At 41.5% G+C, this 72,089-nt stretch overlaps 1 protein-coding gene and 1 long non-coding RNA gene across 2 annotated transcripts; both read left to right on the top strand.

Moving 5' to 3' along the window:
- Positions 1-13,000: 13,000 nt before the first annotated feature.
- Positions 13,001-17,190, top strand: LOC148034379 (uncharacterized). Its single transcript, XM_087679327.1, has 3 exons — positions 13,001-13,747; positions 16,269-16,481; positions 16,630-17,190. Exons 1-3 carry the CDS (start codon positions 13,526-13,528, stop codon positions 16,672-16,674), a joined length of 480 nt encoding a protein of 159 aa, XP_087535453.1. The 5' UTR covers positions 13,001-13,525; the 3' UTR covers positions 16,675-17,190.
- A 23,067-nt stretch (positions 17,191-40,257) lies between these two features.
- Positions 40,258-40,759, top strand: LOC148034378 (uncharacterized). Its single transcript, XR_015691199.1, has 3 exons — positions 40,258-40,379; positions 40,489-40,571; positions 40,687-40,759. It is a non-coding gene; the product is annotated as an uncharacterized LOC148034378 (long non-coding RNA).
- Positions 40,760-72,089: the final 31,330 nt, after the last annotated feature.

Raw genomic sequence — 72,089 nt, 5'->3', positions numbered from 1 at the left:
GCATACACTTGTGCAATAATGAGCTTACAGGCCTTACACAATCCCAGTCAAATGGAATACGTTCTCTTTGTAACACACTCATTCCTGTAGTTGGTTCAATAAGTAAGCACTCTTTATTATCTTTTACTGTGATACATTGTTTATAATACTCTGCCCCAAAGAAAAGCATGATCTCTCTATTCCATTGAACTGAAAAAAATGATGTAATACGAGCCTTCCAATGACCCATGCTTTCAACAGTAGTGTTAGGCTCATCAACTTTAACTACTACATCATCCCCAAGCTTATAAACATCCCCATTGAACACTAACTTTTTATACATTGTCACATGTTGGGATTGTAGAGAATTCTCTTCAAGAGACCAATAGTGCTCTACATACTTTTGTTCCTCCTGAATAAGTGGTCTAATTATTCCTCTCTTTTGTCGTATTGCTATACCTTTTTGTTTTATCATTCTCCAACATGCGATATCTTGATTTATTATTTCAAGCTCCCTCCATAGCTCCTTCGCCCTCTTGACTGATGAAACCTCCAAGATTCCTTGTTCATGTGTTGCGTGGCATGATGTGCTGTCACGACTTCTTATCTCAAAAAAAGAAGGAAGTGACAAACACATATGAACACTTTTTAATGTCCTCTCATGTGGCAAAAGGCTATCCTTGTCTTGCTGTAATATTGAGAAAACCTCTGTAAATAGTATTCTTCTATAATAATGAATGTACGATATCTCCATGTCTTTTTTATTGGTCTTGATACCAACATATGTTAGTACCTTACGTTCAAATTCATAGCACCAATAGATATCATGCATTCCATGCCTACAAACATCATCAAGTATTTCTCCAAACCCTGTAAATAAAATAAGTTAGTAGACATTATTAGAGGCTATGAGAAATTGATATATTGAATTAATAAAGATTCATACCTGCAACATGCTCAAGAGGAGAAGAATTTGCCCCCATAGACTCTTCCTTTCTTACTCTCCATGAAAGAAGCAAGGAACGCATCATTTCTATGCTTTCCTTTGACCAGCCTTTGTCGCGACTGTAATTATAAAACCCATGGGATATATCTACTAGAAGAATCCCCAAGTCATAGATTTCTCTATGTAAGTCAGAAATTCTTAGTAAAATATATGGTAAACACCACTGGATGAACTTTTGATTCTCCTCTGCCTTAAAAATATCATGGTATTTGCTTGGAGTGGATGGCCAACGACCATTTCGAATGGATTGTGGAGCGAGGGAAAATACCTTTTCAACACAGGCATCTATTTCTCTCCTTGTCTCATTGGATGTAGCTTGCATAAGAGCACTTATATATTTTTTGAATACATTCAATGCAAAAATATGCATTGAATCATAGACTAAATCCAATGATAAATTGAAACCATATAGATCATGCAATCTCCACATTATAGACTCTCCTGATAATCCTGCTTCCTTGAGTATACATTCTCGTTCAATCTGCGTGAATGCTTTTTTGGATTGTAAAAGTGCTTCTTTCATTCCTTCTATGGTACGTTTTTCTGGAGGATACCGAGCTTGATATCTATTTCCATCATAAATATAGCGACCTTGAAATGATGAGTTATTACTATCCAAGGTAGCCTGAGCTTTATCCCTTCAACAAAAGGATTGTCCTCCATCTTTAAACATTCCAAGTTTGCATTGGGCTGGATGATCACCTGTGACCATCATTAACATTGCACGTATCTTGCAAAATTGTGTTTGTTGAGCGGAATTATCAAAGATACATTCAATTGGATAATTATAAAACATATTTACTCCCTCAATGAATAACTCCTCAAGCTCTTTTATTAATGGTCTCAAAAGGATCCCGAATGCAAAGCTTGAATTGCGAATCAACTTTTTGCTACTTAGTGGCAAAAATAATACAGGAAGAATCCCAACCCTAGACCTTTTGCCACTGTTTAAAATCATAATTTCTACTGCTCCACAATCCTTTTGAGTTGTTCGAGAAGCTTGGAATCCATCCCAATGTAGAAGTAGAGCGAAGTTTCGAGGCTCTCCCTACAACAAAAATTGATTTAGTACAAATACGCATAGAGCAATAACTAGTATGATTCTATGTGTTCACAACTAGATTTGGTATACATATGATTCTATGAAATGTAACTGTTATTTTGAAAAGATAACTAGTGAAATATGTACCTTGCATAGCTGCTGATGGTGTTTATTCAAAGTACGACACTTATTGCATATAAATATATACTCCTTGGTAGATTCGCTCCATCCATGCTGAAGTGTTTCTGATTTTCTTGGAAAGGTGGAAAACATAGTATTACACCTTGAGTTTTGGCAGATGATAGGTAGCTCGTACTCAGCATTTGGATTCCAAAAATCTTGGACCTCACGACATTTTGATCCATCCCAAAATTCAAAGGATGAGTTTGGATGCATAGAAACTGCTTGTCCAAGCCATCTCTCCTTGTGGCGCCACATTTGTAAAAATCCATGGCAAAAGCTTTGACTTTTTACTAAAAGTTGTAGCTGATTCTTAATAGGTAAATAGTCAAATGAAAGCATATCCTTTCGTGTCTTTTGACACCTTGGACACTTGGAAGAACAAATCAAGCAATCACGTTTCAAGATGCTTTGTCTTCTATTTCCTGAACAAGAACACTTTTCAACATTTCCCACATACAGATCTTCTCTACTAGGCTCAAAAAGCTCTATCTCATGAGGATTATCACGTGTACCTCCACAAATCTTATAGCGTTGAGATTGAATCATTCCAAGTCCATTGTACATTGTAATCAATTGCTCCCAACATGCAGGAATCCTTACTCCATCCAAGGTCCCATCCCATGTCTCAGGCAATTGAACTAATAGCTTACTCAAGCTTGGTTTCAAAGGCTCATTATCTCGTTTTCCAACTCTCTGGCCACCCATATCACCAAACAAAAGTTGAAGCATTTCGTCCTGAGCTGTGATAGATATTCTATGTTTATCCCAAAGAGCTTGTAACTCAATTACTTTCTCAAGTATCTGGATGCATAGTAAAGACTCTATACTTGGATCAACGTCTTCATGCATATCCATATGTTCATCATGTTCTTCCAAGTGCTCAACATTGTTAGCATTATCCTCACAATGTTGATCTGGGTCACTATATGCATGATCTCCATGATCATGAACATCACTTATTATATCATCATTGCATTGTGGTGTTAGTCCTATCTCGAGTCCCAAGTCTCGATATTTCAACCTCAATTGTTGATGAATAGCAAAGGTAGAAGGAACAACATATCTTCCACCATGACAATATAAAATGCAATCGCACCAAACCTGTCTCCTCTCTGTGGGCCCATCTATAGTTTCAGTTAATTGTTCCTCATCTTCGGCCATAGTCAAGTTTGGATTTTGTAAACCAACTCTCCTATGCATATTACCAAGTAAATCTTGGCGGCTATGATGGTAGAAAGTACTTCGACTAACCATCTGCCATCCTTGATTAGTTTTTGAACACTTGTATAAGCATGAGCATCTTCTCATATCACTTGAGGAACTTGCCATCTGTGCCACAAGAATACCATTCAATTAAAACTCTATATAATCTCTTAACAATTTTAGTTTTCAAGCTTACTTTTCCAAGCATGGTTAAACATCTCATCAAACAAGTGATACTTGGAGCTTACTATAATAAACTTATGCTTGAGAACATGAGGCACACATTTGGCATGTACGTGTTAAATATTTATCCACTATATTAAACAATTGCCCTTCATTTCATCAACTATTCCCTATTTGAGTGTAAGAAAATGTGGTGACAAGTCTAATGAATCTATGGATAGGAAGATCGTGTCCCTAGGGCCAAAAAGGCCCATCACAATAGTTATCCTTTCCCAAAGCATGATTAGACATCTCCTCAAACAAGCAAAGGACATGTTCTATAAAAATTTATACAGACACGATATGTACAAGTGGACTAATGCATTGCATCTTACTCTCGCAGTTATCCTTTTTTAAGCATGGCTAGATATCTCCTCAAACCCTACTTGGACAGGAAGATCGTGTCCCTTGGGCCAAAAAGACCCATCACATCACTTGGATACGAAGTAGAAAACGACTTAGGCACTAGTAGGGAAGCACATAAAAAACACTCTAATAGAGGTGGTCCTAGTAGAGGTGTTTCTACAAAAAAGAGTTTAAAAAAAATATCAAGGACACACATGAAAACCTAGCGTAAAGAGTAAACATGAAAACCATAACCCCTGTTTGGATAGGAAGATCGTGTCCCTAGGGCCAAAAAGGCCCATCACAACAGTTATCCTTTCCCAAAACATGGTTAGACATCTCCTCAAACAAGCAAAGGAGATCTCCTCAAACCCTACTTGGATAGGAAGATCGTGTCCCTTGGGCCAAAAAGACCCATCACATCACTTGGATACGAAGTAGAAAACGACTTAGGCACTAGTAGGGAAGCACATAAAAAACACTCTAATAGAGGTGGTCCTAGTAGAGGTGTTTCTACAAAAAAGAGTTTAAAAAAAATATCAAGGACACACATGAAAACCTAGTGTAAAGAGTAAACATGAAAACCATAACCCCTGTTTGGATAGGAAGATCGTGTCCCTAGGGCCATCTGTGCCACAAGAATACCATTCAATTAAAACTTTATATAATCTCTTAACAATTTTAGTTTTCAAGCTTACTTTTCTAAGCATGGTTATACATCTCCTCAAATGAGATTGCAAAATCCTACTTAGATAGAACAAGTGATTAGACATATATTGATGATTAGACATCTCCTCAAACAAGTGATACTGGGAGCTTGCTATAACAAACTTATGCTCAAGAAAACCTAGCGTAAAAAGTAAACAAGAGAACCCTAACCCTATTTGGATAGGAAGATCATGGCCAAAAAGGCCCATCACAACAGTTATCCTTTCCCAAAGCATGGTTAGACATCTCCTCAAACAAGCAAAGGAGATATTACAAAACCCTGCTTGGATAGGAAGATTATGTCCCTAGGGCCAAAAAGACCCATCACAACAGTTATCCTTTCCCAGGCATGGTTAGACATCTCCTTAAACAAGTCATTTTAGGATGATTACTATAGGAAAATCATGAGTATTCCTCATTCCAAAATATCATAGAATTTCATGCAGCATAGAAGAGTTAGTGGTAGCTCCATTTTTACTTTTTTCTTTTGAAGGCATAATCCATTTAAGTAGAGTGCATTAACATACCCTTAAACATGCTAAATAATCATATTATCAAGGTATTCAATGCATCAAGACGAATATCTATTGTGAAATTTTCACAAAATTGAATGGAATCTATGAATACTTATTGGTCCTAGTAGAGGTGTTTGTACAAAAAGGATGGTCCTAGTAGAGGTGTTTCTATAAAAAAGAGTTACAAAAAAAATATCAAGGACATACATTGGTGGGCTCATTTCCCAAGCAAGGACATACATTGATGATTAGACATCTCCTCAAACAAGTGATACCGGGAGCTTGCTACAACAAACTTATGCTCAAGAAAACCTAGCGTAAAAAGTAAATAAGAGAACCCTAAACCCTGTTTGGATAGGAAGATTGTGTCCCTAGGGCCAAAAAGGCCCATCACAACAGTTATCCTTTCCCAAAGCATGGTTAGACATCTCCTCAAACAAGCAAAGGAGATATTACAAAACCCTGCTTGGATAGGAAGATCGTGTCCCTAGGGCCAAAAAGACCCATCACAACAGTTATCCTTTCCTAGGCATGGTTAGACATCTCCTCAAACAAGTCATTTTAGGATGATTACTATAGGAAAATCATGAGTATTCCTCATTCCAAAATATCATAGAATTTCATGCAACATAGAAGAGTTAATGGTAGCTCCATTTTTACTTTTAGATTTTGAAGGCATAATCCATTTAAGTAGAGTGCATTAATATTCCATGAACATACCCTTAAACATGCTAAATAATCATATTATCAACGTTTTCAATGCATCAAGACGAATATCTATTGTGAATTTTTCACAAAATTGAATGGAATCTATGATTAACATAGCACTAATCTCAACATTATTGAAGGTGTTGGTCCTCGAGCTACTTATTGGTCCTAGTAGAGGTGTTTCTACGAAAAAGGAGTTACAAGAAAAATATCAAGGACATACATTGATGGGCTCATTTTCCAAGCAAGGACATACATTGGTGGTTAGACATCTCCTCAAACAAGTGATACTTGGAGCTTGCTATAATAAACTTATGCTCAAGAAAACCTAGCATAAAAAGAAAATAAGAGAACCCTAAACCCTACTTGGATAGGAAGATCGTGTCCCTAGGGCCAAAAAGGCCCATCACAACAGGTATCCTTTCCCAAGCATGGTTAGACATCTCCTCAAACAAGCAAAGGCCCATCACAACAGTTATCCTTTCCCAAGCATGGTTAAACATCTCCTCAAACAAGCAAAGGCCACTAATTAAGAGACATGTAATCTTCAATTTTAAATTCTCTTATGCAACAAAAGTGTACCATTAAAAAAAGTTAAATTCTCTTATGCAACAAAAGTGTAATACTATCTAAGGCTTCTTGGAGATTTCACTTATCAAATGCTTTGCATTTCTATTCTTAGTTGTTTCATAAGATCCATCCCATAACTAAATCTTAAAAAAGGCCAGTATCACTCCATAATTAGCTCTTTAGAAAAAAAACAATTTCAATATCATTGCAAGACATAGAGGAATTTAATTGAATAGATAGTGAACCATGGAAATCTACATGAATTGATGTACAAAAGTGGACCTATTATATACATTAGTATACAATGCATGCAAATGCTCAAGCAAAATAATTGACATAATTATTTTTTTCATATTGCAATTGATGAATTCACATTCTATTATCCTTAGTGTTAGGTAATTCAAAAACTCCCCTATTATTATCCTTAATACCATACCATTAAAACACTTTAGTTAAAAAAACATTAAAAAAACATTTCAAACTATATATTTTTTAATTATCCTTGGTCAAGTTTGGTTATACCCAGCTGGAGCTGGAGGCGTAATGGGCGGTCGAGAGCTGCAGGACGTCAGGAGAGAGCTGGGCCGTCGTTGGGAGGTGTTGGATGTCGGGAGCTAGAGGCCGAGGTGGAGCTTATTGGAGCTGGGCGAATGAGGTGGAGTTGGGCCGCCGTTGGGAGGATCAGGGCGCGAGAGCTTACACGTGCAGGGCGAATGTCGAGAGCACAGCTGGCGCTAGCTGTAATTAGGTGTAATAAACGGGAGTTGGTGGGGCTGCACTGTGCGCTCTGGCTAGGGCTATTGTTGTGAGGAGCCAAGCCTGCTGCATCAGGAGGTCGGGGATGAGAAGGGAGGCGGCCTACTTTGGACAGTTACGAACAGGGGGAGATCGCAGTTGCAGCTGTCTAGTTACTTTCGGGAGGAGATCAGGCGCTCTTGATTGAATGGAGAGAGCGCAGCTGTGATCAGGAACTTGAACAGGCGGCCTGCTTCTGTAGCTGACGACGTAGTACTACGTCTGATCAACACGTACAACGCTTGGGTGATTAATGCGGGCGGGACTAGCTAGCCGATCGAGGCGAAGGCAAAGGCGTCGGAGCTACTGGCCGAGTTCGTACTTACGAGCCGCTTGCTGCTGGCAGGCGGGGCGCCACTTATAACAAGGCCGCCTATTGGGCAATGCTGACTAGCAGCACGCGTTGCGCACACGATTGAATCAGGCCGACAGCTAGCTGGGCGCCAAGCTGATCATCTGCTGAGGAGGGAGCGCGTGCGGGTCACTGATCACAGCGCCGGTGCATAGGCGCTATTGGGCACTACGATATTGATCACGGGAGCTAAGTACTAGGACGTGTGCAGGGCGCCACAAGCTGATCAGGGAGGAGCAGCACAAAGGGTCGATAGGGCACCACAGGTGCAATATGGAGTACAGAGACTGCAGGAGGGCGGGAATATGCATGAGAGCTCAAGGCGGTTCAAGCCAGCTCCAGATCAATAAAAAGAAGAGGAAGAAGAAGAGGAGGAGAATTAATTTGGCGCCAACGTTCCTCTTGCAGGTCAATATTAATGTCATTAAAGTCATTAATGACCTTGCAAATAATAGTAGTGTGACTTGCAAGTAGACTTAGCGATGAAGAGGACTTTAACATGTTTTTATTTATCAATGTGGGGAACCAATGAAAAAAAACCCATGTTAAGGACCCATTTTCATGAAATTTTGTACTAGATAATACTAGATACCCCTAGCTCCATTATTCATAGATTTTTGAAATAAATATTTATATTGTCCATGGTTACATGAGATAATTAATCTAAAGTCACACACACACACGTGTATACAGACATGCAAAAAGAATTTATAAATGTGATGAGTTTTTCCAATGAGGTATTGTAAAAATTTCATAGCCATAAAACTACATTTTTTTTCAATTTAAATGTGCATTCAAAATTTTAATTTATTAAAACTTCCCTTTTAAGTGCTAATGCAGATTAAGATATGCTATCCTAAATTAAGAAACTTGAAATATTGCATAATAAATTTCCATATCCACAAGGACACTCACGACATTTGAGATAAAATATAAAAACCTTTGAGAATGAGGTAGAAGGAAACTTTGTGTTATAGTTGGGGGTTAGATCCAATTGTATCACATTGGGGTAGATGGTTGAAGTAGGGGCCACAAATGTTGGAGGTTTCTCACGGGCCGAGGTCCTCAAGCACTTGTAATTGTGTATGCTCCTTGGGGGTGTGTCTCCCTATTTGTGATGTGATTTGTATGTATGTTGGTATAATCAGAAGACAATCTTCACGGGGTGTATATAGCCATCAAAAAATTTTTACTAGCAGTTGTAGATACTTGCGTATTATGATGAATGATGGATTAGGAAAGTTTCTTAATTACTTTCTTACGAAATCAGTTGATTGAAGGCAAAAGGTCTCTAGTATGAAACATATATATCTTCTTAGCTTCAATTGCTTAGATATTTGGGACTTTCGAAAAATTGTATCCCCCATCCTTGCATAGTTACTATCATGCCTCTAATCAATTGTAGGGGCAGTTCAGTAGATCAACTTGTACATCTGGGTGTGAGAAATAGAAAGCAAGCCATTCAAGCTTATCAATTTCCAAAATGGGGTAGCACCACTTTGGCTATCCTAGCCATGCATCCCTAGGCTACTTGTTGAGGTATCAACTGCTCCTAATGCCTTCGAGGCAACACCATTTACAAAAGGCTTCTTCCTCTCGTTAGTGAAGTTATTTTTGAGCCACATTTTCCCTATCCTTATGATTGAATATACCATTCATAGGGGAAGAGGCCTTTTGAATTCTGTTTCTTTGTATACTTTAAAATCAAAGGCCACTATAATGTCAAATCAGTCCCTTCCTTGGTACTTATGCAAGGTGTCTTTGGGCTTTCTCCTTGCTCTTTTAACACTTGTATGTCTAGTGGATGTTTGTTACCTTCTATGATTGGGCTCTCAAGATCTTAAGAAATTTTCCATAGGCTTCTTATTGCTCTAGTGGGACTTCCATGGCCTACTACATATACTTGTGTCACAAGTATCTACAACACTCCCTAGTCATTATCCATGTCGCCCTTACAAGTAGAAGTTATACCTTGTTCAATTCCATTTCCATAAACAGTAAGCTACATTTAGTTAGATAGAAGATGAAAGGAAATTGAGCTCTACTCAGTCGTGGCAAAATTAGAAAGAACTTAGCTCTAAGAGGAAGTCATATGAAATTTTCAAGAATGATAGGACAATTATGTTTGTAAGATATGTAGGGTATTTATAGCACCAAGCTTTTAGTACTAGTAAGTTATATAGGGTAATGGCCAAATACTGGACCTTAATTAAAAATAAAGAAAAAAAAGCATGCACAATGATGCCTAAGGACACATCCTTTCTCCCTAACGAGAATCGTGTGTAGGAAAGTGAAATAATCTAGTAGGTTTCTATCGCATTGTGTATTCTATTTTTAAGCAAATCATTATGGTCCTCAACCCATTGATGTTTAGAATGTGCCCACTTTTGTGGTTCAAAGTGGATATTTTAGATGGATCGCTCTCATTTAATTTAAGGTTACAGGTACAAAATTTAACAAGAAAAGCAACATCTACCAAATTATGCAACATTTAAAGGTGTAGATACAAGGCATGCTTCAGACTTAACAGAGAGTAGATTCATAAAATAAAATTCAATGCATATTATGATCTTGCATTGAATTTACAAGAACTTGGGATAAGCATGAGGAACACTCCTTCAACAAGCCTCTGGCAAAAAGGCTTCTACATAGCAGGCCTGTGGTAAAAGGGCTACTTGCTCTATGACCTAATCAAGATAGGAAAGTCAACATGTGGCTACCTTATCCAACTTTCTACACTTTGATAGAGCTATCAAAAGACAAACAATTCGGAGCTCAAGTTGCTACTAAGGATGTGGACTATAGCACCCCTAATTTCTAAATATTTTTTCTTGCATTGAACCATCAAGGTTGCACCAATCAAAGCTTGACTACTGATGGTGTCATGTATGCTAACATCCTTGCCTATTGCATGCTTGTGTGCCTTACCAAGTGGACTTTGGTGAGCCAAGGTTCATCATGCCATGTCAAAATTGGAACTTAATTTCTTGATGTGTTTGAGAGATTGGTGCAAAATCATCATTTTGAAAGACTCTTACACTATAATCATGGCAATGTAATATGGGGTATAGAGAGATTTTCTTGGATGCGATTATAATAGTGTATCTAAAATTGATTGCACACATAACGAGTTGGATTGTGCACTTGTAGGTGATTGTAGATCACACTACACGAGTGATTCAAAGCACTACACCATTGATTTCCCAACCTTTGTTTGCCAAACAATGGCATAGTAGGATAGTGCAAGGGATTAGTTACCTAAGTTTTCTTTTGCGTACAAAGTCAATAATTTGACAATATCCATAATTACTCTTAAGATTATGATGTGGTATACTGTAATAGAGAGTGGTGGTGATATATGTGGTATACTATCTCTTGCTTATTTAGTGTAATGAGGTAGTATATATGTGCAATGTATAACTTTTGAAGTTAGTGGGTCATAATGGCTAGACAATCTAAGCATTCATAACTTGGTCAAGTGCAAATATGAAAATGAGGTGAGGATCAAATAATTGCAACTAAAACACATAAGGGTATTTCTCATATTTATACTTAGAGGGGATTGATCTACATAAATATGGCTTCTTTAAACATAAATTTGTTGGAATATTTGTATGCTTAAGATTTTCCATATTAGCATAAGATATCCCATAACTTATGTAAGGATAGCTAGAGTTGCTTCTTGCAATCTTATTAGGCAAGATTGTTTGCATGAGTTACAATGCTCTTCTACATGGTACTTACATGGCATTTCCAAAATTTAAAAAGAATACCATGTGCTCATTCGTGCTTTCGAAATATTAGGTATAATATAGTAAATAGTTGCCTTGGTAAGGAAAAGTTCTTTTTATAAGCACTTGGCCTCCTAGATAAGGTCATATAGAATGGATATTGCATGCTAGATGCCTTTACTTTCAACTCTATACTTCATAGCCTTTGAGAGAGAGAGAGAGAGAGAGAGAGAGAGAGAGAGAGAGAGAGAGAGAGAGAGAGAGAGAGAGAGAGAGAGAGAGAGAGAGAGAGAGAGAGAGAGAGAGAGAGAGAGATTATAATTCTGGCAATGATAGGTTATCTTCATAGTTGAAGACGAGTGTTCCATAGTTAGATAGCTTAATATCCCATTTTTAAAATATTTTCTTTGACTCAAGTTATGTATATAAAGAGCTCATCTCATTGACGTTTCAATATATGGAGAAAGGTGGAGGGAGAGAGAGTTTTTCTTATTAAGATAATTCATCGTATGATAGAATAGACTCAATGTGTGTGCGCGCGCGTGCATTTGTGTGTGTGTGTGTATAAAATAGTTTAAAAAACATTATTGAAACGTAGCTTGAAATCTAAGATGCAATTTCTAAGACATATATTTTAATATGTGGTTTAAAATATGAGGTCATGAAAGACTGCTTAAAGTTATAAAAGTATGATATTACACACATGGTTTATTCTAATAGCTTTTGTACGATTTAGTGAAATTATTGTAAAAAGAATGCACTACATATATGGTGTCTTCTAACTTTTGTGCGATTAGTGTTACAATCATTTTATTGTGTTAGCCATAAAACCCAAAAATGATGTTTGTGTGTGAACCCTCTAGCACTAGTTGTGCCTAGTATTATCATTACGGGCTTAGGTGTGTGGGTATGGGTGTGTTATTTAGGTATACATGTATTTGTATTTTGAAATTGTACTTAATATAAAGATATATACACATGTGCATGTATGTCCATAATATGTTTGGATACATATGTGTATGTATGTGGATCGTTTGTATAGACATGTATGAGTGGCATTGTATGGATGTGTATGCATGTACCTGTAAACATGCACATATACATGTGTATACATGCATGTGTAATCAAGTATACAAGCAAGGTTATGTTAGTAAAATAATCCATTGCCTAGTTGAAGATACAACCATAACCAATGTAGCAAGTTCATAATCTTTTTTATTTACCAAATGTTATAGGAAAATAATTTTCTAGTCAAAGGGCAAGATAAGTTTCTAGTCAAAGGACATCAATTTACTAGTTATATCTAGGAAAATCCTATATTCTTAATTGACTAGAAAGATTGTATGCAATTTGCTAGTTACAGAATAGTAATTTACTAGTTATAGGCAGTGAAACATGAAATTTCCTAGTTATCTTGGTATTGTTACTAGTTTTACAACAAGTTACTATATAATGTTACTAGGTAGGGCTCCAAGTTTCTAGATAGTAACTAGAAAAAGGGACTTACTAGTTAGAAGAACCTCATGACGCCGAAAATCTCTAGTTATAACTAGGAAATGTTGCATCCTTACTAGTTTGGTTGAGGTTCTTACTAGTTATAATATGAATTTTCTATATAGGAAGTGATTTAGAGTTCCTTGTGAACCCTTCTACTCAAGCAAGCAAACCTTTGGGACATAATGAGCAGCACAACCCCCAAACCTGCTGTACCCAATGATGCTGATTGGCTCGCTAAAGACCTGCAAGCCCAATCTGAACTGATGTTGCACCTTGGTGACCGCCAAGTTCAGATCGTCCGGCTTTGCCAATCTTCTCCTGCGATCTGGGCATTCTTCCGTTCAACCTATCATCACGAGGACCTGATTACCCGTGTCACGGTACTCAAAAAGCTCCTCATTCTTGTCCTCTCTGAACAGTAAGACACCTCCTAAGTTCCTTGATGACTGGCGCACATTACTAGATAATGCACTTTTGTACGGCCTTCAATTGGATGATAGTCTCCAAGCCATGCTTCTCCTAGCCGCATTACCGTCCTCCTGGCGACCCTTCATCACTACCCAGGCTGAACAGTAGTAGGTCTAACAGTTGAAACCTTGATCGCTCATATTCTACAAGAGGACGCAATGCGCGGTAGTTCAAATTCAACAGCCATACCCTCTTCACAATATGTGCAGTGTCAATCGACCTTCAGACGGCGGCCCTTTCGCCGCTTCAAGAATACAAGGAGTGCAGCAAATAACCCCACTGCTGCTAAAATTTGCAGCCATTGTGGTCGCCAAGGCCACCTTGTGCATGAATGCCGCACTAAACGACGAGATCAACAATGGAATGACCGTCGTCCCAGATCACAACTTCAGCATACTGAAGTACCAGCACTCAGCCAATACAGTATGGAGTCTCTGCAACTCTTTCATTCTATGATTAACTCTGCGGGGTTTCTTGACACTTCTACAGATACACTAGCAAAATGGCTTCTTGATACTAGTGCAACATATCATATGACACCAAATTCTTATTGGCTACATGATTACAAAACCCTCACCCGCCATGCATAAGTCTGCCTTGGGGATAATCACTGCCTTCATGCCATAGGGCTAGGGCATCTTCATGTTACCTTACCTAGTGGGGCTACAATCATCATTCGTGATATCTACCACATCCCAGGTCTCCAATGCAACATACTGTCAGTTCTGCAGCCACATCCATAGGCTCTTCTATCGAATTCTTTCATGACTTCTGCGTCATTCACTTTACACTAACTAACGGCCAGCTTGAAATCCTTTAGCTTCCTCAAAAGAATTGGCTATACCTTATCAAGCTTACACCATCACGAAATAATGTTGTTATAGCCTCGACCTCGACCATCACACTATATTTAACCAAAGCAATGTCTACGCTGATGTGGCATTATAGACTAGGACACATAAATGGTCACACACTCCATTGCATGGCAAAGCATGGACTATGCTCAGGCTTACCTCCAAACCTTTCCTCTATAGACCTATGTGAAGGTTGTCTCATGGGAAAAGCCACTCACAAAGTCTTTCAACGATCTCAGTCTCGCTCTTCTCAACTGAACCAATTGGTCCATAGTGATTTATGTGGGCCCATGGAGTCAACCTCCCTTACAGGGTCAGTTTATTTTCTTACTTTCATTGATGATTTCAGCAAAATGGTATTTCTGAGAGAAAGAATCGTACACTAGTTTCTGCTGCTCGAGCTATGCTTCTCACTACGGGCCTCTCCAAACCATACTAGGAGGAAGCAATTGCTACTACTGGCTACCTACAAAATCGGATCCCACATGCCATTGATCCTCAGTTCACCCCATACTACCATTGGTTTGGCAAGATTCCTACATTGGAGCACCTTCGTGTCTTTGGATGCTCAGCCTATCCAGTACAGGCTGCTTCACTAAGGCATAAGCTTGATGCTACAACCACTAAGATGGTGTTTGTTGGCTATGGGGATCGGCTGGGAGTGAAGGCCTACAGGTTGTATGACCCTTAGCATAAGAAATTTCACTTTGCCCGCTCTGTTTATTTTGATGAATCTTCACTGATTAGTCCTCAGTAGGCTCTCCTCCCTAGCTTACCCATCCAACAAAACCTTTTGACTCAGCAGAGCCTTCAACTTCAAATGTCCCACACATAGAATGGGAGGAAGAGGATGTTCTCAGACATATGCCTCTGCCCGCTCAACCTTAGGCCCCTCCCATTCAGCAGAGCTACCCTCTTCTCCAACACCCATTGGCACTCCTATACCACCGAGTGCTCCTCCTTGGTCACTAGGGGGGAAAACCAAAACCTATCTATTTCCTAATAACCCAAACCCACTGCTTGTTGCACCTACAACTGAGTCATCTTCTCCAGCACACACCACTCCATCTAGCTCAGCTCCTCCATCTTCCACTACTTCCACCAACCCATATGTGCCTGTGGAACCCATTCATCAACCCTCACCACCCTCTCGACCTTCCAAGTCTTCGAAGGTAAGATCTCTCAAAGAGATCTATGAGAACAGCCACCACTCCATGCTAGTGGATCCTTCCACCACAACCACGCCAATTATTGGCGAATGCATTAATGGAGCATCTTTTCCCGATGTAGCTACAGCTGATGCCCTTTATCTTCAAGTGCTCCAGGCTTTCTCAGGTGATCTTGACAGCCTACTGCTGGTCGCTAAAACGATTGATGAAATCTCCTTAGAAGAGGCACTATCTGGTCCTGAAGCTTCCTCATGGTGGCAAGCCATGGAGTCTGAATATCAATCCCTTATGGATAATGGCACCTCGCAGTTGGTTCCAGCTCCTCCCAATCGAAAGTTGGTGTCGTGCAAATGGCTCCTCCGCAAGAAACTCCATGCTGATGGTAGCATCTCTCACTACAAAGCCCGACTTGTGGCATGCGGCTTCACTCAAATACTAGGCATGGACTACTCTGAAACCTATTCTCCTGTACTTCGTATCACATCTTTTCGGGTTTTGATTGCCATCGCAGCCCTCTTCGGCTTCCTTCTACATCAAATGGATGTCCGCACGGCCTTCTTAAATGGCAATTTACAGGAAGAGATCTACATGTCACAACCAGATGGAGGTTATACATCACTTGAGCATCTCGATTATGGTTGCAGGCTTCTCAAGGCCCTCTATGGGCTAAAACAATCTCCTAGGCAATGGTATCTTCGCTTCCATTAGTGCATGATTTCCCTATGTTATGTTCGTTTTCAATATGATGCTAATGTCTACAGCCATCATACTACTAATGTGTTGCTCTTCCTAGCCATTTATGTGGATGATATACTTATCCTCTCCAACACTCAGTTCGCTATTGACTCAGCAAAAGGTGAACTTCATGCTTCTTTCTCCATGACTGATATGGGCACCCTTCATTATTGCCTTGGGATTCAGGTGCTTCAAGATCCTTCAAAAGGTCTTATTCGAATCAGCCAACAAACTTACATCCAATCTCTCTTAAAGAAATTCAACATGTCTTCCTACAAAGGAGTGGAGACTCCTCTCCCCACCTCCCTGAAGCTCAAGCAACTTGATGCAAACTTAACCGTCCCTGATGAGCTCCAGTCTTTTCCATATGCTAACATCCTTGGGGGCATCCGCTATTTGGTAAGTTGTACACGACTTGACATTTTCTTTGCTACTAATCTTCTCTCTCGCTATATGAAAGCACCAGGTTTGATTCACATTCAACACTTGAAGCGACTGATGCGCTACTTGCAGCACACTAATGACTATGGTATTTGTTTCTATGCAGCCCACCCTTTGCCATCGCCCTTCCTCGTCGGATACTCTGATGTAGATTGGGGAGGTGATCTAGAGACGTTGCAATTCACATCAGGATATGTCTATCTTTTAGTTGGAGGCTCAATTTCATGGCAAAGTAAGAAATAAGACCGAGTAACTCTTTCTTTAGCAGAAGCTGAATATGTGGCTATGACACTTGCATTGAAAGAGGGAATCTGGCTCAAAAACTTTCTGATGGAAACCACCCTCTTTACAAATCAACCTCTCCTACTTTTATGTGACAACATGTCATCCATCATGCTTGCAAGCAATCTCAAACACTCTGAAAAAACCAAACACATAGCAATGAAGGTTCAGTTCATCAAGGCATTAATTCAAGATGGCAGCATAGAGCTCACCCATGTTCGTACAGATCAGCAGTTTGGCAGATTTCCTTACCAAGTCTATTCCTAAAGCCAAACATCTAGAGAGCTATCAGAAACTTGGTTTAAAACCCTCTGTAATCTGAATTATCAACTTACTAGGGGGGTGTGTGGCGCAATAGTAACTTAATAAATTCAGTGGTAACTTTAGATCTTCTAGAACCTTCTTCTGGATGTTGTAACTGCTCAGCATGGCCTCTTGTTTTCCTACTTGTAGTTGCCTCTTGGCAAGCTTAATTTACAACTGATTCTTGCCTATCACGTCTGGTGTACACTACTGTCTCTCTGTATTTGTGTTAGTGTGCATGTTGTCTCAAAAGATCTCACCTCAGAATCGAGCTTTATCTTCAGCTGCCAACTACGTCGAGAGCTACAAGTGCATGAGGGCGTCCCTGGACCTCACCAAGACCATGATGTGGCTGGGCATCACCATCGCCATGGAGCTGGGCGGGGCACAGGGAGAGGTGTCTGCCACCCACCCACCCGTTGGATCGCATCGAGGCCATCAAGGTGTTGTTATTGGACCAAATCGGGAAGAACGAGCTAGACCATGATTGCCAGGGCTTCAACTTCACAGATGATCACGCAAGGAGAGGCGCCTGCCACCCACCCACCCGCTGGATCGCATCGAGGCCATCAAGGTGTTGTTCTTGGACCAGATCGGGAAGAATGAGCTAGACCATGATTGCCATGGCTTCAGGGAGAGGTGCTTGCCACCCACCCACCCGCTGGATCACATCGAGGCCATCAAGGTGTTGTTCTTGGGATAGATCGGGAAAAACGAGCTAGACCATGATTGCCATGGCTTCAACTTCACAGATGATCACGCAGGGAGAGGTGCCTGCCACCCACCTACCCGCTCGATCGCATCGAGGCCATCAAGGTGTTGTTCTTGGACCAGATCGAGAAGAATGAGCTAGACCATAATTGCCATGGCTTCAACTTCACAGATGATCGCACCTTGGAATCGAGCTCTATCTTCAGCTGCCAACTACGAGAGCTACAAGTGCATGAGGGTGTCCCTAGACCTCACCAAAACCATGATATGGCTAGGCATCACCACCGCCATGGAGTTGGGTGGGGCCCAGGGAGAGGTGCCTGCCACCCACCCACCCGCTGGATCTCATCGAGGCCATTAAGGTGTTGTTCTTGGACCAGATCGGGAAGAACGAGCTAGGCCATAATTGCCATGGCTTCAACTTCACAGATGATCACACCTCAGAATCAAGCTCTATCTTCAGCTGCCAACTATGAGAGCTACAAGTGCATGAGGGCGTCCCTAGACCTCACCAAGACCATGGTATGGCAGGGCATCACCACCGCCATGGAGCTGGGCGGGGCCCAGGGAGAGGTGCCTGCCACCCACCCACCCGCTGCATCCATTGAGGCCATCAAGGTGTTGTTCTTGGACCAGATCGGGAAGAATGAGCTAGACCATAATTGCCATGGCTTCAACTTCACAGATGATCGCACCTCAGAATCGAGCTTGCTGGTAAACCCAGAAATGTTTGTCTATCATCACCACATCATAAGACCTTGAATGTGTTTGTAATCCAAAGCTAAGATAATACAAGGTCCGTGCGATCATCACAGGGACTATTGCGCTGAAAATTAGTTGGTCTCCTTGCTCTTCTCTCTCTCTCATCACCTTTGGGAGACCGCCATGCAGGCGTGGCATGCACATCCCCCACAAATCATCTTCCAGGTCTCCTACCTACTCGTCATTTGTGCTCTATCTTCTCTTCTATTGTATTGTTGATTCTTCGTAGTCCATAATAATCTTATCATGAGACAAACGTCTTGAATAGCTTCATTTTCACATTTTTCAAATCATTTGTGCTAGAGTATCGTTGGTTTTTTATCAGCCGAAACCAAAAGAATACACAAACCAAAACACCATTTGTGAGTCACAATCCATTTTTTGTTGCATATGAAGTCCACCATAACAAGTGTTTGTGAATTCTTGAATTGGTGTTTGATGCAATGATCTAGATCCTCTTCATCTATTTCAAGAGTTTGCAGAGTCTCGTGGGTATGAGGAGGAGGAAGAGGTAGCTTCAAGTTGGTTGTGTGGTTCAACTAGTCAAAATACATGTAGGTTCAACTAGTTGTAAGACACAGAGGTTTAATTTGCTAGTGAATTTTCTTTGCAAAGCAAAGTTGGTCAATGAATTTAAAGGTTAGAGAGCCTTATCAAATGGCTAGCATTAGTCCCTAAACTAAGAGAGTAAAGTGATCTATTATCCTTGATTAGTAATAGTTAATTATTATGAATTCTAACCTTAGGTTAGTACTATATCCCCCCAAACCCCCATCTCATCAACCAAGAATATAATAAGGCTTGAAAGACTAATGATAGTGTTAGCAAGTTAATTAAGTGGATTTGCATTAATTAGTAGGTTAGTAATAACACTAGTTGATCGAGTTAATTTAAAGTTAACATAGTCAATACTAAGGGCTAGTATATTATTAATAGCTTTAAGGTTAGTTAATTAATGGTAGTATGAAGACTAAGAATAACCCCCTTCTCTATTATTTTGAAGGCTAGCCTCAAGTTCATATCACCTCCCAATCATCCCTAACTTATCCATTCTCTCTTACATGGATGACATTTGAAATGCCCAAACATATTCCCCTCCACCCCCTAATTACCCTATGTAAATACCTTGCCCTTCTAAGAGGGTCTACACTTGGGCCCTTTACAACTGAATAATAACTAAAATTTGTGAGATTTGATCCTGTATGGGGGAACATCCCATCCTAACATTAGGGAGGGAAATCTTTTTTTTTTAAATACTCTTTGATATCTTTGTCAAAATGGGAAATGTTATCAAACAATGACCATAGTTTTGTTGAGGTGACCTCCTATAGTCAATGATGATGGTAATGATCCCAACATGTTTAACAAGTCAAGACATGCCAATGTAGGCACAACGTAGGAGTCACATAGCATATAGGAAGGCAATGCTAATAACAAAAGAAGAACACGAAATGCCATGTTTGGGCCAAATACCACATGTTTACAAAGCTTTAAGAAACAGACAAAAGATGATAAGGCACTATGCCTTATAAAGCTCTAAGAAATGAATGAGTAACTTAAGACCATATGTTGAAGTTTCAAAAAATTAAGGGAGTTTGAAGAGCCAAGCCTTATGTCAGAGTTCTGATTATTAAGGAATTTTGAAGAGCCAATCCTTATGTTAGAGTTATGATTATTGGAGTTATCAAAATGACTCTTTGGGCTACATTAGAAATAAGGTGAGAGTAACTTAGCCTTGTTCCAAAATCTCTTGTAAGTAACTTAAAACTTAGTCAATTAGGAGAGTCCATTTTTTAATGGTAATTGTCTTATAAGTGACAGGTAACCAATGCTTTTATTGCCAACTTAAAGGATATATTATCTTGGACATGTGTAATAAACCATGATGTAATATATATAAAATTTGGTATAAAAGCTTGCCAAAAATTTAGTTAATCCAAAAAAGCTCACCCAAGAAAGCTGGATAAAAAATGCCCCCCCCCCCCCCCTTCAGTCCCCCATGTTGCAAAAGAAAAGAAATCCAAAGGGTTTGTACCCAAGAATAATAGAAGCTTTGTATTTGTATGGACTTTCGGTAATTAAACTCTAAGATGAAGAAATATTATTTCCATATTCCTTTCATGATACATCAACAATTGGATATAGTTGTAAGACATGAGCTATATTTTATATTAGCAAATTGTAGAAGAAGATCAATCCAAGACAATCATTACTACAGAATGGGAAACCAATGCCTATAGAGTGATGATATTTGGGCTTTGTAGCACCCTAAGTACCTTCTAGGGAGTCATGATGCCTACATTCCAAAACCATCTGCATGATTTTATTGAGATATACCTAGATGATTTTTGTGACTTTAGCCTACTTTGCAAGCACTAGGGACACCTACAACACTGCTTTAATTGATCTAGGGAATATGGAATCTCTCTAGATACTAACAAATGCATCTTTGGGGTATCTTTAGGCATTCTGTTAGACCATATAGTCTCCACACAAGGGAAAATGACAAAGCTTTCAACAGTTTGAAGAAATGACTTATCAAAGCACCCATCCTACAACCTCTTGATTGAATGGAGGAATTCCATATGCACATCGATGCATCAGTCAAAGCCTTTAGGTGAAATTCTTTCCTAGAAAGTGATTGAATTTGAATTCTTGGCAATGATATTTGCTTGGGAGAAATTTTGACATTGCCTTCTATCAATCCAATTCAAGTTCTATGTGGGTCATGAGGATATATCCTTCCTTATGATTAAAGATGATCTGAAAGGTCAAATAAGGAGATGATTACTCATATCCTTAGAGTTTGATTTTGAAGTGGTTACAAAGATTGGTCTCTTCCATGTACTAGCTTATTACCTATCACAAATATCACAAGGCCAAGATGATTTGGACCTTCTTGATGCTTCCTTGTTTCTCGCGGAGATTGTATCCCCATGGTATGTAGACATTGCCAACCTCTTGGCTACATAGTAATGCCCTCATTGAATGAAATTAACTTAGTCTAGATTGAATTAAAATATCAATAAATTCAAGAAACAACAAGTGAATGAGAAGTGAATCAAGTGTCATATCCATGCCATCGATGCAAATATATTTAATCTATAGAACAATGAAGCCATAACTAAATGATATCAAAGGTACAATGAGAATCATGGATGAGAGGCTGCTACAAGAAATCCACCTCTTGATATAGTGGGCATTGAGTATTCACCCTCAATGTTGGTGGGAAAGGCAAGAACCCTTAAGCTCCAAAAAATGGAGAATGTTTACGAATGTGCTAACAAATCATTACAGTGGCACACACTTACCTTTTATACTCCAATTTCATTTAAGGTATTTTCCTTTAAGCTAAAGGTACAAAAATTATTTTATTACAATCAAACCCTATCCAAAAGTTTTGTCCTCAAAACTTGAAGATGGAGAAGGTAAATGAATGGTGGAAATGAATAGAAAATGTCAAATACTAGAGAAACCTTGAAGAAGCCTCATCAAGATCAAACAGTGTATTTCAAAAAAAAATTCATGAGTAGGATAGCTATAGAAAATGGCCCATAACTTTGGATAGGCATGTTGGATTGGTGCATATGAGATATAAAAATGAAGTATACTTCAATAGGTATCCATCCATGCCTTGAAAATTCAATTTTGACATCAATAGGCCAATCATTTTGAATGCAAAAGTTTTATATAGCAAGTGGTCCACTGTTCAGTGAGCTACTATCCTCTTGGAGAAGCCATGGAAATTGTTCCAAATGCGAAGTATGCTGCCAAGAAGATTCTTCCATAGGCCATCACTTCCATTTAATAAGATATTCCATAATAATATGGTTCCTTAGAACCTTCTCCCGCTTACTAACAATCCTCTTGGGTTCATAGATGATTAATCCATCCTGATCAAGGAAAGCTAGTTCTTCAAGTACTTGAATATTAGGACCAATATACTTTCTGAGTTGAGAGACATGAAAAACAAAGTATGGGTTATTGAAGGTAAATCAAGTTAGTAGGAAAGATCTCAAACTTTTCTTGAAATTCGATATGGACCATAATAGCGATAAGCTTATTATGTCCACCTTTAAGAGAAGCATAATGGGACTTAGATACTTTAAAGAAGACCCAATCTCCCTCTTCAAAGGCCACATACACTACAAGATATAGACCTTATACCGACGTTTAAAGCGACGAAAATACAAATAACAAAATTTGCCCCCGTCGTCGCAAAAAGCGTCATTATTGACGATGCCATAGAAACGTTGCAATATGCGTCGCTACTTGCATCGTTATATGCGTTGCATTTTGCGACACATATAGCGACGCTACCAGTAAATTTGCAACGCTCATAGCGGGGCCAATAGCGACGCGAGCAGTAAATTTGCGACGCAAATAGCGACGGTAACAGGGGAAAAAAAAATTAGCACTGTGTGCTGTATGAGAGCTATACAAAATAGTTTCTGCACTACTGCATACAAAGCGCTTGCAAACAAAAAGAATGTATACTGAAATCATAAAACTAATACATGAAATAAATACATGATCGCATAAAATGGGATTGGTACAATCATGAAAGGATATCACTAATACATAGAAAATGTCTACATAGATCAGACAACTAAAAACTAAATGTGTGTGAGCTCCAAGGATCCAAGAGCGAGCTACAAATCCTCATCCCCCGAAAGCTCGTCCCGCCGCAAAGGAGCATCGAACGGATTTTGTAGAAAAAGAAACAACGTATCAATCCACCATACAATAATGCATTCAAATATCTCATGGTAACTAGGGACAAGAAAGATGAGTGACTTACAGGGCCGCCGCGTCTATACAATCGGTCGATCAATGCATTGAGACCGTGCCTCTCTGCATATCGAGTCTCAAGGCCTTGCGGATCACGATTTGTAATGGAGTGCTGCAAAGAAAACAAAATGCTAACTGTTAGAAACATGATTGTCAGTACAAAGAATATTTCAAAAAAACAAATAAGCAAAACAAAAGAGAAACTTACAAACTCCTCCAAATATGTCCTGTGGCCGCCATTCCCAAGATGATGCATCACTCCGGCCTCGAGTCGTGCCCTCGCCGCCTCCCGCTGCTGACTCCAACGTCCTGGCGAATCTATAGCCTCCTCCCTCAGTCGGTGCCAGTCGTCTGCATCTAACCACTTGGGCTTTGCAGCCCCACTCTTGATTGCCTTGCGTGCGTCGGATCATCTATGTGACATGTATGCATGCATGCAATCCATCATCCAGTCCGTAGAGAATCTATCTACTACGGCTGGCACTGGAAACTCCTCATGCAAGGATGCTACTATGTAGTCCTTGCTCCCCTCTTGTATGTTCTTCCAATGATCCAGGACGTTGCACCAAAAAACTTGTTGGCACAACTCCCTCATGCGAGCCATCACCCTCCTCCCCTCATCATTCATGATAACTGCTCCTGATCTACTATCAACTAGGTATCCATAACCCCTAGGAGTCTGCCTAAGATGGGTCCTCTCCCATCTCTGTCCACGCTCCTAGGCATATCCAGAAGACCCCTGTACATCCGGTGTACCGACGGGGGTACCCTCTCTTAGAGTGCCACTCAAAGAGGTGCCACCAAAGGGGGTGCCACCAAAAGGGGTGCCACCTGCTGACCGCTGCACAAAAGCCAGACTAACTGGAGTAGATGTCCCCATAGGTGTGACAAATCCTTGAGGTGACGCAGCTCCAGCTGAACGACAAGACGGAGATACCACGTCCGTGTCTCCATAGCAGCACCCCCTGATCCCGATGCAGTCCCTCCCTCTGGCCCAAGTCGTGAGCGTCGAGATCGTCTGCTCGAAGCTGAAGCATCTGATCGCGCTGAAGCAGATCTACCAGAGCGCCCTGACGAAAAACGAGACAGCTCCTGGTCCGCCATCTCTCTGAATCTTGCGAGCTAATTTGGAGACATGTGTGCCATCATGTCCTGAAACTCCTCATCGCTCATCCCTCGACTCATCTTGAAAATGTCACCTGCACAGATAAAAAATGGTGTTAGAATAATCAATTTAAACTATACAAAGCACAGTAATATAAATCATTTTTAAAAAATCCCTCTTAAAATGCATATCTTATGTACCTTTATGGAAGATCTAAACAACAAATTGAGTAATACAATTCTCCAAGAATGAAATATTCTATGGTCCCATGTTAATCTCCTGACACAACTCTGCATACATTGGAAGGTCGATAGACATGTCACCACAAAAGCACGAGTCTACCTCGTTCTCAAAAAATTCTTGGACTTCTGTATTTCCATCATTGTTAGCCGATGCGGGCTCCAAACTTGTGGTGGCCTCCACCCCTTGTAATATCGATCCCTCTATTTGCATATTTTCTTCATCTATGCCTGGAACATCGCTTTGATCATATACTCTTGCACTTCGAGGAGTTGAAGGTATAACATACCACCATCGAGGTTGTTGGGGGTTTGGATAGAAGATTACCTGTTCACAAACACGTACAAAGCGAGTTCAAACCATTGTGACATAAACCATGTCGTATTACAATTAGCAAGAAAATGACTCTTTTCACCTGTTCACAATGGGCTGGCAACACAAAGGTGTCGCGCAAATCTGTCCATTTTTTTTCGGAATCTATTTCGAGAAATCCAGATGGATCTCGTCGAACTGTTGCTCCAACTCCTCCAAGTACCACTTTGAACCACTGTACATCGAATAGTATCATGGATAAGGTACGGTAGTCCACCGTAATAATACTTTGTAAGTTTCCAAAATACTCCATCTCATCCACAACCGTGTTCGGATCCATTGCTCGTCGCCGGCTCTCTTGCTCAAACCTTGCCATGATACCACAGTCCATTGTGAAGCGCATTTTGTCAATACGCTCCACGCGAAAATGCCGTCCGCGCGACCACGCTGCACTATATATTTTGTACTGCACATTTGAAACACTCAAATTAGATGTAGCAAGCAAATTTAGATACGACACATTCTAAACCCCTCATCACCTTTGGACTACATCCCCTCGAGAACTCCCACTCCTCCATTAAGACCTCTGTCCCTTCGCTGGATACTGTGGTCAAGGCTCCATGCAACCATCATGTTGACATAAACCGCGGCATCTCCTCCATGCCTTTGAGATATCGAATCGGTCGGTGACGCATACTGCGTCGGAATTCGGTTCGCGCTTCCTCTTGATCTTGCCTTGTAATCTGGTACTTGGCGAGCCACGTCTCCATGGAGGCATGGTGTAACATACAAAAGCGATTAACCTTCTCTTCCATTGAGGCATCCATTCTTTTTTCTACCCCATTTCCAACCACCACATCTCCAGTCATTCTATCATCGTCCTTCAGCGTCCATAGCATTTCATTGTCTGGTTCCACCGTTGGTAGCCATTGCGAGATATGCACTAACGCCTCTGACACCAACCAACCTTCCGCCATGCTACTTCTGGACGAGCTCGTTGTCGCACAAAGACTTTCAGGGTTTTCATGAAGTGCTCCAGGAAGAACATCCATCGCATATGGACAGGTCCAGCAATCTGCACTTCGTCCACAAGATGCACAAGAAGGTGAACTTGTATCGTGAGCATGCTAGTGGGCAGGTATTTCTCAAAGAGACAGACCATCTCAACTGCTCCCCGCCTTGCGGATTCAATAGAGGATGTCTTAATCTCTTTCTATGAGATCCATTGCACCAAAGTCGACAACTTGTAAATGGCCCCACAAATTTCTGGAGTAAGGCATCTGCGATCGCAATCGGTAGGACAAACTGCCACAAATGAGAAAGACTTATGAATAATGGCCACTTTTCAAATTGCAAAATGTCCACGCTAATTACAATCCATTCTGTTCACAAACCTGACATATCTTATGCCAATCATGGGATTTTAGCCCAGACAATTGGTCATCTTTAGAAAATGCGGACCTGAGAGAACACATCATACCCGTCGGAGTGTGGATAGACTTGATTACTTGCTTCACAATGCGCTTTTCTTTGGTAGACAAAACCCAGGGAGCGCGAGGAAGCTGCACTCCCCCTTCAGCACTCGACTGCGGCCAAAGCGCCTCCATCTTACCTAACTCCTTCAAATCCATTCGTGACCCTATAGTGTCTCTCTTTCCTGTGATGTGGTCCCATAGCAAGCTGCCCACATTTTTGAAAATATGCATGGGATCCAACAAGTGGTTGACCTGTAAGTGGGTCCAATATAGCAACTCGTAGAAAACTGAGAACCGTCACATTCCATTTGGATGTGATTCCGGGTTTACCATTTTCAGCTCATACCAGCTTGCAGCGTTCATATGTGCTAGAGGTCGTCCAAGAAAACCTTCCCTGAGTTCATGATCCTCCGGCAAGAAAGCGGCGTGTCCTTGATATACCATCTTCTTTATGGTTCGTGACCTTCGGGAGTCTAACTATGGCCCACACAATGGACAAGCATGATAACCTGAGGTAACCAGACCTGTAAGGCGAGCCATGATCTAGTGAATACTTGATTGAATGAAATAAAATATAGATATTACCAGCGATAACAGAGGTCTGCTCACCTGAGCACTCTCCCAATCCCGGAAACTCATGCATCGTCCACATGAGAATGGCTTGAATGTTGGCTGACCGCCGACCATCGCGCCTGCTCATATCTTGCACAGTGACCCCCTCCTCCCACAAAATCTTAAGCTCATTGACTAATGGACGAAGATACACGTCCATATTTTTTACTTTGTAGTGGCCTGAGACGAGCAAGCTAAGGATGAGATGTCTTTTCTTCGTAGAAAGCCATGGAGGGATGTTGTAGTTGACAAGCACTATAGGCCACACACTGTAAGAAGTCGAGCGCAGACCAAATGGGTTCACACCATCCATGGCGAGACCGAGCCGAAGATTCCTTGGCTCTCACGCAAAGCCTGGGAAGGTAGAGTCAATGTGGCTCCATGCATGCGAATCCGCTGATATTCATTGAACTCCATCCGTGGACCTATTCTGCACATGCCACGTTGTCAAGCTTGCCATGCCAGACGTGCGAAACATGTGGTTTATGCGGGGGATGAGCGGAAAGTGTCTGAGAACTTTTTTAGGGATGGTTTGCCCTTGCAAGTCCTGTCGATACCTGTGAGCACCACACTTTGGACATGTCTCCATAGTCTCATATTCATCTCGAAACAGTATGCAGTCGTTGATACATGCATGGATGTTATTGTAGTCCATGCCAAGCTTCCGTAAAACATGTCGTGCATCATCACGAGACTCAGGCACGGTATTTGCAGATGGTAATATATGGTATTTCAATAACCTGAAAAAAATCATAAAACACCTTGAAAAAGCACAAATGTTTGCAATAATACTGTAAAAGAAAAAAATCAATGAAGCCTATGTGCAAGGTACTTGAATAACTCAGTCACACTCATATCGCTCCAACCGTATTTTGCTTGCACACTTAAGAGTGCAAGCAATGTCTTCAACGGAGATACTCGGCACCCATCATATAATGGTATGGATGCTTCCTCTCTAAGTGGGTCAGATGTCTCAACATCCATCGGAATCAATGCATTGATCATTGCCTCCATCTCAAGCTCCAAGATTGTAGGTAGGTCAGGAAGGTTGTCTGTCTCCTCTGGCATTGACAGTATAGATGGGCCTTGCGAGTGCTGGATTGACTCCTGCAATCCATCCATCGCACGTCCACGAACTCTTCTAATTGGCTGCAAAGGGTGCACTCCCCCTTGGGTCGAGACATCACCCCCCTGGATAGAAAATTTTCCAACAAGACCCAATGTTATTGTGTATGGTTTTCAATTAGCTTGCGAGAACAATGCTTGATTAATATTAACTTCAAATTATCGTTTGCTGAAAATCCACAATCGCCTGATCAATGATCTCAGATTGAAACTCGCCAAATCATCGTAGGTGTTCTATAGACAATTGGCATTTTCGTTTAATTGCCAACTTGCATTGAGAGCAAGGACATGGGACACGCTGATTAAGATACGTCTTGCGGTCTTGAACAATAAGACCTTCTTCGTTTTCCATCTTATCTACATTACAGCAAACGAGGCTTAAATGAATAGCTTTATGGAGATGTACGTCAAGTTGCAAGTTGACCATAAATCTTCCATTGTACGTCAAGGTACATAGTAGTTGAGAGATTTATGGAGATGTACGTCAAGTTGACCATAGCTTTATGGAGATGTACTCAAGTTACATAGTAGTTGAGAGATTTTTCGATGTTATATCTCGGCCTTGTATCATGCTCAAGGATTTGTTTGTCCCAGTAGATAATTATTCGTTATTGTAAAAAATTGCACTAGAGGGCTTTGAGTATAAGTAATCCATTTTGAGCATCATTGAGGATCTCTTAGTCTAATAATAAATCAGTCTCAACAAAAAGCATCTTAGAAATGTTGTTTTTTGTCCTAGGATCACGTATTAAAATTAATGCCATCTATGAAATTTATCAACTATAGTAATAAAATTTATTTCAATCAATTCTACTCATAGTCATAAGACCTGAGAGAAAATATCCTATACTCAATTTAAGGGATTCTTCTTCTATAACAATACTTTTGGGTTCATTTTGATGAAGTGCCATAATGACCATTAGTAGGGTATCATTTTCTTTTAGTCCTTCCATTGACTAATTGGCATGATTTCTAATTTGTTATGCCTATAAAGTTAATACAAAAACAATGAATTATGCATATCACAATTAGATCCCTTACTTGGACATTATGAAGGACATGACCAATTTTAAGCCATCTTAAAGAGTCACTGATGTACATGGCCCATGGCAAAGCACATTGCATACCATTATCGATAAGTCTAATATCTTAAATTTCCTTCCCCTCCCTCTCCCTCTCTTTCTCTCTTTCTCTCTTTCTCTCTTATTTCCTCTCCTAAACAAGCAAAAAAGAAAGTGATTCCCTCTCCCTCTCTTTCTCTTTCTCTCCCTCTCTCATTTCCTTCCCCTCCCTCTCCCTCTCTATCTCTCTTTCTCTCTCATTTCCTAAACAAGCATAAAAATAAAGTGATTTAAACATTAAACAAGCAAAAGGGAGAGGGAGAGAGAGACAATGCACTCTCCCTCTCTTTCTCTTTCTCTCCCTCTCTCATTTCCTTCCCCTCCCTCTCCCTCTCCCTCTCTTTCTCTCTCTCTCTTTCTCTCTCATTTCCTCTCCTAAACAAGCAAAAAATAAAGTGATTTAAACATTAAACAAGCAAAAGGGAGAGGGAGAGAGAGAATGCACTCTCCCTCCCTCTCCCTCTCTTTCTCTTTCTCTCCCTCTCTCATTTCCTCCCCCTCCCTCTCCCTCTCCCTCTCTTTCTCTTTCTCTTTCTCCCTCTCCCTCTCCCTCTCCCTCTCCCTCTCCCTCTCTCTTACTCTCTCGTTTTCTCTCCTAAACAAGCAAAAAAGAAAGTGATTTAAACATTAAACAAGCAAAAGGGAGAGGGCGAGAGAGAATGCACTCTCCCTCCCTCTCCCTCTCTTTCTCTTTCTCTCCCTCTCTCTCCCTCTCCCTCTCTTTCTCTTTCATTTCCTCTCCTAAACAAGCAAAAGAGAGTGATTTAAACCTTGAACAAGCAAAAGAAAGAGAGAGGGAGACTCACCGATGAGATATGGCGAGCGTGGGGTGGCTCCTCTTTGCAATGAAGACTCCTCCTCTCCTTCGTGAACAACGGCGGCGATGGCGGCGGTGGCGGCGGCAAGTCTTCTTCCTCTCCTTCTCTCACGACGGTCGCTCTCTCCCTCGCTCTCGCTCTCAAAACTCACAATGGAGCAAACGTGAAATGAAAACTGCGCTCAGTTTCGGCCGTGTTTTTTCCCTGTGGCCCGTCGCTATTTGCGTCGCCAATAGTGACGCCGCTATCCACCGTCGCTAATCGGCGTCGCTACTAGCTCAAATCCTTGTAGTGATACCTTCGCTTATCATCATCAGCATAAGATTTCATAGTCTCTTGGGCTTTTCAAATATTTTCCTTACATTTCTTCATAAGGGCCTCCATGTTTTCCAACTCTTCCTTAGGAAGGGGATTCACTTCATCATGAAACAATGCTCAAGATACTTGAAGCTTATAGCCATATAAAGCCTCAAAAGGTAACATGCCTATACTCATGTGGTATATGTTGTTGTAGCAAAACTCTACAAGATGAATCCAATGATCAAAGACATTTTGTGTGTGATGGCAAAAATGTCACAAATAGACTTCCAACCACTTGTTGATTCTTTCAGTTTAACCATTGATTTGTGGGTAGTAAGCTATAATTAGAGTTAGTTTTGTTCCCATGGAAGTGAAAAGGCTTTTCCAAAAATTTCCCATGAATTTTGTATTTATATCATAAATAATCTTCATAGGTAAACCATGAACTCTAAAAATTCCTTACATGGAATAATTCTACCACTTGTTAAATTGGCTGAATATTGGAGTTTGGTGGGTATAAAATGGATTGACTTGGTAAGATGATCAACCACTACAAAAATACTATTCCAACCCTTCTTAGTGGAGGGTAGTCCTTTAATGTAGTCTAGGTTGATATCAGTCCATTTACCGTGTGAAATGGGTATTGTCTAAAATAAACCACTAGGAAATCAATTGGAATCTTTATTTTGTTGGCCTAATAAGCATTGCATCACAAATTCTTTGACATCTTTCCAAAGTCCTTTCCAATAAAAGAATTTACGGATCTGATCAAAGGTTTTAAATAAACCAGTATGCCCTTTGAAAGGAGAAGAATGCATCTTTTGTAAAATCCTTTGCTTGAAAGATGATTGAGGAGTAAAATATACTATGCCTTTAAATCAAAGAATTCCATTTTGGTAGTTGAAGTTGGAAAATTCAAATTCATTGCCTTGTTGTAATTTCTTCATGATATTGGCTATTTGCTCATCAAACAAATATTTTTCCTCTATGTCTTAGCACTACAAGATATAGACCTTATACTGATGTTAAAAGTGACGAAAATGTAAATAATAAAATTTGCCCTCGTTGTTGCAAAAAGCATCATTATTGGTGACGCCATAGAACAGTTGGTATTAGTGTCATTATCAGCGTTGCTATTTGCGTCGGTATCAGCGTTGCAACATTGATATCGACACAAATAGCGACGCTCATAACGACACTCTGCAACACTAATAACGACGCAAATAACGATGCGTGCAGGTAAATTTGTGATGCTAATAGCGATGGTAACAGGGGAAAAAAGAAATTGTGGCAGGGCAGCATTGTGTGCTTTATTTGGGCCATACAAAATAGTTTCTGCACTATGTACAATGCTTGTGTAAACAAAAACAAAGTGTACTGAAATCATAACACTGATACATGAAATAAATACATGATCACATAATGAAAGCGACTAGTACAATCATGACAAGATTGTTGGGGGTAAAGGCGCCTCTGCCTAGCCGCCCGTGTATTACTACACTGACAATCACCGCCACTGCACACTGTAGGTGGCGGGCGCTTGTCTCCATCACTTTATTCTTTATTCTTTTAGTGATAGTTTGAATAAAGGAAGGCTCGGTCACACATTGTGACTATTGGAGTTCCCATTTCTAGTCTCTCCCTTTCTTGCTCTTGCTCTCCTGCCATAGCTCTCGAGTCCAACCTTTGATCCGTCACTCCCTTTCAACTGGTATCAGAGCTTTTCTTTCTCACTCTTGAGCTTGATTCATGGCATTCTCAGCATCCCATCGACTCCCTACTTGCATTGGGTCTCCTTCCCAAAAGCCATATTCGACTCCTTCGAGCTCCCGTTACTCCCCAGCTTCCCGAGCACCTTCCCAGCATTGTTGGGCACCTTTAAGGCATTACATCAGAGGTATTTGATCATTTTATTTGGGGTTTACTTCAGTTCTCAGGTCTCATAGGCTGTAAACAAGATTGGGGCAGCCACACCATTGAAGCTCCCTTGCTTATATCTCACTTGTCTTTGAACAAGACTTGTTGGAGCTTGTTTGAGGCCTTCCTTGGCTTTAACCGGACCCCTCCGAAGCTTGGCCACCATTTTTTGCAACCCCAAGACCAGCATTTACAGTTGGCGGAATCACACAGCCCTCCCATATGTGTCTTCAACATTGACAGTCACAACAACAGCTCTCCCCCTCCATTGGCACTTGAAAAGGCTCCATTTCGAGCATATGAACATGCTTTGATGCTTGATTTTAATGATTGATGTGTTGGCATAGCATTTGGACTGATTTAACACTGTTTTGGGACTATCATAATAGTCCACAGGCAATTTATGACAGTGTTACACTGACATTTGATGCTACAACTTGTTTGGCATTGTAATTTGATGCACAATTGGTCCCGTTTGATGCTCGGATGTTAGGGGAATGTATGCCTATTGTTTGGCAACCATTTGGAGCTGATTTTGGTGCTGAAATTTGTTTGAAGAGGAGAGAGAGACAGGGTTGAGCAATGTCTGAACCATTCAGGTTCCATCATATTCTTCTCATTATTTTATCATAGAGTAAAACACACATACAAGAGTAACATAGAGTAAGTGACACGCTGACTAGACAGACTAACCATAGTCAGGTCACTGACTAGCTAACCGACTTATTTAATGTAGTCACATGCAGGAGACAGCTGTACACTAGCTATCATGTCGGTAGTACATAAAGACAGTCACACACACTACACTGAGAGCTTGACTTCTAACAATCCCCCTCAAGCTCAAGACAACATCTGCACACCAAGTAGCTGTCTAAAACCACAAAACTTATCTTTACCCAGAGACTTGGTAAAGATATCTGCTACCTGCTCATCAGTCCTCACATGCATAAGATCAACCTTTCGTGCAAGGACCATCTCATGAATAAAGTGGTAGTGTACCTCTATGTGTTTTTTCCTGGCATGGTAAACTGGATTCATGGCCAGGAGTACATCAGATTATCACATAACAGTTTCACTGGAGCATCAACCTGAATATCCAAGTCAGCCATAAGCTTGAGCAGCCAAGCAATCTCACATGCTGCCAATGCAGCCCCCCTGTACTCTGCCTCAGTACTAGATAAAGCAACCATAGGCTGTTTCTTGCTGCTCCAACTAATCATGCCACTACCAAAGCTAAAGGCATAGCCACTCGTAGATTGTCTGTCAGTTGAGCATCCTGCCCAATCTGCATCTGTGTATCCAATCAGTGTCAAGGGCTTATCTCTAACATAGAACAGCCCATAGTCTACAGTGAACTTAACATACCTCATGATGCGTCTAACTGCATCCAAGTGTGGCTTTCTCGGCTTCTGCATAAACTGGCTTATCAGCCCTACTGCATAGCTCAAGTCAGGCCTAGTGATGGTCAAGTAAATCAGACTGCCGACCATCTGCCTGTACATAGTCACATCTTCTACTTCAGCCCCAGTGTTCATGTCTAGCTTTACATTCTGGTCCAGAGGTGTATCCAGTGGTTTGCATTCAGCCATGCCATACTTCTTAAGCATTTCCATGGCATAGAGCTTCTACATCAGCCATAAGCCATTTTCAGCTGGTACAACCTCAATACCCAAGAAATACTTCAGATCTCCCAGATCTTTCATGTCAAATTCAGATTTCAGCATCTTCATAGCATGCTGAATTCCCATGTCATCATCTCCAGTGATTATCAGGTCATTAACATATATGACCAGCACTACCAAGCCATTGTCAGTCTTCTTTGTAAATAGGCTATGATCAGCCCTACCAACAGCAAACCCCAATCTCTGCAAGTAGTTACTGATCCTAGCATGCCAAGCTCTCAAAGCCTGTTTCAGCCCATATAATGCCTTTTTCAGCCTGCATACATAATGCTGAAAATCAGGGTGCACATACCCTTTCGGCTGAATCATATAGACATCCTCTGCTAGGTCACCGTTAAGAAATGCATTCTTAACATCCATTTGCTGTAATTTCTAGCCTTTAGCAGCAGCCAAGGCAACAACAGTTCGTATGGTTGCCATTTTTGCAACCGGGCTGAATGTTTCATCATAATCCAAGCCATACTGCTGAGCATATCCTTTAGCGACCAGCCTTGCTTTGTACCTTTCCACACTGCCATCAGACTTACATTTGATTTTATAAACCCATTTGCAGCCAACAGGCTTTTTCCCTTCAGGCAGTGGTACCAAATCCCAAGTCTGATTTTCAGCCAAGGCTTTCATCTCTTCGTCCATAGCCATGCACCAATTTTCATCCTTTGCTGCTTCAGCATAAGTACCTGGTTCTTTGATCTCCATCACTTTTGTCATGTATGCATAATGCTTTGCAGAGTAGCCACTGTATGTCAACCTGTCAACAGGGTATCTGACCCTCTACGAGCGTCTAAGTTGTGGTCCACTACTCGATTCACCTCTCTCATGAGGCGGAATGTACCTGTTCTGCCTCGTGCCAGGCGTATAGACAGTCGGAATACCAAGTTCGCTGTCTAAAGTATCACTAGACTTATAGCCCAAAGTCATTCTGCCAGGTGTCATCATACCATCCTCAATAACTTTCTCTTTTCCTTTGCTATCCAAGACATCATGTCTCCCCCTCACTGACATACCCGTGTCAGTGGACGGTGAGCTCCTCAATCTCCCTGTCCATGGGGATACTGTCTGACTGATAGGTCGTGTCATAGCATTGCTTTGCTGCATATCAACTGTAGAGACATGAGTGGAAGGCATATCGGATGGCACTGCAACTGGTGATACATACCAAGAACCCATCTCATCAATGATGGCATCCCTGCTTACCAAAGTCTCCCTGGTAGAGGGATCATAACATTTGTATGCCTTCTTCTCTTGCGAGTATCCAATGAACACACTCTTATGCGCTTTGGGATCCATCTTTTTCCTTTTCTCATTTGCAATGTGCACATAAGCAAGATAGCCAAAGACCTTCATGTGTCTTACATCCAGCTTATAGCCATAGAGCCTCTCAAACGGTGTCATGTCATGAATGCCTGCAATGGGAGTCCTGTTCAAAATATATGCAGCTGTCACAATAGCCTCTGCCCAATAGTAAAGCGGCATATGCTTCTCATTCATCATGGCCCTAGCAGCTTCCATTAGAACCCTGTTCTTCCTTTCAGCTACTCCGTTTTGCTGCGGAGTGTAGCTGCAGGTTAGCTGCCTACGAATGTCATTTTCAGCCAAAAAATCAGCAAATTCATTGGAGACATACTCCCCACCGCTATCAAATCTCAAGCAAGAGATGTAACATTCAAATTCCTTCTCAACTTGCGCTTTAAATTTCTGAAAAATAGCAAAGACCTCATTTTTTGTTTTCAATATGTAAAGCCAGGTATATCGACTGTAGTCATCAATGAAAGATACATAGTATCTGGAACCCCCCATAGATGCATTATGAGCTGGTCCCCAAACATCAGAGTGCACTAACTGCAGTGGTCGTGTACTCTGTCTTACATGCCTGACAAACGGCAATCGTGACTGCTTACCAAACTGGCAAGCCTCGCATACATGACCAATATCTGAATATTGGAATCTAGGTAACCCTGTTACCAGCTGCTTCTTCTGCATGGTCTGCAGCCTCTGCAAATTGACATGCCCCACTCTCTTGTGCCAAATCTCTGTCCCTGATAGTGCCAGAACCCTGGGCAAACATAGCGGAGTTCATCTCTGGCAGTGTAGCATCAAGAGTGAACATTCTTCCATTTCTGTGGCCTTTCGCGATCAACTTGCATCCATTGCCAAACTCTTCAATAAAGCAGCCATGCTTATTGAAGCGAACCTGCAAGTTCTGCTATGTCATCTGGCCCATAGACAATAGGTTCTTCGTAATCGAAGGGACATGCAAAACATCATGAAGATTCTTCTTCCTGCCATCATGTACAACCAGAGGCACTTTCCCCTTGTGCTCTATGCTATGCTGCGTATCATCACCTGTGCATACATAACCATGCTTTTCAGCCACCATATCCGTGAACCAATCACCATGAGGGGTCATGTGATTCAAAGCCCCCGAGTCAATGTACCACACTGCATCATCAGATGATTTTTCAGCAGCCTTATCTTTGACATACTGCATAGCAAACAGTCTATCACCAGAGTCATTTGCCTAACTGGACGTAGCATAATGTCCATGCTGCTTGCCCTTCTGATTTCCCTGCTTCTTCCAGCAATCCTTTGCAATATGCCCATACTTTCTGTAGTAGTGACAATCCTTATCTTTATTTGGATTGTCTGACTGACGCTGTTGCTGCCAAGAGCCTCTGCCACGAGAGTTAGATCTCCCCCTGCCTCGAAAGTTGCCACTACCTTGTGCATTTGATGACTACTGATTGCTATTACTAAAGGATGCATTCTGCTGGCCCCCTCTGCCAGATCCATAGCCTCTACCACGGCTACCACGACCACGCTGATTCGAATAAAAAACTGCATCCTTATTCTTTGAGCTGCTTGACCCTGTAGCTAAGCCAAGCTTCACCTCTTCATGAATCAATAATGCAACCAGCTCATTAAAATCAGGCATCTCAGCCCGCACAGATACTGAAGTGTCAAAAGACTTGTACTCCGGACCCAAGCCATTTAAGGTCACTGCAACCATATCCTCATCTTCTACCTGTGAGCCAACAGATGCCAGCTGATCTGCTATGGTCTTAACCTCTGTGACATAATCTTATATGGATCTATTCTTCCTCTCCATGTTATTGAATTTTTGCTTCAGTTGTATCTTCCTTGCACTTGTAGTTGTGCCATAGTATTTGACCAATATATTCCATGCATCTGATGGGGATTTACAGTTCATGATCTGCATCACCATAGCATCCGAGATACATAATGACAGCCAATGTAAAACTCTGCGAGCTCTTTCCGTCCAGGCTCGATGTGCTCGTCTTTAATCAGCTGTAGGATTCCTATCTAGAACTTCAGGTTCAGCCTCAACACCCGTCACTAAGTCCCAATATCCTTTACCTATTAGAAAGTTCTCCATGCGGAACTTCCATATTGCATAATTGTTGCTATCAAGCTTTTCTCCCACAATCTGGGTTACATTATCAGTTCTATCAACATTTGCCATGTTGTAGACCTTGCTTGGCTACCTGCAAACTAAGATCTTCTTAACAGTTCAACTTCAGCCCGGAACTGTTTATGACAGTTTTCTGCAATTAATTGCAGGAAAAAAACCAGTAAATTTCAGTCAAATATCAGCCCAAACAAAGTCACAATCGGTTGATCCAACTCATAAAGACAACTGCCAATACATATGCCTGATGTTCAGTTCAGATTTAACTCCTACAGATCCACTGCCAGGGTCCAAAAGCATGCAGTCCAAACCTGTAAACTGCAATTACAGCAGCCTTTCCTAAGTCAAACTCCACCTGGATACATGTAATACATGTTCCAAAGCTGCTTAGTTGACTGCTGGTACATATGCCACTTCAGACATAAGCATAGAGACATCAGCCAGTGTATTCTTAACAAGTGCCAATGCCAAAAGTTTATGTAAAGATTGCAATCAATAAACCAGCATAACCCGCTTCAACTAGCTCAAAAAAGTCCTTAAATCAGACCATACATTTGCTTCAGTATGTCACCGTTAGTACATGACTATGTAGTGACAATACCCTGTCTACATCTGACAAGCAAGTCAAACAAAATGTCTACAATTTATATTCATCCCAAGAAGACAAGATTTCTTTTATTTCAGCTGCAAACTTCCAGTATTCAGTGGCATTTGATGCTCCTCTCAACCCAAGTCAATTCTAACATGCATATGACAGTCCAAAGCTGCTTAGTTGACTGCTGGTACATATGCCACTTCAGACATAAGCATAGAGACATCAGCCAGTGTATTCTTAACAAGTGCCAATGCCAAAAGTTTATGTAAAGATTGCAATCAATAAACCAGCATAACCCGCTTCAACTAGCTCAAAAAAGTCCTTAAATCAGACCATACATTTGCTTCAGTATGTCACCGTTAGTACATGACTATGTAGTGACAATACCCTGTCTACATCTGACAAGCAAGTCAAACAAAATGTCTACAATTTATATTCATCCCAAGAAGACAAGATTTCTTTTATTTCAACTGCAAACTTCCAGTATTCAGTGGCATTTGATGCTCCTCTCAACCCAAGTCAATTCTAACATGCATATGACAGCATATATGTCTTTCAGATGTCTGCATCTGTCACTCTGTGCTTCAGTAGAAAGCAAAATGCTTACTGCCCACAATCCAAGACAGTTTCCAGCCACAAAAGAAGCTTCAGTTCTGTGTATTTCAACCACTAAACTCAGCTTGCAATTGATCAAGACAAGTACATGTAGCCTCCAGCATGTACCTATACTTCACAGGTGCTTCTGGGCATACTCAAGAGCTTCCAATGCTCTTCAAAGTGTTGTAGACTCCATGTATGCTATGTATACAGCAGTGCAGACAATTTACACAGTTCTGCCCACTCTATTTCAGCTCATATCAGAGCTTAACCACAAGTAGTTACTCCATGTACTTCACAAATACCTTTTTCAGTAAGCATACATTAGGAGAAATATGGACTCTCTTTTTTCCCCCTTAAGGAGTGAATAAAAAAATATAGGCCTAACCAATGAGAGAGCTGGGATTCCAGATTCATGTAACATGAATCTTCTAGCCATATCTTGGACTAAATCTTCCCTCAGCAATAAAATAAGGGAAAAGGGGAGTACAAAGCTGTCACTTCTTGGAAGTTTGTGCCTCGAATTTTCATTTTCTTATTTTTTATGTTTGACTTTTCTTTTCTCCCCTTTTCAGTTTCCCCCTCTTTTTTAGGCGGAACTCAAATTTGTCATATCTCTTTCCCCGCTTCTTCTTTCCTGACGAAATTTTACAACCTCACTGTTTCTTGCCATGTCTGTAACCCTGTAAAATTTCATTTGCTTTGCACAAGCACAGAGAGAGATTCATGTGTTTTATGAGAGCAGAGCTTGTTTTACCAAAGCCCTAAGATTCTCTTCACAAAACTCTACAGGTATATTTTTCTCTTCCATAGATGTTCTATGGTAAAGTTTTATCTCGTTTGGAGAAAACCTGTGCAAGTTATGTGCATTCTCTGACATGTAATTTCTTTTGTTTTGATGCTCTAGGAGTCTCTTACAGTCAATAATAGTGATATTTTGAATACTCAACTTCTTCTTCAACATCTTAGGGTTTCTCTGTAAACAAAGTTACAGGTATATTGTCTTGTTTTTTTGTTGCTCCACTGTTAAATTTTATCTCGTTTAGACAAAATGTATACAAGTTACATGCATACTGAGATTTCCTTTGTTTTTTTACTCCAAGAATCTCCGAGGGTGAAGAACAATGATTTATTAAGAACTCAACTTCTACAACATCTTTAGGATTTTGAACACTCAACTTCTTCTTCAACATCTTAGGGTTTCTCTGTAAACAAAGTTACAGGTATATTGTCTTGTTTTTTTGTTGCTCCACTGTTAAATTTTATCTCCTTTAGACAAAATGCATACAAGTTACATGCATACTGAGCTTTCCTTTGTTTTTTTACTCCAAGAATCTCCGAGGGTGAAGAACAATGATTTATTAAGAACTCAACTTCTACAACATCTTTGGGATTTTGAACACTCAACTTCTACTTCAACATCTTAAGGTTTCTCTGTAAACAAAGTTACAGGTATATTGTCTTGTTTTTTTGTTGCTCCACTGTTAAATTTTATCTCATTTAGACAAAATGTATACAAGTTACATGCATAATGAGCTTTCCTTTGTTTTTTTACTCCAAGAATCTCCGAGGGTGAAGAACAATGATTTATTAAGAACTCAACTTCTACAACATCTTTGGGATTTTGAACACTCAACTTCTTCTTCAACATCTTAGGGTTTCTCTGTAAACAAAGTTACAGGTATATTGTCTTGTTTTTTTGTTGCTCCACTGTTAAATTTTATCTCGTTTAGACAAAATGTATACAAGTTACACGCATACTGAGCTTTCCTTTGTTTTTTTACTCCAAGAATCTCCGAGGGTGAAGAACAATGATTTATTAAGAACTCAACTTCTACAACATCTTTGGGATTTTTTGCAGAGAAAGCCACAGGTATATTGCCATTTTTTACTATTGTTCCATGGTTAAATTTCAACACATTTGGACAAAGCCTATATAAGTTATATGTATGTGTTGACCCAATATTTCTTTTGTTTTTATACTACAGGAATCTGTCAGTGAAGGAACAATGGTCTTGCTATAAGTCAACTTCTTGTTCAACATATCTAGGGATCTTTGTGAAAGAAATTACAGGTACAATGTTTCTTTTTTAAATTGATCCATTTAAATTTAATTTCATTTGGAGATAACATTTGCAAATTATACACATGTTGATAGGTAACTTTTGTATTTGGTTGTTACAGATGTCTTCACGGAGGAAAAATATCAGTAGCATACTTGCAGTGGAGGTCTTCAATAGGAAAGATAATGGCGGTAATTGGATTTGTGATAAGTATTATAAGTTGGATTGGATTTTGATGCACCCAAGTACTCGAGGGAGTTTCAAGGTCAAGCGCAAGGATGTTGCAAACCCTAGCAAACATTGGAAAGGTAGAATTCTAGAGTTCAGAAAAGTGTTTAATGGCACAAGTGCAGTAACAGAAGTGTTGATTCAGCATGTTTATACGCATAAACAAATCTCTATACACGACGAGAACAACATTGCAAATTATAAACAAAACAGTAAGTTGTTAAATTTTATCATTGATTATTCTTTTGTATCAGAGTTGTTTTTAAAAGTCTTTGCAGTATTCTAATTCAGTCTTGTTTGATTGACAGCTCTATATCCATCAACTTTGCATGAATGGCAGAATGTGGAATGTTTAAGCGGCAAGATACATGTTTGGCATGAAGAGATAGGTTCTTTGATCTATGATAATACCTCTACAAGTCAACTTGCCACTCAAAATATCTTTTTTTATAATTCATTGTATGTGGTAGAAAGCCAGAGATTGCAGCATGTCCCATTGCCGCCACTGTCTAGTGGTGAATGGTTCATTGGTAGCTTGGAGTTGTTAGGAGCTTGCAAGTCGAAGATAAAATCTGACATCAATAGTGCTATGAAACCCACCACAGGCTCCAAAGATGTGCATCTTAATTGGTTTATTCCATTCTCATTGTTTGCACATTTGTTTGGTTCATGTGATGTTTTTAAGAAAACAAAGATTACTTATCAATGCAAGTGTCCATCCGAGGAATGGATGAGTCAGCTATTGGGTGAGTCTTGGGAAGTCAAAATAACACATTTTGATGAGACGATTGAGTGCAGGGTCAACCAATCTGATATTACATTCAGGTAAAACTTTTTTACTACTTTGCATACCTTGATTTAATTGACATAGGTCTCGCTTAGATGAATTGTTATGTTAGTCGCATTGATCACTTACCATTATTTTTGTTTTTATTACAGGTATTTCATTGCTAGACAAACTCTGTGCGTTCGCTTTCGATATAGAAGATGGCCACTTTTGCGAGGGGAGTGGATCAGCTTGGATCAAGATATCCGAGATGACACACATACAGCGCTCGTAGATGTGGTAATCTTGTGGAGTGGTCATAATCCTTTCGTAGTCAGTGCAGAGAGTCATTGGCCCATTTATTTTCTGAGACAAGAAATCCAATTAATGTCTAGTGAGCCCCTCTACAACTTCTATTTCAAGTTAGATAATAGAAAAGTCTGGACTCGTAGTGAGCAATCCATGACATGTAAACAATGTGCTTCTCCACATATCCTTGAGATAGTGGAATCCTTGTAAAAAAACTTTATAAAGAGCGAATACATACCTTTTTTGAACTTCTGAGTACTTTAAATTTTAGTTTACTGTGATCCAAGCGTGCGATAATACATACTGTAATTACTCAATCGTGCAATTAGAAATCATAATTAAATTGCAGGTTAGAGGTCTATAATCTAGAGAATATTGTCTTTGCACAATGATATATTGTAGCACATCTCTGCTGCTCGTTTATTACATTTTAATATTAAATTGGATCCAAAGGGAATTTCAAGGCCTTTTAGATTTATTTTCTTTAAAAAATTATATATTTTCTCTCGTTAGACTTGAATATACTCAGCGACCCAAACATATTCGAGGATATAATAATGTAGAATGAAGCGTTTGTCTGTATGAGTAATTTTAACAGTGACTTTAAAGTACTGAAATAAAGAAACTAAGGTAAGAGTTTTAATTTGAAACTTTAGAATTAATAACTTTATAAAGAACCTTTATTTAAAACCCTAGACACATAAAAGCTATAACTCCAAACTCATTTTCGCTTTCATTCTCCACTTCCCTACACTTGTGCTCTCATTCCTTCTCTCTTTGTGTGCCATGGCTACCACTCCCGCCTTCGCCGCATGGATCAGTTCCACATGCTACGCGCACATAGGGGACCAGATATACCCTAGGTTTTGCGTGACCTTGAGTCTAGAGAGCTCGCTTTCCGCTGTAGACCCTGACTCTAGTATACTAGCATCGTTTTGTGATGCAGTGAACCCTCTCACTTGCTGTATTCCCGACTCCACTCTCAGGTGGGTTCCCATGGATTTTTTGTATAGTTTGTGTGCCGGATCCAGCCATGCAAAGGTGATAAGTCGAGCCCTGGTGCATGTGGGGCAACACCTCCGCACTAGAGCAGTGCCCACCTCGTCACAGGACCATGTCACGATGGATCTCATTGAGAGGGATGCCGCCTTTGCCATATATGTTATGTGCACTGAGGTGCAAGAGGACAGTGACGAGGACATCGACGCACCCTCTCGACCACTATTAGAGTACTTTGAGAGGGAGCCTGAGGAGATCACTCTCGATCTGAGTGTTGAGGCAGCACAGAGCTTGGCCATTGTGCACCCACCTCCTTGCCCTGATGAGATGCCCACGAGCGAAGAGCCACCCCTCTCTTCTCTCCATGCTATCACCATCGAGGGGGTGGAATATCTACTCATGCAGGATGTGCTAGAGTTGCTGGAGCTTAGGGAAGAAGAACTATACTGTATCATGGTGTGTGATGCACCTAGTGATTTCATAGATTTTGATTTACAGGATACCCCATCACATGTTGATGAGGTAGCTCGTTATGATGGCACGAGCATCGATGACATCTCTGCCATTGTGAGCATCCAGGAGCAGATTGAGGATGCGGCGCCACAGTATCAGATCTCTGATGAGGAGTTCGAGCGGTTGCAGGAAAGCCTTTTTGGTCCTCGACCCGACTATGCAGTGCCTACCCAAGAGAGAGACGAGGGCAGCCCAGTGGCAGGAGCAGACCTGGATGCTCCATTACAGCGGCAGATAGATGATGCAGAGAAGGTAATGTTCTCGGTTTCATATGAAACTTAACCAGTAGGGCCTCTAGGGCATCGGGAGCACACACATGTGTTTTTGTCGGGATCAGGCCCCCAAATGTGCCCTGGCCGGAGGCTCGCGTCTGATGGCCTGAATTTGTACACATGTGTTTTTGTCGGGATCGGGCCCCCAGATGTGCCCTGGCCGGAGGCTCGCGTCTGGGGGCCTGAATCTACAAATTCAGGCCATCAGACGCGAGCCTCCGGCCAGGGCACATTTGGGGGCCTGATCCCGACAAAAACACATGTGTGTGCTCCCGATGCCCTAGAGGCCCTACTGGTTAAGTTTCATATGAATATGATTTATATATCTTTAGCACACTCCATGCATAGTGAGTCTGATACTGAACTTGTGTGTTGCAGGAGATTGTCTATATAGATGAGTTTTCATCTAGGCAGGGTGGCCGATCTGGTAGCCAAGGAAGGGTGCAAGACTCAGCATTGAAGGAGTATGTTGGGCAGCTTATCAACGACATTATTATATTTCATAAGACATGCTCCCCTGCTTTTGCAGAGAACTTCTTGAAGTTGAGGGCACTAACAAAGGCTGGGCCCTTCAAGACCATCCCGACCAACTCCAGCCTGGAGAAAGTAGTGTTGCTTCGACGTTCGAAGCTTCTCTACTTATTCACGAGTACTAGGTCTGGCCCACTTTTCTCCATGGTGGCCCGTGGCATGGTTGCCGGTGTTGAAGACCCCACTGTCATTAGACAGGAACTATTGGGGCAAAATGTATTGTTGCCTATGATCAAGAATAGCTCTGACCATGGGGAGCCTAGCTCCAAGAAGCCTAGGAGAGAATAGATGTACTTATTGCCTACTGATATTGCATCACTGATGTACTGCACTTTGTAATCTTCTCTTCAAGTAATGAAAACTGATGTTTGTTGGATTCGCGTGCAATGTAGTTTGTGATACGTGTCATTTACTGTTTTTTTTTACTTGAATGTTACATTTATTTATCGAATTTATACGTAACATGATTCGTACCCTAAATTTAATACACAGTGCTTTATCGAATTCATGCGCAACATGTATTTATTCGAACGCATGTAACGATAACTCAACGACGTAAATAAAATAAATATCAAGTGACTAAACAAAAATAAGACGCGCCAAAAACTTTGTATTTGTATTAATAACAATTTTACATGGGGTCCATTACAACCAAGGCTTTACAAAATGTCTTCAGAAGCTACATTCCATGTGCTTTTGAGTTTGTACACCTCTATCCTTGCTGACCTCCGCGAGGACTATCTTTCCATCGCCGAAAGAACCTGACTATCCGCAGATCCCTCTCGGTGACAGTGACCCTCCTTGCATGCACCGCTGCATAGACTGAGTCTCCAAATAAGTCGATGAGGTAGGCTTCAGCAGCTTCTTGTAGTGTGAGGAGGGCCTGGGCAGTCCAGCGATCCGGTTGTTTCGCGCGTGATGTGTTTGGAAACTGGTTCCTGTTGTTCATGATCAGTATGCCCTCCATGATCTCTCGCACCAACTTTTAGAATGAAGCCTTCGGTATCAGGAGGTGAGTGGTCTTCTGGTAGTGGCGGATCTCGCGAAGAGCCACTGTGCCTGGCTTCCATCGACGCTTGCGATGCTGGCGTGGGGGTGGTGGTGGTGGAGCTGGAGGACGTGGCTGCCGTATGGAATTTCCAGGGGGTATCTTCGGGCCGCTTGCTTGGTGCGTACCATGTCTTCTAGGAGAGAGAACTCAGAACTCAAAAGTGAAATGTGTAAAATGAGGTGAAACTTTAAACTTATAGCCAAACTTTTCAAAAACCCTAAAATTTCAATTAATGAACCCACGCTTAGGAAAAATATCACTAGTGCTCCGATTCACATGAAATTTTACCTGTAGGCTCCTCAAGGACACATCAACCATCCAAAAAAAATTTGGCCCCAACAGAAGCCTCTGGATCACCTGTCCAGAGGCTCGCGTCTGGGGCCCTGAATCCCCAGATTCAGGGCCCCAGACGCGAGCCTCCAGACAGGTGACCCAGAGGCTTCTGATGGGGCCAAATTTTTAATATAAATGAGTTTTTCTAATGCCCAGCATGAGGGTGAAGTTTCACCAGATTCCGATTTATAAATTTGACGGTTCAATCTTTTTTTGAAAATGCGTTAACTGCATTATACTGCACTCATAATGTATTGTCAACCTCGCAACTGTAGATTAAATGTATTGATAATGAGTGTGTGCAACTGCAGATTAAATGTATTGTCAACCTCGCAATGCAAAACATTGGAAACTTAAAAATTGACAAAAAATAAATCATGGGTAAAATGGAATATCGCATCAGATATACAGTTGCCAAACCACTAAATATAGTAAGGATATAGTGCATCGGCCCATGTACAACTGATCACCGACGTGTACGTGGTTGCACATTGAATTTATCCTCAACAAAACTACTTACAAATTTGGAAACTTGAAAATTCACACAATGCGAAACATGGTCAAAATAGAATATCACATATTGGATTTAGCATTGCGAAACTATGAAATACACGGTAGATAGTGCATCGCACCAAGTACAACTAGAGCTAGGGAAAATTTAGCTCCATTTTGCAGGCCACTACTATCAAATACTTGAAGGTCTATTGGAAAGATAACCCAAAACTAAGATCCTTACAATCTACAACCAAACCTGAGCTAAAAACATAGATCCAATTACAAGGTAGCTTCTCAAAGCATATTGTTGACATTAAGATTAAATGCATCCTTGTTATTGCGGATCCTGCGAACAAGAACCAGATCTACGGGCTTAATAGTGATACGTCGGGCATGAATGGCTAAAAGTTGACCATCACTCATTAGATCAATCAAGTAGCTTTCAACTGCTTCTTGGAGAGCAAGCAAGGCTTGGCTTGACCATCGCCCCACATTCCTTGCCTGGTTCCTCGAAAAGAACTTGTGATGATGCCCTGACTGTAGATCTTGCAGTATTTCTCGCACCAACCTGGAGAATGGTGCCTTAGGAATAATCAAGTCGGCACTCTTCTGGAATTTCCTTATCTCGCGTAGCACAGCTGTGCCTGGTCTCCATCTTCGCTTTTTATGTGTTGGAGGGTGTGTATTACGAGCTGGAGCAGTAGTGGGAGGTGGAGCAGATGGAGCATGTGGACCACCATTTCTGGACAATGGCGAACCATCATTATCGACCATACTAGGGCCACCATTGTTGGCCACAGTAGCGCCACCATTATTGGCTGCAATAGGGCCACCGTTATCGGTCACCAGGGGATCTTTGTCACTCACAGTACACTCACTAGATTCGGAAGAGTGTTGAGCTCTTGCTCTCGCAGGTGCCTTTTTGATAGGAAGCTTGGAACGTGCCATGGCTGTGATGATGAAGGATAGAAAGGTGGAGGGTAGAGTGGAGAGCAATGGGAAAAAATGAAAGGAGAGACGACTTAAATATGAAACTTTCAAACTTACTGTGGTGTAAATGAATTTTAAATTTATCATTTCATTTCATTTCTCCACCCCATCCCTACCTCTCTCTATCTCCTGACACCCCCCTCATGCCCCCCCTCTCTCTCTAGGCCAATGAATGTTCCAATGTTTAGAATTTTCATATCTTTGTCTTAGGATTTCAAAATGGACTTTTCATAATTAAAAAACAAAGTTCGAAATCGACTTTGAAAAATATAGTGACAAACCTTTGAAATTTTAAAGAAAATTTATAAGACATCTCATGTTAGAGATATGAGTATTGATGTGTCATATCCTTGGGACTTGTGCTCTCTTGTGGACTCTAAATGCATCAAAATTATTATCTTTATCTAGGTCTCCATTTTTTGCCATCTCTCTCTTGGGTTGCCAACCATTCTGCGTGCTGTTGTCTAGCTGTGTTGTTTTCATATCTTGCTTTTCTCACTTCATATATTGCCCTACTTATAGATTCTGCTTGAGATGTTTTGGACTTCTTTTCTTTTTCCTCGTATCATATCTCTAGTCTCCTATACCACCATTGGAATAATTGCCTCATAGAATTGGAATCATTGATGCCACCTCCATGATCAGTTGCCTTTTGAAAAGCACAGCAAGCTTGCCAGTGAGATCTTTCCATGCCTTGAGTTGACCATATTGCCAAACTTCCTTGATCTACAAAGTATGGACCATGTGCTTCAAGTATATGCTGCACAAGAAAAGAGATTAGAAACACAAAGTAATTCGAAATGATGATTTTTTTTTGCAATGGTGATAATACTGACCATGTAGTGTGTTATGCTATTTGTAGTCCATGCCTCCACCATGGACTTATGAAATTTAGCAGCTGTCTCTTTAAATGCATTGGCATCACCATCCATAAACCCCAACTTCTGTAAGAGAGCTGCTAATCTATCTAGGTGTATCCACACTTCTGCCTTCGCAATCCTCGTTTGTCCCCCATTGCTCCAATCTGAAACAACAAGGTGCAACTTTTTCCATGCTTCGTACTTCTCTGGTTGTTTTACTAGTATATTGCCTTCCTCATCTCGAGGTGGAGATAAAAACTTCCTAGCCTTGGGTCTGCCAAAGCATGGTTTACAAGGAACATTTCCACTCTTCCCCGATTTTTTCTCGTCCTTTTTTATTTCTACTTGGCCTCCGTGCAATCCAACTTCAGAGAGGACTTGTTCTACCTTCTTGCATGTAGCATCAGATTGTGACACGGGCTGCATCTTGTATGCAAAGCATATATATTCATATACTAGCTTCTCAATTATTCTAACCAAACAATGCAATGTGAAAAAGTGAACCCTTGTTAGTGGTATTTCCAAAATAGGGCGCCAATTTGGATCCACTGGAATTAGCATTCCATTTCTCATGACTTTCTGATCACGTGTCGGAGCACCCTGTTGTCCTGCCTTGGCAAGCCATTCTTTCTTTCCATCTTTCCCTTTCTTCCTAGTTTGCATGCAGTATATGCACGGAAATTTTGCATTTGCTACATTTGATAAACCAAACATACACTTCAATGTTTTTAAATCACCTGCAAGATGCCATTCAACTTGATAGTCCCCAAACCCCTCAACATGTAAAACTGCTCCATTATTTTGCTGTTGAATAACACTGGGTATATTAGTGAGGTTAAAAAAAACTTTAAGTACTTCATGGTCCTCCTTTGGTACTTCAAATGCTGCAAGCCACCATATTTCATTCTCCGATTGTACACTGAAGTATGAAGGATGTTTTTCATCGATGTTGGGATCCAATGCTCGATTCATAAGTGTTATACTCACACGCTCAAGTTTTTGCCCCTTGATAATCTCACTCTCATCAAGTTTGAGGATAAACTTAAGCTTGCCTCTACATTCTTCCATAGACATATTGTAAAACTTGACCATAGCAATCTGAACCCTACATATATCCAATACAAAGTTGTTGGATGCATTCAATACAAAGGCAACTTCTTTGGAACCATACTTCAATATGTGTGTGTGTTCCAGATGCGTAGGCTCACCAATTAGTTCTAAAACTTTCTCATTTAGTTGTTTTCGAGCCTTCTTCACGTGAAATGGTTTTGGCAAAGGCATTACTCGCTTAGTATTGAAGACTTGCTTAAAACCTGTATCCAATTGTTGATAGAGCATACTATATGACTCAGAACTCATTCCCACCTTGTCACATAATCCCTGAGCATCTGTAGCAGTAAACAAGTTGCTCACATCCCTAAGACGTTCACTAGCAACACCATCCACAATGTCCCTGAATTTACGATTTTCCAATGCATTTTTGACCATATTCTTGCTAAGGACTTTGGCAATAGTATCATTCTCTGCATGAGGAAACATATTTCTCATTGTAGTAGATTGAGCATATATCCGTCTATGATATTGTCCACTTCCTTTGGCTAATTGGCCAATTGGTTTAACGGATCGGATGCGCCGACGTGCCTCTTTGGTTTTTAAAGTGGGCCCAATCTCCAAAGTTTTTGTGAGCTTCCTCTCTATGTTTTGATTCTCCTTCTCCAAGTCATTGACTTTAGACTGTAACTCCATATTCTGCACGTGTGTAGCGTGCATAGCATCTTCAATGACAGACATTGCTTATTGTAGGTTCTGGTTCTCTCTATCCTTCTCAGCCAATAATCTATCCTTTTCCATCAAAGACTGCATATTCCCTTGTAATCTTGTCTGCATATTTGTCAAGGTTTGATGAGCCCCTGCTATTCCTTGTGTGACAAGTCTGCATGTGTATCCATACAATCCTTCATTGCCTTCACAAGCAAACTTTACAAATGATGTAAGCCCTTCAAATTGTGGTGGCCTTCGAGTGAGTGGATCGGGTGGATAAATGCACCCATCAACCCAAAGGTCCACATTTTTTTTCCCTGCATTTCTTTCTTGTTGCATCCTGCATCTTATTGCATCATCTCTTTCCACAGTTCTTTTGAACATTGGTGCATATTCATCCTCCAATTGAAAGTGAATATCTCTCTTTCTCTTGGTACATCCTGCACCTGCATTCTGCAAAAAAAAAAGTATGCAAATGTTAACTTGGATTAACATTCAAATAGCAGAACTACACCCCTTTGATTCACTATATCTGTGTTTTTTTTAAAACCCAGTTGGTTCTTGTCTCTTTCTCTTGCTTTCAGTCTTGATAGACCCTAATCAACCCCTAATCAGCCTGTAATCTTGGCTTTTAATCTACCTCTAATTAGCATCAAATCTTATCTTCTGTTCTATCCAAAATATTCTCTCTCTCTCTCTCTCTTTCTCTCTCTCTCTCTCTCAACAAAAATTCATCAAGGAAACCCTAAACACATTCATACTGAAGCTTGGCTAGTGGAAAACAATAACATCATCTTATCTTCTACCCTAATTTACTATCTGTCACTCTATCACTTATTTTCTTTGTTCATCTCACACAGTCCTCTCTGTCCCCCCCTTCTCCCCTCCTCTCTCTCTCTCTCTCTCCCCCTCTCTCTCTCGCTCTATGAATTGATGCTTAAGGACTGAACAACAACTGTGAAGAATAATAACATCACAAAGATTTAAAAAATAAAGATACCTCCATTATCACTGGATTGCTTGTAGTATAGACTGTTGAAGACGGAGATTTCTTACTGCATATTTCTGAAGAGGAAGATGGCTTGTAGCAGGGTAGAGTGTGTTGTAGATAGAGATTCTTTGATTTCAACAAATGGTATCAAAACTACTCCTCAATGCTGCTTCAGAAGAACTCGTATGCAAGAAACCATATTCTGGAGGGAAAGAGAAGAATGCACAAAATTTGGGACAAAACTAGAGCTTTCTGAGGGAATGAAAAAATGCCCAGAAATAGGTATATACTTGTCCAAAAAAGACGAAAATTTACAAGGAAACTCTTGAGTCAAAAAGGTGTCTCTGGGTAAAAAATAATCTTAAAATATGATGTGTACGTCATTTTATATCATTTTTTAACTTCCACCCTTTTAAGAAGCGAGAATGAGAATGATTGAAAAGTCATGAGGGCACTAAAGAGGGCATTAAAGAGTCATGAGGGCATTAAAGAATGATTGGCTGCGTTTTTAGAAAAAATAGAATTGTATTTTTTTAGTTATGAGGATTTTGAGAAAAAGTGACCTTATCCTGCAGTTTGGGAATAAAATAATAGGTGAAATCTATTGAAAACACAAAAACGAGATTTTCTTGATTGTAGAATATCTCTTTTTATAATATTATTTTGGAATCTCTTTTTAGAGAGAGAGAGAGGTGAGAGAAACCCCTTAAGGGCAAAAAAGAGAGTCCATATTTCTCCTAATGCATGCTTCTCATGACCCATTTATGGTCACCATTGAATGCAGTAGACAGTGCAGGCCTTCAGCCCAAACAAGCGCAATCACGCTGGTTGCAGACCCCTGTTTTCAGTTCCTGCTGATAAAGATGATGATGGTGATGTTGATGCCACACCCAAATGCACTCTAAACAGCCTCCTCAAGGCTCTCAAGAAGCCACAAGCTCTGATCTTGACCCTGGAGTGTGTAATGAACAAATACCTACCTGCAGTCCACAATGGCAGCCTGTCTGCACAAAGGAAAAATGAGTCTTCACTTCCTGGAAGTAGATCTTCACTTTCTCCAGCTCTCAAAGATCCACCAAGTCCTGCTCTGATACCATGTTTGAAGAGGAGAGAGAGACAGGGTTGAGCAATGTCTGAACCATTCAGGTTCCATCATCTTCTTCTCATTATTTTATCATAGAGTAAAACACACATACAAGAGTAACATAGAGTAAGTGACACGCTGACTAGACAGACTAGCCATAGTCAGGTCACCGACTAGCTAACCGACTTATTTAATGTAGTCACATGCAGGAGACAGCTGTACACTAGCTGTCATGTCGGTAGTACATAAAGACAGTCACACACACTACACAGAGAGCTTGACTTCTAACAAAATTCTCAGTTTTGAATAGTAAATCACTATTGTACACAGTTGGGTTGAAGTCATTTTACTCATGTATACTTATGCCTATGCTTTTCGGGCTATGTTTCGGGCATATATGGTGATGTATTGACACTTGGGGCTCGACATAGAGCTTGGTTTTGATTCGGGATCATTGGTTAAGCTTGAGCTCGCTTTGCAAAGCATTTGGATGCTTCATCTTGGATGTACTTATGGCATGTATGTTGCTTATGTCTGACCGGTCTTGACAAGCTTAGCCTATGCCATTACTACATGCTAGTTACATTGTTTGAAGCCTATTGCTACTAGAGCTCGGTCTTGGCTTGACCTTGGATTTTCGGAGCTTACTTGAGCTATTTATTGGCTTGACACAGTTGTATCTTGAGATGTACTTGATGTCTTACATGCTTATGGATGCTACATATGGATGCTCTACCGCCTACATGTACTATTGATGTATTGTCTTGGACTTATGTCATTGTCACTGTGTCTTGCCTTGGCTTGAGCTCTTGAGCTCGTACATATGGCTTTTGTGCCAGTGGGAGCATTCTGTCCAAGTCTTGTGGGAAGTCACGTAGCAAATACTGTAGTAGGAATGCAGATGTTACTTGTCACCATTGTGGGAAAACGTAACGTGTCCACTAGAATCATCCAGGACACGTCTTAGCAGCCCATTGGAAACAATGTCTAGAAAGCTCCACCTGGCATTCCCATGGAATGTTATGGGATTTGTGATCTAGGTCTTCCCGCGTCTGCCACGTAGTGGAAGTATCCTGGCCATTCCCACTTAGGATCGACTTGAATCAAGGTTATCCTGATTGGTCATTATCTAGCAGCAACTAGCGTCGGACCCAAGCATACTACTTTACGCAGAAATGCCAGCTCCGAAGCGGATTTATGCTGCACTTGGTTCAAGGAGAATGGGAAACGAGGGGGATGCAAAGCCCAACCCTTCTGCCATAAGGCATAGTCCCATTCCGTTCCCCTAAAACAGCATAAATCGGTTAAGACATAACTCTAGGTCATTGATTTCATTATTCGTTTTCTTTGACGACGATCCTCCTGCTGTTCTTCGAGATTTTTGAGAAAAGTTCCCGGCTAACCGGGACCACCCAACCGTAGGATGGATTCATGGTCCATCCTCCGCACTTTCCTCGGTTTGTTTTAGTTATGTAATTATCTAACACATTAATTTGACATATAACAATCAGCTTCTTTAATTAATCCTGTTAAGCACTAGTTCCGTCACGTAATCTTATCACGTGACATAGAAAAACAATATCAAACAAATTCTTTATTATCATTTCATCATTTTATCTTTGAAATACAAGGAGTTCTGCCCGTAGGCTTGTCCATAATCCACCCGAAGGCTATTCAATAATCCCCAGGGATCACTATTCCAAGCTTCCGCCCGTAGACTAGTATGCGGGCCTCGAGATCCAATCCCGAGTCACGTTAGCCTCTTGTGCAGGACCCGGAAGGCGAGGGATTTACGGCCAGAGCCCCCGTGGCACCCAAGCGTCCTCCTACTCCAAGTAGAGCTCAACGCAGAGACCTCTCGCGAGGGTTCGGTCCACATTCCCTGCGCGGTCAACAACCCCCTTGGTTAGGGTTAGGCAGGCAGTTAAAGGTAACTGAAGCTGCCGCTCCCTTCAGGCCTTCAACCTGAAGCATTAGATATCTTTTCATCCTTTAGTTCTTTGAGCAAACAATGCAAACTGTGCTTTCAAAACTGCTACAAGCACAATCAATTCCAGTGGTCGTTTATTTGGCCAACTGTTAAGGAGTGAATCCTTCTCTTCGAATGCATCCAGCATTCGATCCGGGATCAATTGCGACTTGGCAAGATCCCCAAGGGTTTGTTTGTTCACCCTTTGTCCTTAGGTTAGGGCAATACCTTGTTAACCCAACTTAACCAATACCTTAGGTTTTATTAACAGTAAATCCTGGCGACCATGTCGCTCCAATTTATTTATTGATCATTTGCTTCCAAGCGAATACCTAATTTCCCTTTACTTGGCAATTTTTCCCAAGGAAGGTGATATAACAGGATGACTACTCATCCTCTTGCAAGTTAAACATGCGCAAGAACCTACCAACCTCATTCTAAGGAATGGCAAAACTCTCTTGTGAACAAACCACAAGTCCATACGACGTTGCAACTTGTGGCACAAGTGTCCCATCTATTCCATGGGATCATTTCACTCATTAAACGGTATTTTCTGGTCATGAAATTATCTCTAGACAAGAAGCGGGGTTTAGGGTGTCTTCTTACCCAACCCATTCCTAATTACACTAGGCCGACAATGTTCGGGTCCTAGGGATTCCAACTCAATCCGAGTTTCATCATCTGAATGAGTGATCCTTAGGGTAGAAAACCTTAGATCGTTTTATGCACGAGCGTCCAATTTTCCCTACATTCCATGAATGTGGGTAGGACCTTTTGTTCAAGGGTTTTGTCTTGGCAACAAGTGCAAAACTAGGCCGAGTCCTTAACGTGCTAAACCCTAGTTAGCACTTGGGTTATTTATCGTATCCGTTGAGCCATCCTATGTGAATCCCTTGCGGGTTAGGCGATTTAGATAATTCGATCTACTTGTCTTGCGACAAGGACGCGAACCAACCCTAGAGATGTTAACTTGATCTTAAAGGAGAAAGCTAGTTGTAACATCTCGCAATTCACCTAAACGCGTGATTCATTGCTTCTACATACCCCTAAATTCTCAATAACCCTAACTTTTCTTGTTAAGATCAAAACGCATGTTAAATTGTGGCATAACTTCCATTGATCCTACTAGGACTTGCATTCAAGAATCATGCCCACAATTCTTTTTCTAAGCTTTTAAGATTTCATGCCTCAATAAACCATGCAGCCTCTCCCTAAATACAACTCTTGATGAATGAATTTTTTCTTATGACAAATGTGCAACATGCACTCCTTTCCTGACTACAATGTAGTGAAATTCATGCAAAAAAAAAACTAGAGTTGACCTATTCCAATTTACAATCACATGCCACACGCAAATTCCTAGAATCATTTCCACTCTCTTCTATTTCCTACGGGGTTAAGGACTTTCCCTAATGAATCATTCAATGAAGATTTGTCAAAAAAAAATGCGATGTGCAATTAATCTTTCCATGCCTAGTCAGAGGTGCACTTTAATAATCTCAACCTTATAATGATAGGCAATAGGTGTTCTAGGCCGTCACTTTGACATGCACGACAAGGCAATATACTATTAAAGACATTAAATGGATAGACAATTTCTTTATATGGAAAATACCAATGCCCCAATTTCTGGTCATGAACTAATTCTAATTATTGTTCAAATAGTCGATTTATTTCCAGTTGCATTTAACTTGACTAGGTGATTTTAAGCATGCATAGGTGCTTCCTAATCCATGAAGTTATCGTGATTAATACAATGCTTTTTCGTGGAATCAAAATTAGTAAAAACCTAGACTTGTGGACTCCGGGAAATATCCACGTAAATACTAGGAGAAGATCCTCCCGCAGGCGCGCCTTGTGACTTTTTAGGGGCCATCGAAGGCATGATTTCGGCTTGTGGTTTGCCTTTGCGGTCTACCAATTTACTCACCTTGGTATGCAGCCTTATGATCTTTGCCTTTCTCCATCGTACATAGGAGATTCCTTCCCGGGACTTCAGATGAACGGTGCTTGCGGAAAAAGAGGCTTTATGAGCTTCTTTAGGAAGAAACCGGGGTGGCTAGGAATGGGTTTACAGATGGCTTGTGGGCTTTGAAGCCTATTTGCGGAAAGGCTCTTACGATGGGTCTTGTGGGAAGGGAGCTTTATAAGCTTCTTCTTCTTCTCTTCAAAATTCTTGGCTAGGGATGATTGGTGGGAAGGGGGCTTTATAAGCTTCCTTTCCTTCTCTTCAAAATGTCGGCTAGGGATGGGCTTATTGGGGGATCAAGTGAGAAGGGGGTTTAAGGAAGCCCCTCTTCTTCTCTTAAAGAAACGGGCCTAGGGGCTTGTGGGAGATTTTGTAGAAAGGGCCTTATAGGCTTTCTCTTCAAAGACGAGGGGGGAAATTTGGGCTTTTGGAGGTTCTAGTGGGAAAGGGTGCTAAGGAAGTCCCCCCCCCCTTTAGAAGCTTCTAAAAAAGAAGCTTCCAATACCCTCTAGCTAACGTAGCAGCCGTGTGGAAGGGGAAAGGCCAATCGAGGAAGGGCGGCATGAGGATGGCATACTCAGAGCTTCAGGCGGTGGCTCACCTCTCTCCCTCTCTCTCCATGATTGTCTGAGCTCCTCCTCTCAAGGCGACGACCTCTTGCAGTTTGACAGCCTCTCGCTTCCCTCCCACCTTCTAGCACAGCTTGACGACCTCTCCCTCCTCTCACGCCTTACGCAGCCTGTCGTAGCTCCAATGCCTCCCATAGTCTTGTGCCGTCCACTCGTCCAGCCCCTCCCTTCTCCCTGAAATAGCCATGGTTCTTATAGGTGGAGGGAGAGGTACCTCCCTCCCTCCACGCGGCCTGATGCATGAGCATCAAGCCTTCCATGAGTTCCAGCATGATGCACAGTCATCGTGCCTCCCCTCCCTCTCCTCCAGCATGACCCTCGGCTGGGGAAGGGAGGGGATAAGTTTTTTAAAAAATTGCTATTATCTAACTTAAGAAGAGATTCATATGCGGGAATATTACATTCTCTCCCCCTTGGAGGAATCGAGATGTCCTCATCTCGAGACAAACTGGGGATATTGATGGTTGAGAGTGCTTTCATCTATCCAAGTGACATCCTCTTCAGGATAATCTTTCCACTAGTCGAGGCATTCTCTCAAGATTCCGGATCTCAGTTATCTCTCCCTAACATCTAGGACCCTATCAGACCTTACTTCAAGGACTCCTTGACTAGGCATTACAACTTGTTTGTCATCAAGTAAATGGTTAGGATTAGGTATATACTTCTTCAGTAGACTGATATGGAATGTATTATGAACCCTTAGGTTCTTAGGGAGTTGCAGTCTATACGCATTAGGTCCTAGGCATTTGAGGATTTTGTACGGCCCACAATACCTTGGACTTAGCTTCTTGCATTCTCCTAGGGATAGAGAACTCTTTTTAGGGAGTACACAAATGAAGACCATGTCTCCTTCTTCGAAGACTCTATCTTGACGTTTCAAATCGGCGTATGCCTTTTGCCTATCCTTGGCTACTTGTATGTCTTGTCTTATTGACCTTATTTGATCATCCATGTCCTCCAACATTTGTCTTGAAGCTTCAACTCTTAGGGTTGGATCAGAAAAGTTTAGGTGACTTCGACAATCATGACCATACAATGCCTGGAAAGGGGTCATTTGAATGCTCTGCTGGTAAGAAGCATTGTAGGCAAATTCAACCAAAGGCAAGAATTGAATCCACCTCTTCGGCTCTCGACAGCAGTATGCCCTAAGCATATCTTTGATAACTTGATTGATTTGCTCCATTTGACCTTTGTTAGGGAATGGTAAGCTGTGCTAAAACAGAGTTGAGTCCCAATGGCTTCAAAGATAGCTCTCCAGAAATGTGATGTGAAAAGAGAATTACTATCACAAATTATTCTTCTAGGTAGCCCATGTAGCTTGAATATCTCCTTGATAAACAACCTTGCAATATATGAGGCTTTATAGTTTTGTCTTTACAGGAATAAGTAAACATGTCAACCACAACCATGATGGAGTTGTATCTTCCCAGGGCTTGGGGTAGGCCTACAACAAGAATCCACACTGATGAATTCCCATTTCATTTGGGAAATGTCAAGTGGTTGTAGTTTCTCTAGCATCATGACATGTTCGGCTTTGATACGTTGACAAGACAAACATTCAGTGACATATTTGAAAATGCCACCTTTAAGACTCTCCCAATAGTAGCTCTTCCTAACTGCATTGAGAGTCTTGGCATAGCCAGGATGTCCTGAGAAAGGGAAATCATGAGCTTTGCACAATATCTTCTGCTTAAGTGACTAGCTTGCTGGTATACATGCTCTCATTCTATAGTAGACAAGTCCACTATTGACAAAGAATTCATGATACTTAGCCTGTAGCTTTTTTTCCTGGTCCTTGATAGAGATTTCCCTTAGCATCTTTTGATAGGCTGGATCATGGCATGCTTCTTCTCTAGCTAGTTCAAGTATTAGGTTGTTTGGCATGGACACCGTTGCAGCTAGAGATCTAGCTATTGATGGATTTTGCAAGATTACTGAATTAAGGAATGCCTTGCGATTGAGTGCATTAGCAACTACATTCTCCTTTTTAGGTCAGTACTTGATCTCAAGGTCATACTCCTCCAGCACTTTAATCCACTGACATTGCCTCTTGTTCTAGGTAAAGTTTCACTTGAGACTTTTATGATCAGCCACTAGTGTAAACTTGTTACCCTGCAGGTAGTGTCTCCAAAGCTTGACAACTAAAAGTTAAGATCATGGGTAGCATAATTCTTCTCATGGCTCTTCAATTTCTTGAAGATTATGCTATAGGATGACTTTCCTACATTAGCAGACATCCTAAGGCAAGCATGCTAGTATCAGTTACTACCTCAAACTCCTTACTATGGTCTAGAAGTTTTAGGTTCGGTGTTGATACCAAACTATCAAAGCTAGTTTTTTCGGTAGTTGACCATGCAATGTTTGCTTCTTCAGTAAGTCTGTCAAAGGTGCTGCAATCAAAGCATAGTTTTCGATGAAGATCCTATACCATCTTGTCAATCAAGAAAGCTGTGTATTTCCTTGACGGTTGTTGGTATTTGGCCATCCTAGAACATTTCTGACTTAGGCCGGCTGCACTGAGATTCCTTCTGCCGATATGATGAATCCCAGATAACCAATCTGATGTTTGAGGAATGCACATTTCATCATCTTAGCATACAGCTTGTGTGACCTCCTTGTCTCAAGGAAAATCCGAAGTTTGGGTTCATGATCTCCTTCATGTTAGGAATAGACTAGAGTGTCATCAAAGAAGACGAGCACGAAGTTATCAAGATATGGTCTAAAGATGTCCTGCATTAACCTATTGAGGGTGGCAGGCGCATCCGTAAGCCCTAATGACATAACTAGAACTCAAAGTGTCAATATCTAGTGTTGAAGGTCATCTTTGGGGTATCTTCTTCCTTGATTCTTATTTGATAGTAACCAGACCTAAGATAATCTTGGAGAAGTTCTTGGCACCTTGAAGACTATCAAGAAGCTCATCTATTCTAAGAATATGATATTTGTTCTTGATTGTTGATTGATTCAACCCACTTTAATCAATACATAGTCGAAGTGTTCCATCTTTCTTTTTCTAGAACAGTACTGGTGCTTCCCAAGGTGAACTGCTAGGACGGATGTAGCCCTGATCTAGCAGTTGCTTGAGTTGTTCCTTTCAGCTCAATTTCTTTCGATATAGACATTCTATAGGGTCTCTTCACAATTGGCGCAGCTCCTATTACTAGCTTGATCTCATGATCTACTTCCCTTTGAAGCGGGAGTTCTGTTAACTCTTCAGGAACTACGTCCGCGTATTCCTTTAGCCAAGTGACCAAATCACTCTACTTCTTTATCAATATTCACAGTCAAGACAATCGTTGATTTTAAAAAAAGTTTTATTCCATTCATATCAGCATAGCCTTTTTGAGGTACAATTATTTCTTGGGGCGATGGAACAAGTTAATACATTAATTCGAGGAGAATAAGATGTTGTTGCATTCATCTATAGGAACTGAGTAGTAGTACAGATTGGGGTCATCAATTTTCAGGAATCGATAGTTCATTGGAAGATTAGGGTATCTTTTCCTTTGATATCCATTCTTCTCATGACGTCCCAAAACCTTGATTCGGTCGGCAGGGATTCTTTGAATCACTTCCCCGTACACATACTTATTCTGGTTAACCCTTCGACCCCCAACCTGTAGGGTCGCATTTGCGTGAGCCTCAACAAAGACGAACAACTTCACGATCTTCAAATCCTCCATCCACTTGATTCTCTCCAAGTTAATTTGAAGGTATGCAGGTCGATAGGCAGTTATGTAATAGATCCCTGAAACACCCATCCATCTCTGTTCCACGTACACAGGCGATGGATTGTAAATGCGGTCTAGGATGTTCATCATCTCAACCCTTTCTCGATAATCTGTGGAATGCATCACGGTCATAAACATGACTCGGAACACTAAGAACCTGTTCCATGCTTCATAATTCTGCAAGACAGCATTGAAAGTAAGGAAATGTTTGGGACAGTAACATTTGCTTTACTTTTTCTTATTAAAATTTCTTAAAAACAAGTCCTTTGTTGGTTTGCTTTGATACCAACTGTAACGTGTCCACTAGAATCATCCAGGACACGTCTTAGCAGTCCATCAGAAAGGATGTCTAGAAAGCTCCGCCCGCCATTCCCATGGAATGTTACGGGATTTGCGATCTAGGTCTTCCCGCGTCTGCCACGTAGCGGAAGTATCCTAGCCATTCCCACTTAGGATCGACCTGAATCAAGGTTATCTTGATTGGTCATTATCTAGCAGCAACTAGCGTCGGACCCAAGCGTACTACTTTACGTAGAAACGCCAGCTCCGAAGCAGATTTATGCTGCACTTGGTTCAAGGAGAATGGGAAACGAGGGGGATGCAAAGCTCAACCCTTCTGCCATAAGGCATAGTCCCATTCCATTCCCCTAAAACAGCGTAAATCAGTTAAGACATAACTCTAGGTCATTGCTTTCGTTATTCTTTTTCTTTGACGACGATCCTCCCACTGTTCTTCGAGATTTTTGAGAAAAGTTCCTGGATAACCAGGACCACCCAACCGTAGGACGAACCCATGGTACATCCTCCACACTTTCCTCGGTTTGTTTTAGTTATGTAATTATCTAACACATTAATTTGACATATAACAATCAGCTTCTTTAATTAATCCTGTTAAGCACTGGTTCCTTCACGTAATCTTATCACGTGACATAGAAAAACAATATCAAACAAATTCTTTATTATCACTTCATCATTTTATCTTTGAAATACAAGGAGTTCCGCCCATAGGCTTGTCCATAATCCACCCGAAGGCTATTCAGTAATCCCCAGGGATCACTATTCCAAGCTTCCGCCCGTAGACTAGTATGCGGGCCTCGAGATCCAATTCCGAGTCACGTTAGCCTCTTGTGCAGGACCAGGAAGGCGAGGGATTTATGGCCAGAGCCCCCTGGCACCCAAGCGTCCTCCTACTCCAAGTAGAGCTCAATGTAGAGACCTCTCGCGGCGGGTTCGGTCTACGTTCCTGGCGTGGTCAACAACCCCCTTGGTTAGGGTCAGGCAGGCAGTCGGGGGTAACTGAAGCTGCCGTTCCCTTCAGGCCTTCAACCTGAAGCATTAGATATCTTTTCATCCTTTAGTTCTTTGAGCAAACAATGCAAACAATGCTTTCAAAACTTCTACAAGCACAATCAATTCCAGTGGTCGTTTATTTGGCCAACTGTTAAGGAGTGAATCCTTCGCTTCGAATGCATCCAGCATTCGATCCGAGATCAATTGTGACTTGGCAAGATCCCCAAGGGTTTGTTTGTTCACCCTTTGTCCTTGGGTTAGGGCCATACCCTGTTAACCCAACTTAACCAATACCTTAGGTTTTATTAACAGTAAATCCTCGCGACCATGTCACTCCAATTTATTGATTGATCATTTTCTTCCAAGCAAATACCTAACTTCCCTTTACTTGGCAATTTTTCCCAAGGAAGGTGATATAACAGGATGACTACTCATCCTCTTGCAAGTTAAACTTGTGCAAGAACCTGCCAATCTCATTCTAAGGAATGGCAAAACTCTATTGTGAACAAACCACAAGTCAATACGACGTTGCAACTTGTGGCACAAGTGTCGCATCTATTCCATGGGATCATTTCACTCATTAAACGGTATTTTCTGGTCATGAAATTATCTCTAGACAAGAAGCGGGGTTTAGGGTGTCTTCTTACCCAACCCATTCCTAATTACACTAGGCCGACAATGTTCGGGTCCTAGGGATTCCAACTCAATCCGAGTTTCATCATCTGAACGAGTGATCCTTAGAGTAGAAAACCTTAGATCGTTTTATGCACGAGCGTCCAATTCTCCCTACATTCCATGAATGTGGGTAGGACCTTTGGTTCAAGGGTTTTGTCTTGGCAACAAGTGCAAAATTAGGCCGAGTCCTTAACGTGCTAAACCCTAGTTAGCACTTGGGTTATTTATCGTATCCGTTGAGCCATCCTATGTGAATCCCTTGCGGGTTAGGCGATTTAGATAATTCGATCTACTTGTCTTGCGACAAGGACGCGAACCAACCCTAGAGATGTTAACTTGATCTTAAAGGAGAAAGCTAGTTGTAACATCTCACAATTCACCTAAACGCGTAATTCATTGCTTCTACGTACCCCTAAATTCGCAATAACCCTAACTTTTCTTGTTAAGATCAAAACGCATGTTAAATTGTGGCATAACTTCCATTGATCCTACTAGGACTTGCATTCAAGAATCATGCCCACAATTCTTTTTCTAAGCTTTTCAGATTTCATACCTCAATAAACCATGCAACCTTTCCCTAAATACAACTGATGAATGAATTTTTTCATATGACAAATGTGCAACATGCACTCCTTTCCTGACTACAATGTAGTGAAATTCATGCAAAAAAAAAACTAGAGTTGACGTATTCCAATTTACAATCACATGCCACACGCAAATTCCTAGAATCATTTCCGCGCTCTTCTATTTCCTACGGGGTTAAGGACTTTCCCTAATGAATCATTCAATGAAGATTTGTCAAAAAAAAATGCGATGTGCAATTAATCTTTCCATGCCTAGTCAAAGGTGCACTTTAATAATATCAACCTTATAATGATAGGCAATAGGTGTTCTAGGCCGTCACTTTGACATGCATGACAAGGCAACATACTATTAAAGACGTTAAATGGATAGACAATTTCTTTATATGGAAAATACCAATGACCCAATTTCTGGTCATGAACTAATTCTAATTATGGTTCGAATAGTCGATTTATTTCCAGTTGCATTTAACTTGACTAGGTGATTTTAAGCATGCATAGGTGCTTCCTAATCCATGAAGTTATCGTGATTAATACAATGCTTTTTTGTGGAATCAAAATTAGTAAAAACCTAGACTTATGGACTCCGGGAAATATCCATGTAAATACTAGGAGAAGATCCTCCCGCAGGCGCGCCTTGTGACTTTTTAGGGCCATCGTAGGCATGATTTCGGCTTGTGGTTTGCCTTCGCGGTCTACCAATTTACTCACCTTAGTATGCAGCCTTATGATCTTTGCCTTTCTCCATCGTACATAGGAGATTCCTTCGCGGGACTTCAGATGAACGGTGCTTGCAGATAAAGGGGCTTTATGAGCTTCTTTAGGAAGAAACCGGGGTGGCTAGGAATGGGTTTACGGATGGCTTGTGGGCTTTGAAGCCTATTTGCGGAAAGGCTCTTACGATGGGTCTTGCGGGAAGGGAGCTTTATAAGCTTCTTCTTCTTCTCTTCAAAATTCTTAGCTAGGGATGATTGGTGGGAAGGGGGATTTATAAGCTTCCTTTCCTTCTCTTCAAAATGTCGGCTAGGGATGGGCTTATTGGGGGATCAAGTGAGAAGGGGGTTTAAGGAAGCCCCTCTTCTTCTCTTAAAGAACCGGGCCTAGGGGCTTGTGGGAGATTTTGTAGGAAGGGCCTTATAGGCTTTCTCTTCAAAGCTGAGGAGGGGAAAATTGGGCTTTTGGAGGTTCTAGTGGGAAAGGGTGCTAAGGAAGCCCCCCCCCCTTTAGAAGCTTCTAAAAAAGAAGCTTCCAATACCCTCTAGCTGACGTAGCAGCTATGTGGAAGGGGAAAGGCCAATCGAGGAAGGGCGGTGTGAGGATGGCGTACTCAGAGCTTCAGGCGATGACTCACCTCTCTCCCTCTCTCTCCATGATTGTCTGAGCTCCTCCTCTCAAGGTGACGACCTCTTGCAGTTTGACAGCCTCTCGCTTCCCTCCCACCTTCTAGCGCAGCTTGACGACCTCTCCCTCCTCTCACGCCTTACGCAGCCTGTCGCAGCTCCAATGCCTCCCACAGTCTGGCGCCGTCCTCTCGTCCAGCCCCTCCCTTCTCCCTGAAATAGCCATGTTCTTATAGGTGGAGGGAGAGGTACCTCCCTCCCTCCATGCGGCCTGATGCATGAGCATCAAGCCTTCCATGAGTTCGAGCATGATGCACAGTCATCGTGCCTCCCCTCCCTCTCCTCCAGCACGACCCTCGGCTGGGGAAGGGACGGGATAATTGTTTTTAAAAAATTGCTATTATCTAACTTAAGAGGAGATTCATATGCGGGAATATTACAGAAAAAGGGCCATATTAGGCCACAATGCCATGAATTGCGCAATGAAAGGTGCAAAGATAATGAGAAAGACAAAGTGCAGGATAAGTCTTTTGATTGCAGCATAGTACTTGCAAAGTCTAGTGTTAAAATTGAAGAGATCAATGTTATGCAGCCTAAGAATGTTGATGATGATGATTATATCCTAGCAGCCTCTTCTAGTGCTTCGCAGATGACAAAGATACACTCTATGTATGCACAATGTTGGCTCTTGGACTCAGGTGCGTCCTTTCATGTGACACCTTGTCGAGAGTGGTTTCATTCATACCATACTGTTTCAGGTTCTATGCGCTTGGGTGATGACAGCTCTCTTGATATTGTGGGCATTGGTAATGTTAGGCTACAGTTTCCTCCTAGTAGTAGTTTTGTTATGCAGGATGTACATCATATACCTGCTTTGACATGCAGTCTCATGTCAATTGGATAGCTTGATGATGTAGGATATCATGTATGTTTTGGAGAATTTGCATGGAAGATCACTTGTGGAAAACTTGTGATTGCGATGAGGTGCCAAGGCTGGCAGTCTCTACCCCTTCATTGTATCAGCTTCTTCTCTTGATCATGTTTTGTCTGTGGGTTCTATCGCACGTGTATCTCTTTGGCATGCCCGTTTGGGCCATATGTCTTTGAAGGGAATGAAAATTCTTTTTGGTTTGCAATACTTACCGCCCCTTGATTATGCATGTTTTGATTCATGTGAGCATTGTCTTTATGGCTGGCAGACTAGGTTTACAGATAAGAAGTCTGGTAGGCCATGCATGAGTGAGCCATTGGCATTGGTACATTCAGATGTCTGTGGGCCCATGCCTTGTCAGTCTATGGGTGGTGCAAAGTATTTTGTTACGTTCATAGATGATTTTTCACGGAAAGTTTGGGCTTATCCCATTAAGCTAAAATCCGATGTCTTGGCTGTGTTTCAGAGATAGCTTGCATTGGTTGAGAACCAGTCTAGGTATAGGCTAAAATACCTAAGGACAGATAATGGGGGTGAGTATGTCTCACGTGCTTTTGAGCAGTTATGTGATAAGAGGGGTATTAAGCATCAGTTGACCACCCCCTACACTCCCCCAGAATGGTTTGGCTGAGCAAATGAATAGAACCATCCAGGAGCATGTACGCAATATGCTTAGCCATGCAGGCCTACCACAGAGCTTTTGGGATGAGGCAATTAGTACAGCTATGCATGTCATAAACAGATCACCCTCTAGTGGTTTGGATTTCTAGGTTGCAGAGGAGGTATGGACTGGAAAACCTCCCTCTTATGCGCATCTCCGTGTCTTTGGATGTGAGGCATTTTGCCATGTGCCCAGGGGCAAGAGAAGTAAACTGGATCCCAAGAGTGTCAAATGCATTTTCCTTGGTTATGGGGATGCAGGCGAGATGGGTTACCGTCTCTGGGATCCGTAGGCGCAGAAAGTCATCCGCAGTCATGATGTAGTCTTCCATGAAGACAAAATGCATAGGCAGCCTGAGAGAGTTGTTGAGATCCGCAAGGTCATATTTCAAGAGGAGCCGAGAGCTCCCACACAGCTAGTTGGATAGCCTATAGCTGCAGCAGATGCTCATGGTCAGGGTGTTGGACAGGCAGCTGAGCAAGAAACAGAGCCTACCGTGAGACGGCCTACTAGAGATGGGCATCCACCTGATAGATTTCAGCCCTCAATGCATTATGTCTTGGTTACAGATGCAGGAGAGCCTTTCACCTATGATGAGGCTATGCACAGGGGTGACAATCACTCCTAGGAGAGGGCTATGCAGTTTGAGATAGACTCCTTGCATAAGAATGATACTTGGGATTTGGTTTCCTTGCCTACGAGCAAGAAGGCTTTGCCATGCAAGTGGGTGTACAAGCTAAAAAGTACCCTTGGACACCCCAAGCCGGCATATAAGGCTAGATTGGTAGCAAAGGGTTTTAAGCAGGAGCATGATGTGGACTTTGACGAGGTCTTTTCTCCTGTGGTTAAGATAACCACCCTGCGCTTAGTCTTGGCTTTGGTTGCTCAGCTTGACTTGGATTTATACCAGATGGATGTCAAGACGGCTTTCTTACATGGGAACTTACATGATGAGATTTATATTGAGCAGGCTAAGGGCTTTGCAAAACCTGGCAGGCAGTACCTAGTGTGCAAATTGAAGAAAAGTCTTTATGGCTTGAAACAGGCACCTAGGGAGTGGTATCATAAGTTTGATGCCTTTATGCAGTCACAGGGCTATAGTCGGAGTGCTATGGATCCCTGTCTTTACACGAAGAAAGCCTGTGATGGTTCTTTATTGATTTTGGTACTCTATGTGGATGATATGCTAATAACAGGAAAGCTCATGATAAGCTAGATGCTCTTAAGGCTCAGCTCAAGAAGAGCTTTGAGATGAAAGATCTGGGACAGGCCGCTCATATACTTGGTATGCGCATTAGATGCGACAGGCATCAAGGACTCCTCTACTTGTTATAGAGGGAGTACATTCATAAAGTCCTTGAGTGCTTCCGCATATAGGACGTAAAGCCTATTGGCTCTCCATTTCCTTCTTATGTGAAGGTATCACAGGCTGATTGTCCGTAGACAGATGAGTAGAGGGCCGAGACGGCTAAGATTCCCTATGCATCCACAATGGGCAATCTTATGTATACCATGATAGCCACTCATCCAGATATTGCCTTTGCAGTTGGTGTTGTGGCATGCTATATGGTTACACCTGGCAAGAAGCATTGGGATGCCGTGAAGAGTATCATGAGGTACCTGAAGGACACTGCAAATATGTGCATATGCTATGGTAGCCAGGATACAGGAGTCGTGGGGTACACTGACTCTGATTATGCAGGACATGCAGATAGTAGGAAGTCCACTTCTGGTTGTCTTCACCTATGCTGGAGGTACTGTTTCTTGGATGTCTAGGGTGCAGAAATGCATGGCCCTTTCTACTACAGAGGCCGAGTATATTGCAGCCACTAAGGCTTGCAAGGAGGCCATTTGGTTGGGTCGTTTAGTTGCTGACCTTGGTATTAATGCTATCCCTACACTGCATTTGGATTCTATGAGTGCTATTCAGTTACCGATCTTCCATGCAAAGATGAAACACATTGAGGTGAGGTATCACTTCATACATGGGTCATTGAGGACAAGTCTATTGATCTTGTCAAGATCTTGACTGACCAAAATCCTGTAGATCTGCTCACGAAATGCCTCTTTGTAGAGCGCTTTGCCTTCCTTAGGAGGTTGATGGGCGTGGGATGAGATGATGTCTTTCCTCATCCTGTTGTACATGTGTACATGTTGTACTGTCCTTTTTCTTTTTCTTTTCACTCCTCACTGGGGCAGATTCGCCTTTAAGTGGGAGGTTGTTAGGGGTAAAGGCGTCTCTGCCTAGCCGCCCGTGTATTACTACACTGATAGTCACCGCCATTACACATTGCAGGTGGCAAGCGCCCGTCATTGTCACTTTATTCTTTATTCTTTTAGTGACAATTTGAATAAAGGAAGGCCAGGTCACACATTGTGACTGTTGGAGTTTCCATTTCTAGTCTCTCCCTTTCTTGCTCTTGCTCTCCTGCCATAGCTCTCGAGTCCAACCTTTGATCCATCGCTCCCTTTCAAAGATATCACTACTACATAGAAAATGTCTACATAGATCAGGCAACCAAAAAAGAAGGATGTGTGAGCTCCAGGGATCCAAGGCCAAGCTACATACCCTTGCCATCCAAAAGCTCGTCCCGCCGCAAAGGAGCATCGAATGGACTCTACAAAAAAAGAAACAACTACACATCAGTCCACTATACAATAATACATTCTAATTAAACATGTAACTACGAACAAGAAAGATGAGTGACTTACAGGGCTGCTGCATCTATACGATCGGTCGATCAATACAGTGAGACCGTTTCTCTCTGCATATCGAGTCTCAAGGCCGGTCGAATTGCAATATGTAATGGAGTGCTGCAAAGAAAACAAAATACTAACTGTTAGAAACATGATTGTTAGTACAAAGGATATTGCAAAAAAATATGCAAGCAAAAAAATATGCTGACTCCAACGTTCTGGAGAATCTGTAGGCTCCTCCCTCAGTCGGCGCGTCGTCTGTGTCTAGCCACTTGAGCTTTGCAACCCCACTCTTGATGAGTGTCTTTCCTGCGTCCGATCATCTGTGTGACATATATGCATGCATGCAGTCCATCATCCAGCCCGTTGAAAATCTATCTGCTATGGATGGAACCGGAAACTCCTCATGCAAGGATGATACTATGTAGTTCTTGCTCCCCTCCAATATGTTTTTCCAATGATCTAAGACATGTCAAAAAACTTGTTGGTACAACTCTCTCATGTGAGCCATCACCCTCCTCCCCTCATCATTCATGATGATGGATCATGACCTATCATCGACAAGATAGGCATATCCCTCTAGGGTATGCCTAAGATGGGTCCTCTCCCACCTGCGTCCACGCTCCTAGGCATATCCAGAAGACCCATGTATATTCGGTGTACCGATCGAGGTAGTATCTATAGGAGTAGCATCCATAGGGGGGCCACCTGTAGACGGCTGAGCAAAAGCCGAAGTAACTGGAGTAGACATCCCCATAGGTGTGACAAATCCTAGAGGTGATGCAACTCCAGCAGAACGATGAGACAAAGACACCGCATCCGTGCCTCCACAGCATCCATTTGAGCCACACTCCCTAGAACCACCACAAGAGTGAGGAGTCGCACCTGTATCCCATGTTGACTGTGGGCTCACTGCCTCCATATCTCTATGGCATCCCCCTAACCCTGAAGCACACCCTCCCTCTGGCCCAAGTCTAGAGTGTCGACCTCGTTTGCTCAAAGCTGAAGCATCTAATCGTGCTGAAGTAGATCTAGTAGAGCAGCCTGACGATGTCCGAGACATCTCTTGGTCTGCCATGTCTCTAAATCTCGCCATCTGATCTGGAGACATGCACGTGAAGATATCCTACAACTCCTCATCGCTCATCCCTCGACTCATCTTGAAAAGGTCACCTACATAGACAATAAATGATGTTAGCATAATCAATTTAAATCATACAAAGCACGGTAATATAAATCCTAAAAAAAGGATCTCACTTAAAATGCATATCTTATGTACTCTTATAAGCGATTAGTCAATAAATTGAGTAAGTGGATGCTCCAAGTATGAAGTATATTATGGTCCCATGTCAATCTCCTGACACAACTTCTCATACACTAGAAGGTCGATAGACATGTCACCACAAAAGGGTGAGTTCACCTCTTTCTCAAAGAATTCTTGGACTCTTTTATTTTCATCATTGTTAGCTGATGATGGCTCCTCTACATGCTCCAAGCTTTCGATAGCCTCCACCCCTTGCAATATCGACCCCTCTATTTGCATATTGTCCTCATCTATGCTCGAAACATCGCTTTGATCATATATTCTCGCACTTCGGGGAGCTGAAAATATAACATATCACCATCAAGGTTGTCGGGGATTTGGATAGAAGATTACTTGTTCACAAACACGTACAAGAGAGATTAAACTATTGTGACATGTACCATGTCGTAATACCATTAACAAACAAATGAGTTCATGCACCTATTCACAATGGATTGGCAACACAAAGGTGTCACGCAAATCTGTCTATTTTTTTTGAAATTTATTTCAAGAAATCTAGATGGACCTCATCGAACTGTTGCTCCAGCTCCTTCACGTACCACTTTGAACCACTGCACATCGAATAGTATCATGGAGAAGCTATGGTAATCCACTGTAACAATACTTTGCAAGTTCCAAAAATACTCCATCTCCTCTATAACTGTGTTTGGATCTGTTGCTCGTCGTTGGCTATCATGCTCGAACCTTGCCATGATACCACAGTCCATTGTGGAGCGCATTTGTCAATATGCTCCACACGAAAATGCCGTCCGTGCGACCATGTTGCACTATATATTTTGTATTGTACATTGAAACACTAAAATTAGTTGTCGCATATAAAATATAGATACGACAAATCCTAAACACGTCATCACCTTTGGACTACATCCCCTCGAGAATTCCCACTCCTCCATTGAGACCTCCGCCCCTTCGCGAGACGCTGCAGTCAAAGCTCCATGCAACCATCGTGTTGACATGAACCGCAACATCTCCTCCATGCCCTCGAGATATCGAATCGGTCGATGGCGTGTACTACATCGAAATTCAGATCACGCTTCCACTCGATCTTGCCTAGCGATCTGGTGCTTGGCGAGCCACGTCTCCATAGAGGCATGGTGCAACATACAAAAGCAATTCACCTTCTCCTCCATTGCAGCATCCATTCTTTTTTCTACCCCACTTTCAACCACCACATCTCCGGTTAGTCTATCATCATCCTTCAGTGACCATAGCATTTTGTTGTCTGGATCCACCATTGGTAGCAATTGTGAAATATGCACTAGTGCCTCAGACACCAACCAACCTTTAGCCATGCTACCTTTTGGCCGAGCTCGTTGTCGCACAAAGCCTTTCAAGGTTTTCATGAAGCACTCCAAGAAGAACATCCATTGCGTATGGATAGGTCTAGCAATCTCCACTTCATCTACAAGATGCACAAGAAGGCAGATTTGTATCGTGAGCATGCTGGTAGGAAGGTATTTCTCAAAGAGACTGATTGTCTGCACTGCTCCCCGCCTCATGGATTCAATAGAGGACATCTTAATCTCCTTTTGTGAGATCCATTGCACCAAAGTCAGCAACCTATAAATGGCCCCCCATATTTTTGGAGTAAGGCATCTTGCAATTGTGATTGGTAGTACAAACTGCCACAAATGAGAAAGCATTAGGAACAATGGCTACACTCCAAATAGCAAAAGGGATTTTAGCCTTGATAATTGGCCCTCTTTAGAAAATGCAGACCTGAGAGAATGCATCATACCCATCGGAGTGCGGATAGACTTGACTACTTGCTTCACAATGCACTCTTCTTTAGTGGACAAAATCCAAGGAGCACAAGGTAGCTGCATGTGACCATCAGCACTCAACTAAGCGCCTCCATCTTGCCTACCTCCTTCAAATCCATTCGTACCCCTATAATGTCTCTCTATCCTGTTATGTGGTCCCATAGCAAGTTGCCCACATTCTTGAAATATATGCATGGGATTCAACATTCCTATGATGTGGTCCCATAGCAAGCTGCCCACATTCTTGAAAATATGCATGGGATCCAACAAGTGGTTGATCTGTAGGTGGCTCCAATATGGCAACTCGTAGAAAACTGAGAATTTTCGCATTCCATTTCGATGTGACTCCGCGTGGACCATTTTCAACTCGTACTAGCTTGCGGCATTCATATGTGTTGGAGGTCGTTCAAGAAAACCTTCCCTGAGTTCATGACCCTCTAGCAAGAAAGCGGCATGTCCTTGATATACCATATTCTTCATGGTTCGTGACCTTCGGGAGTCTAACTGTGGCTCGCATAATGGACATGCATGATAACCTGAGGTAACCATACATGTTCCAACACCTCTATCCAATGAATACAAACT

The sequence above is a fragment of the Lygodium microphyllum genome, chromosome 6 (genome assembly GCF_053477565.2).
Source record: "Lygodium microphyllum isolate KBCC chromosome 6, Lygodium_microphyllum_v1.1.10, whole genome shotgun sequence".
Taxonomy (NCBI): domain Eukaryota; kingdom Viridiplantae; phylum Streptophyta; class Polypodiopsida; order Schizaeales; family Lygodiaceae; genus Lygodium; species Lygodium microphyllum.
This window is presented reverse-complemented; position numbering and strand designations above follow the sequence as displayed.

What these genes read in the sequence shown, in the direction of transcription:
- LOC148034379 (XM_087679327.1), top strand. Translation starts at nt 13,526, where the DNA reads ATGTGCAGTGTCAATCGACCTTCAGACGGCGGCCCTTTCGCCGCTTCA. An exon ending in ACCAGCACTCAGCCAATACA is followed by an intron (nt 13,748 to 16,268) that starts GTATGGAGTCTC and finishes CTTGGGATTCAG; the next exon opens with GTGCTTCAAGATCCTTCAAA. An exon ending in TTGGGGGCATCCGCTATTTG is followed by an intron (nt 16,482 to 16,629) that starts GTAAGTTGTACA and finishes GTTTCTATGCAG; the next exon opens with CCCACCCTTTGCCATCGCCC.